This window comes from Xenopus tropicalis, chromosome 1 (genome assembly GCF_000004195.4).
Source record: "Xenopus tropicalis strain Nigerian chromosome 1, UCB_Xtro_10.0, whole genome shotgun sequence".
In the NCBI taxonomy this organism is placed as follows: Eukaryota; Metazoa; Chordata; class Amphibia; order Anura; family Pipidae; genus Xenopus; species Xenopus tropicalis.
Window position 1 is genome coordinate 13,793,172 of NC_030677.2, and position 72,089 is coordinate 13,865,260.

The 72,089-nt window shown below is 42.2% G+C and overlaps 1 protein-coding gene across 1 annotated transcript; it reads left to right on the top strand.

Moving 5' to 3' along the window:
- The first annotated feature begins 475 nt into the window (after nt 1-475).
- Nucleotides 476-60,277, top strand: c20orf194 (chromosome 20 open reading frame 194). Its single transcript, XM_002936365.5, has 37 exons — nt 476-775; nt 17,922-18,001; nt 20,895-21,014; nt 21,103-21,227; nt 22,531-22,627; nt 24,230-24,336; nt 24,905-24,982; nt 26,150-26,248; nt 27,826-27,881; nt 29,369-29,504; nt 30,947-31,028; nt 31,761-31,797; nt 33,300-33,387; nt 34,171-34,247; nt 35,261-35,305; nt 35,842-35,881; nt 36,171-36,282; nt 37,489-37,559; nt 39,045-39,095; nt 39,305-39,392; nt 40,407-40,510; nt 45,993-46,139; nt 46,275-46,366; nt 47,459-47,560; nt 47,753-47,870; nt 48,460-48,548; nt 50,419-50,583; nt 53,765-53,890; nt 55,665-55,702; nt 56,610-56,745; nt 56,895-56,981; nt 57,160-57,266; nt 57,914-57,988; nt 58,133-58,332; nt 58,682-58,747; nt 58,842-58,935; nt 59,564-60,277. The coding sequence occupies exons 1-37, from the start codon at nt 708-710 to the stop codon at nt 59,674-59,676; spliced, it is 3,516 nt and encodes a 1,171-aa protein (XP_002936411.2). The 5' UTR covers nt 476-707; the 3' UTR covers nt 59,677-60,277.
- Nucleotides 60,278-72,089: the final 11,812 nt, after the last annotated feature.

Consider the following 72,089-nt stretch of genomic DNA (forward strand, 5'->3'; position numbering starts at 1 on the left):
ATAAAAATTATTAGAATACCACAAAATATATATTTTTTTCCTATGGCAAACATGTTTCAACCATCTCCTTATGTAAGTGTGGAAGCCAGGACAATACCAGACTAAAATAAATCAGGGCACAACTCAGATATGAAGAGGCGGCATGTACCATATTTATGGGAAATAGGGGGGAACATCGGGAAGCCATATTTTCTTTTCCTTCACTTCCGTTCGGAATCGCTCAGATTACATGTATGAATTACATGTGTGAACAAAATCCGCCTCCTGTCGGTTGCATATAGATTAACAAAGGAGTGGGGAATGAGCTGCACCCCGTTGCCATGAGTTAGTATGGCCCGTTGCCTGGGCGCTTGTGTTTATAGACGCGGAGCAGCAGTTGGGAGTGTGAGAGTAGGGAGGGAGCGGGGGCGCGCAGGGGGCTGGGGAGGGAGCGGGGGCGCGCAGGGAGAGCTGTCACTGATGTGGCTGGGCGGGAGCGCGCTTTGTGTGTGTGTGAGGAGGAAAGGAGGGATGCGGGGAGAATAGAAGCCTGTCGGGAACGCGCATTTAGGGGAAAGAGAAGCGTGCACGCTGGAAGGTGGCAGTGCCTGGCTGAGTAACGGGCTGACTCGGAGGGGACTCTCCGGTACCGGCGGGGGAAGAGGAAGCCAAGACGTGTGTGAGGCGATACCGGAGCGGGAGGAGCCGGGGGGAGAGGCCGGGAGACCATGTCCTTCCTCCGTCCTCTGTCAGTAGGGAGAAGCCGCCGCTACCAGCGCTGCTCTCCGGCTGAAAGGTAACGGGGACGCGCAATCGGGAGCGCGCATCGTCTGTCAGTCTCTCTGTATTTATAAATACATAAGTACCGCATCTTACATTGCGTGTTATCGGTGTCACTCCCTATATCTGCCTCTGTCAGCCTTTGTCTCTCTGTATATAGGGCTTCATCTATATATGTGTGTATATGTGTGTGTGTGTATGTATAGTATATGTGTGTGTGTGTATGTATAGTATATGTGTGTGTGTGTGTATAGTATATGTGTGTGTGTGTATGTATAGTATATGTGTGTGTGTGTATGTATAGTATATGTGTGTGTGTGTGTATAGTATATGTGTGTGTGTGTGTATAGTATATATATATGTGTGTGTATAGTATGTGTGTGTGTGTATGTATAGTATATGTGTGTGTGTATAGTATATGTGTGTGTGTGTGTATAGTATATATATATGTGTGTGTATAGTATGTGTGTGTGTGTATAGTATATATATATGTGTGTGTATAGTATGTGTGTGTGTGTATAGTATATATATATGTGTGTGTATAGTATGTGTGTGTGTGTATAGTATATATATATGTGTGTGTATAGTATGTGTGTGTGTGTATAGTATATATATATGTGTGTGTATAGTATGTGTGTGTGTGTATAGTATATATATATGTGTGTGTATAGTATGTGTGTGTGTGTATAGTATATATATATGTGTGTGTATAGTATGTGTGTGTGTGTATAGTATATATATATGTGTGTGTGTGTGTGTATAGTATGTGTGTGTGTATAGTATATATATATGTGTGTGTGTGTGTATAGTATATATATATATGTGTGTGTGTATAGTATATGTGTGTGTGTGTATAGTATATATATATGTGTGTGTGTATAGTATATGTGTGTGTGTGTATAGCATATATGTGTGTGTGTGTATAGTATGTGTGTGTGTGTATAGGGACAGTCAGTATGGGGGGGTGTATATATGTGTATAGGGACAGTCAGTATGGGGGTGTGTATATATGTGTATAGGGACAGTCAGTATGGGGGGTGTGTATATATGTGTATAGGGACAGTCAGTATGGGGGGGTGTATATATGTGTATAGTGACAGTCAGTATGGGGGGTGTATATATGTGTATAGGGACAGTCAGTATGGGGGGTGTGTATATATGTGTATGGGGGGGTGTATATATGTGTATAGGGACAGTCAGTATGGGGGGGTGTATATATGTGTATAGGGACAGTCAGTATGGGGGGTGTATATATGTGTATAGGGACAGTCAGTATGGGGGGTGTATATATGTGTATAGGGACAGTCAGTATGGGGGGTGTATATATGTGTATAGGGACAGTCAGTATGGGGGGTGTATATATGTGTATAGGGACAGTCAGTATGGGGGGTGTATATATGTGTATAGGGACAGTCAGTATGGGGGGTGTATATATGTGTATAGGGACAGTCAGTATGGGGGGGTGTATATATGTGTATAGGGACAGTCAGTATGGGGGGGTGTATATATGTGTATAGGGACAGTCAGTATGGGGGGGTGTATATATGTGTATAGGGACAGTCAGTATGGGGGTGTGTATATATGTGTATAGGGACAGTCAGTATGGGGGGGGTGTATATATGTGTATAGGGACAGTCAGTATGGGGGGGGGTGTATATATGTGTATAGGGACAGTCAGTATGGGGGGTTGTATATATGTGTATAGGGACAGTCAGTATGGGGGGGTGTATATATGTGTATAGGGACAGTCAGTATGGGGGGTGTATATATGTGTATAGGGACAGTCAGTATGGGGGTGATGCATTATGTGAATAAGGGCAGTGTATATGTTGTGGGGGACGTGCATGTTAGTTGATGTTGGGCCATATAAAGAATGATAATATCTTTATTACATAATATGAAAATATGAAATTCACTTTTATGAACTGTGAATCTCCTGTGTTATAACTAAAACTGTTAATTTAAATTAAAAGTGTAACTACTCAGCACTATGAACATCTAATGACAATTACAGCTTTATTTAGTTCTGTATTGGAGACAGCTTTGTGTGTACATTGTACAGAGAAGTGGCTGCATTTATATTGCCTGGAATGGCTCATTTCTTCTCTATGCTGTTTGTGTGCTTCACCCTACCTTCCCCAGGGTGAGGGAGACTCTTATAGGCAAGCAGGCATGGTGGTATCCTACACTGGGACACTGGGCCAAGGAGGGCTTGACAGTTTTCTACTCGCCTAATATCCTGCCATGGTGCTGATGGGCTGGCCCAAAACCCAAAGTCAGATCAGCAGTGGGTTGGATCCGAGCAGGTTCCGGTTGAATTTGGGTCGACTGTTTATCATCTTGTGCATCACTATCCTGCACTATTAGTAACACCTTCTAAAGGTTACATAGTTACTTTGTATTTTTGTTTCTCTTGAGCTACTTGTTAATATTGGTGTACTTTTGTTAATATTGGTGTACTTTTAGTAGGTATTGTTCACCTTGGAATTATTAAAAAAGCAAATGATCTTCACTGTATATTTTCTACTAGGGAGCACCAAATCCAGGATTCCGTTCGAGATTTGGCCAAGAATTTGCCCTTTTTATGCAGAATTTAGGTCCGGCCGAATCCAAGTGCCTGGCCGAACTGAATCCAAATCCATAAAATCACTTTTGGTCATTTTTAAGTGCTCGCTTCTGTTTAACTCATCAGTAGCCTACTTTGCAAATGAAAATTAGGACTGGGTTCAGTATTCGGCTAAATCTTTCACTAGAGATGCACTGAATCCAGGATTTGGTTCGGGATTCGGCCTTTTTTGGCAGGGTTCGGTTTCGGCCGAATCCATGCTCCAGGCCAAACTGGTTCGGGTTCAGTGGTTCGGGCAAACCCAAAAAGTGGGTTTGGTGCATCCCTATCTTTTACAAAGGATTCAGGGTTAGGCTGAACCCAAAAATAGTAGATTCGGAGCATGTTTTACTTTTTAGCTTTCCTATTTTGACTGTTTTCAGTTTGCAATTGATAACAGGGTTTTGATTTTTGTGGGCTATTTTTTTTTAGGCTCTTTACTGTTCATTTTTCTTTCTGACTTTACAACCGCTGATCATTTGCTAGGGTAATTAAGCCCCAGCTGCAAAGCAAAAAAAGTCTGACTAACAGTAAAGTGAAGAAAAATCACAACAATTAAGAATAATTGCAAAATGTCCTAGAATGCTACTGTCTGAAAAGTTAATTTTAAATAAGTCCAAGTGAAACAAACAAGTGGGTCCGATTTGCATAAAGTGGGCATGTATTGCATGAATATTGGGCATGTTTGGTTGTGATAGGAGTGGGGTTAGACGAATCAGGGGCGTCATGTGGGCAGTAGTCTTATAACCCGAGGCCACTTGGTTGGAGGATTTAATTTCAAATTGCAAAGTGACTTTCCCTTTAAAAATAAAGGATTTTCTTTGCATTTGTATTTTCACAACTGCTGCTTAGCTGCATTGACCCCAGCAAGCTGCTATGGGGGGGACCTGACTACATCTGTCTTTTATTTGTATGGATTCCATATGTTTGTGATTTACCCCCAGCCGAGCAGACTAGCTCAGTATAGTATTGCTGCAATCATCAATGGTATTGTTTTACTTAAATAGATGCTGTCATATATACAGTCATTTTCTTTTTTTAAGTATAATTTTTTTGTTTTCAGTGGTGCTGTCCAGGGGAAACCATTGGATAGTGTGCAAACTGACCAACTGCATAGATAGACAAACAGCAGGGACCTGTTTATTCAGGATAGTGTCCCAAACAAGCAGATAAGTGCAGTAGTTATAGGGGGAATTGGCAAAGTCCCAGATTTGTGAATGCAGTTCATTAGGATCCCTTTGTAGCCTTTACTCGTATATATGGTTAGGCAAAGCCTATGCAAGTCTGGGCATGTATGGCCACCTTAAAGTGGAAATATAAGCCTATATAATAACCTATAAACATAAAGCCCAGTCAGTTGGGATTATAATGGGTGTCTATTGCAAACATACATGGTTTCCTTTTGAAACAGTAGTAATCCAGTATGTTTTGGGGTTTGGCCTGTAGGTCCTATTTATACAACAGTGATAGACATTAATTTTGTACATTTTGGAAACAAAATGCAAAAATTCATGTCACGTACTGTTGTCTAAACAGGACTTTTGCATCTTTTGACCAAACCCCAAATTATTGGGTTTATGGAAAATATAGGTGTATATTTGCTTTTTTATGGGTTCACAGGAATAGGCTGTAGGATCTGTGTCACTGTGACAGAATGCTCTGTTATACAGATAGCTAGAATCTCAGCCATAAAGCAGGGCAGGACTGCTGCTTACAATGGGGGGGATCAGATAGGATCTGTGCCACTGTGACAGAATGCTCTGTTATACAGATAGCTAGAATCTCAGCCATAAAGCAGGGCAGGACTGCTGCTTACAATGGGGGGGATCAGATAGGATCTGTGCCACTGTGACAGAATGCTCTGTTATACAGATAGCTAGAATCTCAGCCATAAAGCAGGGCAGGACTGCTGCTTACAATGGGGGGGGGGGATCAGATAGGATCTGTGCCACTGTGACAGAATGCTCTGTTATACAGATAGCTAGAATCTCAGCCATAAAGCAGGGCAGGACTGCTGCTTACAATGGGGGGGGATCAGATAGGATCTGTGCCACTGTGACAGAATGCTCTGTTATACAGATAGCTAGAATCTCAGCCATAAAGCAGGGCAGGACTGCTGCTTACAATGGGGGGATCAGATAGGATCTGTGCCACTGTGACAGAATGCTCTGTTATACAGATAGCTAGAATCTCAGCCATAAAGCAGGGCAGGACTGCTGCTTACAATGGGGGGGGGGGATCAGATAGGATCTGTGCCACTGTGACAGAATGTTCTGTTATACAGATAGCTAGAATCTCAGCCATAAAGCAGGGCAGGACTGCTGCTTACAATGGGGGGATTAGATAGGATGCCTTTTCCCTGACAGCAGAGAGCACAGAGAGCCTGTGTATGTAAGCTTGGGCCCTAGTATATCCTGTAGGAGAGACATTGCTCGGGGTGGGGGAAGGCGAGAGGGAAAGGAAGTCATCAATTAGCAGACTGTGAGTGTATGGGGTGATCTCATGTTCCCTGCTGTCAGGCAAATATCAGAGCTTTGCAATGCGAGGAAATCTTCTTCCTACTGGCCACTCATTGGCTGGGAAGCACCCTGTGACTCCCTGTCTTGGGCTTAAACAGTGTTTGGCACTATCAGGGGCCGAGCCTGGAAGGGGCTTTCTTAGCTGAGAGCCCGCTATTGTTCCTATTATGACATTTGCTAAATGCTTCCCCCATGTATCACGGCATAAACAAGTACACTATTGTTAGAGATTGTTAAATATTAACACATTTCATGTTTCTTTAGATGGAATATCTCAGAGCACTTTATTATTATTATTATTATTATTATTATTATTATTATGCAGAAATAGAGCTTTCCTTAGGCCATTGTCACTGGTCTCAATTTATTTTATTGCAGAATTATAATGGGGGTGCAGCTGGCTACTGGTTTTGCATGCAACCCCGAATTATAAACCAATTCATGTGCTTCCAGGGGTCCCTTTAGCAGTCACAGTCGGGATGTCGGATAAACCAGTTGTACATTTTTGGCTGTACTTACCCTTTATCTGTTCATCTTTCTCCTAATTGGCAGAACAGTCGTTTCAGATGTTAAAAAAAGGCGCTAAAGATATGCTATAATTATGGCCCCATTTATAAATATCCTACGGACTGAGGGCTATACAGACTATACAGCAGCCCCCATAGTTGCACATAATACGGGACTTAACATTATATAACATGTATCAGCTTGTCCCTATAGATTTAGTGAGCTTATAGTTCCTGGGAGTTTCCCCTTTGTTTGATTTCTGTAGGACGACAATGCTGAAAGCCTCGGTTGTATTTATCCCACAACAAAATTGCAGCTCGACTCATGGGGAAAAATCATTTCCAGCTTCAAAATGGAAAAAGGATTAGTCTCCAGATCCGTAGTTGACTGTACTATACACAGGAATAGCCTTGTGTTTGGGTACAGTAAAAGCCTTCATGGTCAGGTAAAAAACAAAATGACTATATCACACACTCCATGCTTTTTCTGAAGTTTTTTTTAATTTAATTTACAAACCCAACCTTTCTCAAGGGAATGCAGCAAACCCTGAATTAAGCCCCCTGTGTGAATTAAGCCCCCTGTAGTTTCTATGGCAACCTATCAACAATACTCAGTAAAAAGTGTCAGCGACAAATGCAGTTGCAGTTTCACAGGGTATTATCACCAAAGTGCATAAAGAGGTGTAAAATATTTTATTGAAGGGTAATACACACTGCCCAGAGAATCAAGTGAATAGGACTTGTGAATAAAGCCAAGGAAGCAAGATACATACAGACTGAGAGACCGGCCAGAGAGGAATACCTGAACACAAGTTCCGAAATGATCAGCAATAAATCAGGTTTGCCGTGTCCAAGCCAAAATCCATAAGCCACTGTATAATAGAGGTTGCAGACTTTATCCAACCCCATTCCTAGACATGTTGGGTATATAAACCTGGTTATACACACAGCAGAAAACCCTTTTTGTGCTGGAAATTATATCAGGTAATAATCCCTAGACATATATATATATTGCAGAGGTCAGACCTTCTGTTTTTCAGAAGTATAATGTAATACCGTAGCAATGGATTTTGGTTAAGAATTAAAGGACTTGTAAAGCCAATATTTACTACAGTGTATATATATATGTTGGGCACGTCTCCCCCACCCAAATGGCACCATTTGTACTGCATATATCCTCTGATACATAATCAGATACATTTAAATCTGCAAACAGCATATGTGCACAAAGACTCATATTTAGCGAACATTTAATCAGGAATACAGACTCACATAGGCAGAACCTACTTTGATAAAAAGTTCTGCTTGGATTGGGCACTGTTACGGTTAAACTGAGCTCAGGAGAGGAGGTTAGGGAAAAAAAATAGGAACATAGTTTTTTTATGGGAACCAGCAATGCAATCTCTTCATTGGCTGCTAGACTGGAGGGCGTGTTTAGTAATCTGAGCTTAGAACAACTGAGCATGCTCACAAGCCAGAAGTCAAAGCAAATTCCTGGGGGTGGGGGCCGAGTGGGTTACAGGAGAAGAAAGAAATCTAAGTTATTAAGGGGATGCTACTTAACCTTTGAACAACCAGAGTGGCAGGTATTTAAAGATTTCAAAGAGGCTGTCCACTGATTAAATTTTTGTTAAGATTTTTATTGAAGCAGTGTAAAATCATGAGGCCTGAGGGTTTCAGGCGCTTCTGGCCCTTATCTTCTGTTTTCAGAATCCTTTTACTGTACTCAAGTCAAGGCTATTTCTGTGTATATCCAGAGACTAATCCTTTTGCCTTCACCATCTGGATCAAGTAGAACAGAGAATTTCTGACTTTTTTTTGGGCTCAAGCCCTGCTTTTCCACTAACATATTAGTTGCCAACCCCACCCGACAGCTCAGAATGGCTTTCCAGTTTTGTGCAGCAGTTGCTTTATACTTCCAATGCAACGTATCTTATTTAGGCAACATTGTATGCAATGTAACACAGACACGTGTAACATTATTGCTCTGTACAGACAACTCATAATGTGTTTCATCCTGATCTCCCCGTGGGGGAACACGGGAGAATGCCAACACAGGGGAATGCCAGCGCAGGAGAACCCTGGCCCAAATGCCCATTTGTATGAGCCCTAATTGTACCGTTGCTGTGTAACTGGAAGTTGCAGTGAATTGATCAGACAACTGAAGGATAAACAGGATAAAGTGGTATCTGCAGTTGATTTTCATCTTGGTATCCGCCTATTTTTGGGTGTATAATATTTACTACCGACTGTGTGGACTGGTGCTGCTTCATACAGTGCTCCCATGTTGCTACTTATTTTTATTGGCCTATTAGTTCTGAGCAATAAGCCTGTTTACTCTGGCAGTTTTCCTGCATTTCGCATATTGTCATAAAATCTGTGGTTCTGGTTTCCTTGATGGGGAGCGTTACACAGCCAGCGAGTTGCACTGTTGCACTAAATCATAAACAGGCAGCAGCATTGCCCCAGCTGGCACCGACTTCAGCCTGTGGGAATGAGTGGCTTTGGTTAGTGTCGGCCAGATGGCATTTGTCACCCTGTGTGCCAGAGTCACGTGTGATCCCAGATGCCTCTGTTTCCCCACCTCCCAATGGCATGTCAATTATGCTTTCAAAGGTCTCCATCTCTTCCACTTTATAGCTTGAAGTTGAATGTATGGGTGAGGGATGAACTATTCCCTTCCTTCACTCCTGACCCAATCCTCCTTACAGTATAATGTTTCACATGATCTCTGAACCATAACAAAGGCTGTTTATTTTTCTTAGTGAAAGGAAATATAAGCAAATTTCCTATATTTTACTTTAAAATTAATGTTTCTAAAATTATTTTGCAAATGTAATTCCAACTTGAAGCAGCATCTCTGATTGGGCTCTGATTGGCTCTGCAAGCCAGCTGATTGGAGTTTTCTTTCATTATGCAATGGGTGGAGGATCTCTTTATTGGTTAATCATTGAGGGGTGCCATATGTTACCCCCCCTGTTATTGTAATCGCCTATCTGATACCCCAGGCCGGGGCTCCTGTTAGCCGAAAACTGCACCGACCAGGGGTATTTCTGGAGGAGCACCACAGAGCAATCCTATTTCTGCTTTCTTCTAGGGATTCACCGAATCCACTATTTTTTGTAAAGGATTCGGCCGAATACCGAACCAAATCCGAATCCTAATTTACGTATGTAAATTAGGATACTGGAGGGTTAAAGAGAAAAATTTTCAATTTCAGTGTTTATGTGGCAAAAAGTCACGTTATTTTTAGGATTCGGTTCGGTCAGGATTGTGGAGTCAGTTGGATCACCGGAGAGAGGGAACCTAACATTTGTCACCTCCCCAGTTATTAACCCTTTCATTCTCCTCTAATGGCGTTTCTTTGGAGCGAGTGTCCTAAATGTTTCAGTTCTGTGTTTGCATTATATTAATATTTAAGTACAGTGATGGATTATCGATTTCTGTGGAATCCAATCAGCCCCACACTGATGCAGCCGTAATATTATTTCTCCTGCATAAGGGAAAGCTTTATCAATATTACTGTATCTGATATGGAGCCTGGTAGCAGGGAGTTGGGATGCATGGATATGTGCATAACTAGTTCAGCAACATCCCTGATCTCTCAGTCCTTAAGGTCCCCATACACGTTAAGATTTGCTTGCTTGGCGAGATCACCAAGCGAGCGGATCTTCACCCGATATCCCCACCTACGGGTGGGCGATATCGGGGAACGTGTAGGCTAAATTCGATTGTTTGGCCCTGGGGCCAAACGAATGAATTATATAGGCGGCAATGGGACATTCGGTTCGGGTACCGATGCGGTCCCGATCCGACTGAATCTTTTAACCTGGCCGATCGATATCTACCCAATTTCAGGCAGGCAGGCAGGCCCCTTGTTTCTGCCCCTACACGTGCCGATAAGCTGTCGAATCAGTCCAAGGGACCCATATTGGCAGCTAGAATCCGTGTATGGGGACCTTTAGTGCCACCTTCCCACCGAGTGCTATGGCATAGCCACACAGCCCTGTGCATCCCAGCGCTACCCCTTAGAGATCCCATTCCCTACTCCTTATTGTGTTTGAGTTTATTCCTCCTTGAGGAGGCTTGTGTTGCTTGGCTGATTTCTCTTTAAGTATATATGTTTTGCTTAGCATAATGTTGGTATTATTTGCATGCAGTCATGCAGCTCTTACATCCCTTGCAGCAGAAACAGAGTCTTGCAAGTGCTATTGCCTTTAGCCTTCTACGTAGCGCAGTCTGCCTGTGCCAAGCCTGTGCTGATCTCATCTATAAATATTGTAGTTCCGCCCCATGATTAAAGATTGTCTGGCCTGTATTGTGTTTGGGTTAAACCTCCTTACATTAGCAAAGGTGGTGCCTTAGGCTGAGGTTACACCGACTGGCTAATAATTGTTTCCTATGGATTAAGTGACATAAGCCTGGCCTGACTACTTACATCATTGCAAGGTTATGTCAGAGTCAGATCTCCTCCCGCCAAGACTCCTATTCCCACAATGCCTTGCTTGTTTCATGATTTATTGTTATTGTGGGAAGTGGAATATTGGCTGGAGGAGAGTCTCTGCTGCATTCTTTCAGTAGTCTGGCAAACTGAGAAAGGAATCGCATACAGCAGACGGAAATTGCTTTTATTTGCAGATACCCATAAGACCACTGAACATTTTAATAAATATGTATTGGCCTAGAATAACATTTTCATTAATTATGCAAAGAAACTGGAAGGTGTGACATCCACCTATTATTATTATTATTAACATTTATTTATAAAGCACCAACATATTCCGCAGCGCTGTATACATTGGACATACAGTAACATATAAGGCAATCAATAACCAATACAAGAGTTGAAGAGGGCCCTGCCCAAAAGAGCTTACACTCTACACCTACATTTGTTTCATGTCTGCTAAATGCATCTTGTGGCTGGGCAACCTAGGGGCTAGTAACATTGCCTCAGCAGTTAGTTATTTGTAAGCCTATCAGATTGAGATTTCTGGGACCTCACTGACACCAAAGGGAATGATGTTCTACAGTGCATAACAGTATGCTAACGGAATAAATACTGAGGAAAACATTGCGTCTAAATTCCCTTTAATGTTGTATATTATAATGCAGTTCTAATCATGCACAGGGAGGTTACATATTCAGAGGTAAGAAAGTGGCCTGGACCGTATTTATTGGGCTGGTGGGGGGCTGTTTGGACCTCTGAGAACTTGCCAGGGCCTGTTTTGAATCCCAGTGTGGACCTGGTCAGAGGTGCTGTACAAATGTAGCCTGGCTTTGATTATTTTACACTTAACAATCCAAATGATTTATGATTCCCCAACCCTTTATTTTTTTCTAGAGACCTGGTAAATGCACACTTAAGCTGCATGGGGGATCATTTATATTTTCTGTAAGGCTTCTACCATACATGGCTGATTCTGGGATAAACACAGGCCGAGGAATGTGCCCCTACGCTTGCCACTGCGTCACTCCTGGGGCAGGCACACAAAGCAGATTTTGGCGCCGGAGAGTTTGAATTTTGTTTGCTGAAATCCACTCCGTGTGTCTGCACCCAGGCTGATACAGTGGCTCCGGGTGCAGTTACATGGCAGGTTAAGGCAAGTGTAGGAAACTCATATTCTCCTTCTGTCTTCCTAAAATGAAAGGAGCTGATTTGTTTTTGGCTTTCTTGCTGATCAGATATGAGTCAGATTGGCCACCCATACAGAGCCATTTATTTATAGCACTATGGGCAATCTGGTGCCTAGATGGTTGGAGCAGTGAGTTATAGTTTAGCATCAGCTAGCTTGCAGGTTTCTCTGACTTTGTTTGTTAAATTGTTGCACAGCTGTTCCTTATAAATTAATGTAAAGCACTGTATAAATAAATTATGAAAACTGCGGCATCATTCTGGGAGTTACTTTTAGGAGCTGGGAGTAGCCAGACAAGCATCAAAACCTGTGGGCTCAAATAATTCTGTACACGGCATCAAATTATTGAATTTCATATCAGTCCATCTCATCAAAAAAAGCAGGACAGGATTGCTATATGGAATAAAATATTGTCTGGTCAATTAGAATACGGCCGATACTTAAAGCAATACTGTCATGGGAAATTTTTTTTTTCAAAACCCATCAGTTAATAGAGCTTCTCCAGCAGAAACCTGCATTGTAATCTGTTTCTCCCATGGGGCTAGCCATATTCTTCATTTCCCAGAGTGCCCCAGCCATGTGACCTGTGGCCTGATAAACTTCAGTCACACTTTACTGCTGCGCTGCAAGTTGGAGTGATATCCCCTCCCTCACCCCCAGCAGCCAATCAGCAGAACAATGGGAAGGGAGCAAGATAGCAGCTCCCAGTAGGTATCAGAATAGCACTCAATAGTAAGAAATCCAAGTCTGGCTTGGGACTCCTCCAGTTACATGGGAGTAGGAGAAACAATAGGTTAGCTGAAAGCAGTTCTAATGTGTAGCGCTGGCTGAAAGCTCAGACTCAGGCACACTTTACTGCTGCGCTGCAAGTTGGAGTGATATCCCCCCCCCCCCCCAGCAGCCAATCAGCAGAACAATGGGAAGGGAGCAAGATAGCAGCTCCCAGTAGGTATCAGAATAGCACTCAATAGTAAGAAATCCAAGTCCGGCTTGGGACTCCTCCAGTTACATGGGAGTAGGAGAAACAATAGGTTAGCTGAAAGCAGTTCTAATGTGTAGCGCTGGCTGAAAGCTCAGACTCAGGCACACTTTACTGCTGCGCTGCAAGTTGGAGTGATATATAGCTGCAGCAACTTAGAAGAAGTGACTTTATATATAGAGCGGGCAGCTTCTGTTTATGGAAACTTCTCTCTTACATGGAAACATTTTGCCTTTTTTGTGTGTGTCGCCTCGGATATTAAAATCCTAATGTTAGCAATACAGGCGGCTGGGGGATTATCTGTAAATGCTGAGGAGATTGTCAGACCTTGAATCTGTAAGGGTACGACAGCTCCATGGTGAGCAATGTTCTGCCCCCCAGCTGGAAGAACTGCCCGGTTCCATATAGAGTGGGATCTCCACAAAGGATCAGCTTTAAAATAAAAAGAGCGTGGGAAAACTCCACCAGAAATTTACTTCAGGTGGAACGCAACATGCTGTGAGTGCAGCCATATGCAAAGGAATGGAATGCGTTTTTATCTGCGCTTCCCTGTGGTGGAACTCAGGAGAACATTACTACATGAGAGTGCAGATAAAAACTCTTGTCAGTATGAGGCTTAAATAATTTATTATTATTTTAAAAGTAATAGAACAGCCCCCAGAATCTGCATGCAGCTGAACTGCAGCTCTTTTTTTTATTTCCTTGTCTAGCTTGAAACTCCCACCCCCTTTTCCTTTCTGAAGCTCTCCTCTCTCCGACTATGATCACCTCAAAGAGGTGCCTACTGGGCATGCTCACTGCCTCTGCTCCAGGTCCAATCAGTCAGGCATGGGCAGTAGGCACCTCTTGGAGGTCATCATAGAGAGAGAAGGAAGGGGCAGAAAGCAAAAAGGGGCGGAGCGTCACACTAGGCAAGGAAGTCAGTAAAAGAGCTGTATTTGAACTGGCTGTAATATAGAAATTCGGAGAACCAAAGCGATTCATATGCCTTTCCACCGGCGATTCCCTTTGTGCTGCTGGAAAGGCATTTCGGAGAGGTTAGTCGCCCGAGGTAGCAGAGAGGTATTGTGGGCGACTAATCCCTTGGGACATTACCCTAAAGGTGAACTTACTCCCTTAATAACATCATTGTTGAATTTATGGGCATATCACTTTCAGCCACTGTAAGTTGGATTCTGCATGTTCCCTGTACACTTTCCAAGGAGGAGATCACACGGTGATGTGAATGTTTATTCTCTGCAGATAAAAGAAGCGGCAGTTCTGCTACTGAATGCCTGCTGTGTACTTTTCCAGGCAAAGTCACACTAGGCTGCAGACATATATCTCCTGCACATAGGAGAAACTGCAGTGCTGCATGTCAGGATGTTGGAGATGGAGGGACATTGGGCGGAATGGGACCAGGAGGCAAATTTTTCATGATTGGCTTCTAGTAAATAAATTGCAAGAAGCGAATCCATGTGTAATCCCAGAGCCCACAAACCAGCCGCTATTGCTTTTGTGAAACGCTCGATATTCAGGTTTTATTAGTGCTTTATAAGCAGCTATCACAGGTTTAACCGCAACATTTCCTTTTGCCTAAGGGTATGTGTTCCATTTATTAGTTACTCTGTTACACCCACAGAGATTACAGCCTTCGCTGATTTTAATCCTCTTTAGTAGCAAATCAAATGTCATTTCATTTGTTGGCAGCGGTCTTTTAATTAGAACCTGTATATCTCCAGGTCTGTGCGCTGAGTCAGGAGCAGTGGCAGTTGATTTCAGCACAGGTTTTTTTGGAATTAATATTACAGGTACGGGACCCGTTATCCAGAATGCTCGGGACCTGGGGTTTTAACAGTAATTAAACCCAATAGGATTGTTTTTGCTCTAATAAGGTTTAATTATACCTTAGTTGGGATCAAGTACAGGTACTGTTTTATTATTACAGAGAAAAGGGAATCATTTAACCATTAAATAAACCCAATAGGGTTGTTCTGCCCTCAATAAGGGGTAATTATATCTTAGTTGGGATCAAGTACAGGTACTGTTTTATTATTACAGAGAGAAGGGAATCATTTAACCATTAAATAAACCCAATAGGGCTGTTCTGCCCCAATAAGGGGTAATTATATCTTAGTTGGGATCAAGTACAGGGACTGTTTTATTATTACAGAGAAAAGGGAATCATTTAACCATTAAATAAACCCAATAGGGCTGTTCTGCCCCAATAAGGGGTAATTATATCTTAGTTGGGATCAAGTACAGGTACTGTTTTATTATTACAGAGAAAAGGGAATCATTTAAACATGAAATAAACCCAATAGGACTGTTCTGCCCCCAATAAGGGGTAATTATATCTTAGTTGGTATCAAGTACAGGTACTGTTTTATTATTACAGAGAAAAGGGAATCATTTAACCATTAAATAAACCCAATAGGGCTGTTCTGCCCCAATAAGGGGTAATTATATCTTAGTTGGGATCAAGTACAGTTACTGTTTTATTATTACAGAGAAAAGGGAATCATTTAACCATTAAATAAACCCAATAGGGCTGTTCTGCCCCAATAAGGGGTAATTATATCTTAGTTGGGATCAAGTACAGGTACTGTTTTATTATTACAGAGAAAAGGGAATCATTTAGCCATGAAATAAACCCAATAGGACTGTTCTGCCCCAATAAGGGGTAATTATATCTTAGTTGGGATCAAGTACAGGTACTGTTTTATTGTTACAGAGAAAAAGGAAACCATTTTATTTGATTAAAATGGAGTCTATGGGAGATGGTCTTTCCGTAATTCCGAACTTTCTGTATAATGGGTTTCTGAATAAGGGGTCCGATACTTGTACTAGGTGTCACATTTCTGGGACTAGCTAATAATCTCCTTATATGACTAAAAGGCAGTTATTATGCCCCCTAAAGCCTCATTGCAATAGGGGGAAGCGACAGGATGATCTGATTTGTTAATTGACAGAATAAGTGCATGTTAAATGCGGATTGTGAAATCGGACCCTGTCCAGGTGTTCAGCCTGTGGATCTGTTCACAGTAGGCTGTCACATCTTAAACAGTTCTTGGGTTTACATAGGACTTGGGTATGTGAAGTGTTGTGTGTAGGGAACAATGGCTTCCCCTGTGCAACAAGCCTCAGACATGTTTATTTGGAAATATACCTGTAGGTATTTCTCAGTGTGTCACGAAGCCCTTTTACTTTTAAGGGATACTGCCATGATGTTTATGGGGTACTTTTTATTTCTAAATTACATTGTTAACATAGCAAATAATTTCCTCTGCCATTTAACATTTTATTCTTGTACCAACAAATGTATTTTAAGAGTCTGAGCTTTCAGAAGGAGCCAGCGCTACACATTAGAACTGCTTTCAGCTAACCTATTGTTTCTCCTACTCCCATGTAACTGGAGGAGTCCCAAGCTGGACTTGGATTTCTTACTATTGAGTGCTATTCTGATACCTACTGGGAGCTGCTATCTTGCTCCCTTCCCATTGTTCTGCTGATCGGCTGCTGGGGGTGAGGGGGGGATATCACTCCAGCTTGCAGCGCAGCAGTAAAGTGTGCCTGAGTCTGAGCTTTCAGAAGGAGCCAGCGCTACACATTAGAACTGCTTTAAGCTAACCTATTGTTTCTCCTACTCCCATGTAACTGGAGGAGTCCCAAGCTGGACTTGGATTTCTTACTATTGAGTGCTATTCTGATACCTACTGGGAGCTGCTATCTTGCTCCCTTCCCATTGTTCTGCTGATCAGCTGCTGGGGGTGAGGGGGGGATATCACTCTAACTTGCAGCTCAGCAGTAAAGTGTGCCTGAGTCTGAGCTTTCAGAAGGAGCCAGTGCTACACATTAGAACTGCTTTCAGATAACCTATTGTTTCTCCTACTTCTGCTGATCGGCTGCTGGGGGTGGGGAGGGGGGGTATCACTCCAACTTGCAGCAAAGTATGACTAAAGTTTATCAGAGCACAGGTCACATGGCTGTGGCACCCTGGGAAATGAAGAATATGGCTAGCTCCATGTGAAATTTCAAAATTAAATATAAAAAAATCTGTTTGAGTTTTTGAAAACATTACAATGCAGGATTCTGCTGGAGAAGCTCTATTAACTGATGGGTTTTGGACAGTATTCCTTTATGGCCATTTGCATTTTCACTGCCGTGCACAGTGGTTACCATTGCAGTGCTAGGGCTCACTTCCAAACAGGGTACTATCTGCAAGGGGTTTGTAAGTTTTCGCCAGGTTTTTCTGGATACTCCAGTTTCCTGCCATAATCCAGAACTATACAGGCAAGTTAATTGGCTCATAATAGAACTGGCCCTAGTGCGTATGTGATAGGAACCATAGATTGTAATGGATGTCAGTTAGGTATAATCTCTGTAAATTGCTGCAAAATATATTTGCTGATAAACGGATTTACCTGCCAAATATTCTGTTTATATTCCTTACAAGAATCATTTCAGTGATTCAGTCTATTTCTAGCATGCAAACAAATGCTAAGTATAGCATAACGGCGGCCATACAGGGGCAGATTTCAGCTGCCTATTCGGGTCCTTCAGACCAAATCGGCAGCTTATCTGCCCATGTATGGGCACCACCGATAGGCCTCCCCAACTGATATCTGGCCTAAGATCGGCCAGGATTAATTTTCTTAGTCTGACTGCCCTTATACCTCCTGTTTTAATTCAGTCATTTGGCCCTAGGGCCAAACGATTGAATTGGCCCAGTACCCTAGGTGGGCATATCAGGAGAAGATTAGAAAAAGATCTGTACCGTGTGTGGCCTCCTTTACATGCATGGAAGGCTATACAGCTTAGCTTCCTGTCACCTGAAATGTATAAGTCTTGGATGCATGTTGTACGCATATTGCATTGAATTTGTTCATTATTATTATTATTATTATTATTATTTTTAACATTTTTTTCTCACTCCTTTAGTTGCAGTCGTCTAAGAAAAATACAAGAGATCCTCAACAAAAAGAGCAAATCGATCCCTGATGGAATTCTCTGCATTTTAGGTCAGTATCTTAAATCTGAAGAAAAAATTACAGTCCAGTATAAGCAATGCTGCTGCTTATACAATATAGAAACATATATATATATATTAGATAATTTATTCTTCCCATCAGTTTGCGTCTATCCATGTGTGGCAGCTGCCTTATACAGTGCTGTGAAGGCAGAAGGTGCTACTGACCAACAATTCTGTTACATAGGGTTGAAAAAAGACCAGAGTCCGTCAAGTTTAACCCTTCCAAGTAAACCCAGCACCCACAGCCTATACTTACCAATCTATACACTCACATACATAAACTATATATACAACCACTAATACTAACTGTAGGTATTAGTATCACAATAGCCTTGGATATTCTGATTGTTCAAGAACTCATCCAGGCCCCTCTTATAGGCATTAACAGAGTCTGCCATTACAGCATCACTAGGAAGGGCATTCCCCAACCTCACTGCCCTCACCGTGAAAAACCCCCTACGCTGCTTTAAATGGAAGCTCCGTTCCTCAAATCTAAAGGGGTGACCTCTGGTGCGTTGATCGTTTTTATGGGAAAAAAGAACATCCCCCAACTGCCTATAATCCCCTCTTATGTACTTGTACAGAGTAATCATGTCCCCTCACAAGCGCCTCTTTTCCAGAGAAAACAACCCCAACCCTGACAGTCTAACCTCATACTTTAACCCTTCCATCCCCTTTACCAGTTTAGTTGCAGTCTCTGCACTCTCTCCAGCTCATTAATATCCTTCTTAAGGACTGGAGCCCAAAACTGCCCCCATACTCAGGTGAGGCCTTACCAGGGACCTGTAAAGAGGCAAAATTATATTTTCGTCCCTTTTTGTCCCTTTCCATGGTTCATTTGCCTTTATTATTCAGAGAAACATTTTTCAATGATTACTTGTAGATATGTGTGTGTACATATATATATGTGTTACAACTTTAAACCGCTACAGTTAATGAATACTGAGCAGCCTCATTCTGTGGATACAAATATTTATGCCTCTGGCCATGCTAATTAGTGGTCTGTTCAGAGCAACAAGGGAGGTGTTGGAGGAAAAGAACACGTCCCTCTGCTAAATGAGGCGCTAGGGAGGTCTGTTTTGCTCTTACTGCCCTTGTATGGACTGAAAGAGCAAGTCAAGCAAGAATTAGTTGGAATTTTTCCGCTTGGGAATGCGTGAATGGTCAGAAAATTAGGGTTGACAGTTATTGGATAAAGGGAATGTAAACCCAAAAATAAAATGATGCCTAATGACAAAAACTATAATTCTAAGCAACACTGTAATATATATTCATTGCAGATTTTTAGTGGCTGTAATATTATTTTGTTCCTGGTGGTTCTGAATTTTCAAAAACAATGTAGCAGAAGGCAAATTGTCAAAGGACCCGTGAAGAAGCATTCAGCGCTGACTTCTGCTACATTGTTCAAAAGATTCAACCAGCAGTGCAGAAAGGGACAGACATATACTGCTTTCAAAGCATTGGCAATTGTTAATTAATGTGTAATAGACTGCAAAATGGATCTCTCATAATAGTAAATTGGTGGTGTAGTAGTAATTGTTCCCTTATCCCTGTGATTGGTGGAATGCTTTAGGAAAGTGATAAAAGTCAGGAGCCATTGGGATTTGGCTTGTCTGGTCTGTCTTCATCCCAAACTCTACTCACTTTGCTGTTGACTATTTATAATTCCCATTTAGCTCATACTGCATAGTATGCAGAGAAGGAGTTGGCAGTTAATAGGCATTTCATGTCATGAATAAAACCACTCTCTGTCTTTTTGTTTATATGGTCACAGAATCCCTCAGTGACTTCTAATATTCTTATAATTTACAGTGGGGGTACATTATCCCTTATAATACATGAGTGATACTCAGAGTTCCCTGTATAACTCAGCCTGCAGCCTTGTGCCTTTATATGGGCACAGAACCCCTCAGTGACTGCTAATATCCTTATCATTTACAGTAGGGGGTACATTATCCCTTATAATACATGAGTGATACTCAGAGTTCCCTGTATAACTCCGCCTGCAGCCTTGTGCCTTTATATGGGCACAGAACCCCTCAGTGACTGCTAATATCCTTATCATTTACAGTAGGGGGTACATTATCCCTTATAATACATGAGTGATACTCAGAGTTCCCTGTATAACTCAGCCTGCAGCCTTGTGCCTTTATATGGGCACAGAACCCCTCAGTGACTGCTAATATCCTTATCATTTACAGTAGGGGGTACATTATCCCTTATAATACATGAGTGATACTCAGAGTTCCCTGTATAACTCAGCCTGCAGCCTTGTGCCTTTATATGGGGGCACAGAACCTCTCAGTGACTGCTAATATCCTTATCATTTACAGTAGGAGGTACATTACCCCTTATAATACATGAGTGATACTCAGAGTTCCCTGTATAACTCAGCCTGCAGCCTTGTGCCTTTATATGGGCACAGAACCCCTCAGTGACTGCTAATATCCTTATCATTTACAGTAGGGGGTACATTATCCCTTATAATACATGAGTGATACTCAGAGTTCCCTGTATAACTCAGCCTGCAGCCTTGTGCCTTTATATGGGCACAGAACCCCTCAGTGACTGCTAATATCCTTATCATTTACAGTAGGGGGTACATTATCCCTTATAATACATGAGTGATACTCAGAGTTCCCTGTGTAATGCAGCCTGCAACCTTGTGCCTTTATATAGTCATGAAACTTCTTATTTGTTTGGATTGTGAATATTGTACGGAATGTTGGTACAGACTGAGGTATCAGTACAGAAGCAGTCCACAGTAATTCTATATTTTTATTTACATGATTGCATTTATTCTTTGTGTTCTCATCTGCAAATTGAGATGTATGTGGCAAGGTCTAACAGTAACCTGTTTGTTATTGCTATTCAATTTCCAGGAATTGACAGTCGGTACAATGAAGGGTGCAAGGAGCTTGCAAATTACCTGCTCTTCGACTTGTATAGCCAAAGAAACACAGACTTTGAAAGAACAGCATTTCCTGAAGAAGTCCTGGATGGTGAGATAATGTGTGAGACAGGGCTGCTCTACTCATTCACATGCATTGCAAGCACTTCCCGGAATAAATCTCCTGTTCTTTTATGCAGATGTGATAATACTTATAAAGCTTGATAGCGTCCACCTCTACTGTAATCCTGTGAACTACACATACCTGCTGCCACTTGTGGGATGTTGGAGAAATTTACATTTCCATTGCATGTCAGATGGAGAGGTGAGTGTCTCTTTCTAAACACTGACGGCACTGTCAGCTTTGGATGTATCTAGATTAGACTATAGAATATATGTGCAGTACAGAACTAAAGGTGTCTCTTTGGCATCACCATGCTTGATATATGTGCACTACTGAACATAGGTATGTGTGCTTTGTACACAGAAACAATTTCCATTCTTATAAACAGGATCTAAAAGCAATGTGTGTCTAGTATCTAAAGAATTAACCATGGTTTTTTGTCTATAAATGGAACTTCGATTTTATCCAGCACTGATAACTGAGCTTAACTGTGGCCATGCACGTTAAGATCTGTTTGTTTGGTGAGGTCTCCAAATTCGCGGATTTTCTCTGGATATGCCCCCCTAATGTGGGCGATATCAGGCTAATTCACTAGGGCTAATATTTGGGCTAATTCACTAGGGCTAATATTTGGGCTAATTCCTAGGGCCATATAATCAAATTACGAGGATGGGTATAGGAACCATTGGACAGAGGACAGCATCAATAAGCTGATGTGGTCTCCTATCCACAGGAAAAATCATACCTAATCTTCGGCCAGATATCGATAGGGGTGGGCTGTTGGGGGCTCCAAACATGGGCAGATAAGCTGCTAATTTGGTTTTAAGGACTCTCATCAGCAGCTTAAACCTGCCTGTGTATGGCCACCATACATTTCCTCTTGTAATGTTGAGGAGATCTGAAGAAGAACTGAAGAACTGGATTGTAAGGTATCATGCTGAAGAGTTGCCTCCTATCCCTTCTGGCTACACCAGTATTCAGAAAGTGTGCAGATTTCTTGGTTCTTGGTAATGACAATGTCCAAACCAAATTTTTCTCACTGTAAGGTTGGCTTTAGTGTTAAGGTGGCCATACACACTAAGATCTGCTCGCTTGGTGAGGTTGCCAAGCGAGCAGATCTTCTCCCGATATACCCACCTATGGGTGGGCGATATCGGGCTAATTTAGGCTAATTCGCTCGTTTGGCCCCAGAACGACAGGTATAAGTGCAATTGATCCGACTAAATTTTTAAGCCCGCCTGACCAATATCTGGCCAATTTCAGGCCAAATATCGGTCGGGCAGGCCCATACACGGGCTGATAAGCTGCCGAGTCAGTCTAAGGGACCGATATCGGCAGCTAGAATTGGCCCGTGTATGGCCACCTTTACTCACTGTGTCTACATGCTTGGCAATATGATATGAAAGAACAGGGCATGGGTGCCTTATACTTTCTGAACTAGACTTATATTATAACTCACGTCCCCGTCCTGTATTTATTTTGTTTTTTGTTTATTTGTGTTCAGTATGAAGACGAGGAGGCTGCAGAAGAATACAAGATAGCCAGCTTTGTCAACATGGTCCGCGACTGTGGCCAAATAGGGATTCCTTATAGCTGCAGAGGTAAAGAGGCTAGCTTTCTCCTTTTCTTATGCAGGAACTGCAGTATAGAAATACTTCTTCCTTGTGCTGAAAAGGTTTTTAAAGAGACCCAGCTCTAACCTCCCCCCACCCTGAGAAAGAGTCTGCTCTTTATAAAGCAATCGGCCATAATGAGAAAGCAGCAAGCATTAATGGCCCATTCACTCTGTTGCTAAGATGTCTAGAATTATTCCTCGCACTCTTCTTGTTTCTATCTAGCGGATACTCTGTTTTGTGCTTTGCAAGTTTACAACTTTGGCTAATTTATTGAGAAAAGAGGCCAGTACTGGTGCATACCTTTACTGAACAGAAAGGAGATGGATTTTAGAGGGACGTGAATAAAATAATGTGGGTAAATAATGAATATGCCCTAGTTGTACATGAATAAAATGTTCAAAATAGTGTTTTCGGCACATACAACACATACATACACTTCCTAGTGCGTATGTATATGGTTTCGACCTTTATTTTTTTTACAACACAGGGAGGGGTTTAGTATTCTTTCCGTTGTTCCCTTGGACACAGCTTCCCCAAACACTGCCTTGTTATTCACCTTTAAGACAAACAATTCCCAGTAATGTATTTGTGACCTCAGATAAAGTGAGATAATGACAAACTGTAGGTGATAATATAAAACTGGAAAAGAGCCAGCAGGGATAACTGTAGCTGCACCCTGACAGGCTGATAATGTAACAGTCTATTGTTGCACATTGCAGAACTCATTAATTTCATAAGTGTTATTAAAGCGAAGACACACTGTGCTAACTAGTTGCAGCTACTTGTCACTTTAACTAAATGCCAGAACAATGCCATAGACAATACTGAGAATGGTCTCTGCTAAAACACACATAGAGACAATTATGAGTAAATGATCAGTCTATTCTTGAAGCCGTGCCAAATAGCTGCTACTAGTCTGGAGTGTATAGACTTAAATATAGTTACTGTACCTAGGTTATCTAACTTCTTAGCACTTGTTGGAGCCCAGATGCCTAATTCTGCCCTCCAGCTGTTGTAAAAGTACGTCTGATGTAAATTGATGGGATTTGTCATTCCAGAGGAATGTGGCTGGACTTATTGGTGCTAAAAGGTTATCTTTTAATGGTAGCCATATGCAGACCAGACCCACATGGTATCTGACCATTTGGCCTGTGGGCCAAGTGGTTGGATTCCATACAACAGGCTGTACATATGCATGCCCATATTTCTATTGTTCCTTTTAATGGTGCCAACCTCTGCAACAATCAAAGCAGCAGGAAGTAAGAAGTCACTTTTTTGGCCTGACTGATATCAGTGTAGATGTTTCTCAATCGCCCAATATCGCAGGATTATCAGTCTGAAGGGCGGCGTGACTGACCACACATGCCCAAATCTGAGCATGTAAGGCCATCTTGATGCTAATGACTCAGGCCCCATATCAGCCTATTATCAGACTTATATTTAATTTGGCCACAAACTTATTGCACTAACAGGGCCCCTTTGTGGGAGAACAAATCACGGGCAGTTCCAGGTCAACGGAAAAAAAGCTTTAAAGTGTATGAAGCAGCAAAGTTCAACCCCTTTGTCCTATTTATGTTTTTTCACCAGGTCACCTGCAAACCTTTGACATGTTTATAGTTGAGAAGTGGCCCATTGTGCAAGCTTTTGCCCTGGAGGGTATTGGAGGTGGCGGATTCTTTACAATGAAACACGAGGTAAGGATATGGCAGTGCCCTGTGTTTGTCTGTTGTGTAGTTTGTTTCTCTATCTGTAGTCCCAATAACAAGATAGAAGCCCAAATACCCTTGACCCCTCTCTTACAGCAACCCTGCCATTTTGTTTGAGTCGTGTTTGTGAAGGTCCCGGAGCTTTCTCACACTGTCTACCCTGTTTTTCTCTTTCTCTGATACTTTTCCTCTTCTCTCTCTCTTTCTTTCCTTGTGTACTTCTTGTCTCATTGAATTAGTAGAAGGGTGGGGGCAACATGGACATTGGTGCTTATAAGCCAGTGTTTGAAGGCTACTGAAGATGGCTGGCCCTAGCCTGCTGATCTGCTGGGGCTTAATGTGCCTGGGTAAGAACCGGTGTGCGAGCTCATTGTGTGGTGTGTTGTGGCATGATGTTCACCTTAAAGGGAACCTTGCATGCAACACAAGGCCATATACCAGCGAAGAAAAGGAGAGAAGTTGTGAACGACTATTTAGTTAAAGAATGTTTGCAGTTTTGGCTTTTAACTCATTGCATGCCTATGAAGTAACTGCTAGGTGCTTTCTTATTTTGCAGTTAATGGATGTCAGTGAGTTGCTTTGGAAGGTTTACAGCGACATGGACCCTGTTCTCTTGGAGTCCTTGATAATGGAGGTAATATAATCCCACACATTTATATTTTTATTTCTGGTCACATTGTAGTCAAATCTTTCCCATAGGGTTAGCGCTACGTCTTGAGACAAAACTAAAGTTAGAGTTGGTTCCCTTCTTTAGCTTTGCTATGCAGTGATCTTGTATATGTGTGCTCTCTAATGGAGATCCCAGTGACTCAAGGAAGCCGCATACAATATTTTCTGCATTACAGCAGAAGCAGAAGTCAGAAACAGCATTGATAATAGATCTAAAAGCAAGCGCTCGACAGGGGAATACATATTTCAAATTGTTTAAGCAGAAGTATAGTGCAAGTGTCCTTGAATAGTGCCTGTCTGCAAGATGAGGTGACTGGAAGTTGCTCTGTAGTGGAATGAAATGGAAGATAAACTACAACTCTGTGGTGACCCAGGGCTCTTCAAACTCTTCTGTTAGCAGCACCAAAAAAAACTAAGGGATTTCTCAATATGTTATTACCCTTCGCTGATCCAAACTGTGTGGTTAAAGCTCATATATTATTCTAGATCAGTCACACTAAGCAAATCATCCAATTTTCACCCTGGCGGAGGAAAATGGATCCGCTTTCGGGCCCTCCTTCCCATAGCTCCATTCACAGGCATGGCATGGGCCTGTGTGAAGCTACATGGAACAGATATTAACGAAAAAATGCATACTTTTGTGTTTTTGAGCCAATATCTGCTCCTTGTAGCTCCACCCAATCAGATCTTTGCTTTTGTTTTCTAACTTATAGGTGACCGTTCAAATCTAATTGCTGATTGGTTACTATGGGCAACATTACCGAGGATGTTTGTCTCCAGTGTTAATAAACAGCAGGAACACTTTTTGGTGTTATTGGTCCTTTAGGAGTGTCGCATGGAATTAATTACCTGTACGTGCATTAAATAGTACTGAAGAGAAGACAGCAATCATGCTGTTAAGGCATTATCTGATATTTTATATCCTATTCCCTGTTATCTTAACATTAGCTATCTTTAGTTTGTCTACAATGTTTAACTCAAGGTTCTTTCCAAACGGCTCACAATAGTTCATTTTATCTTTAGGGGTAATTCAATAATGAAGAGGAAATTTTCTGTTTATTATTAATGTAATGTAACAGAATTCAAATTATCTGTAGATTGTTAAATGTATTTTTTTTTACCATTCCTTTAGGATTTGACCACATTTGAACATCAGTGGACAAACTTGTTTTCACATTTTGAAACTGAAATCCCTTTCGTTCTGGAGCTGTCCGAGTGTCAGGCAGGAGAGGTATGTTAAATAAAGAGATGCGAATCACTAAGATAATGATCCCTCAGCGGTTTGATCAGTTTTAGGCTGATGTCCCAATGGGACTTAAGTCGCCTGTGGTTAAACTCTGCTACCCCGGCGACTGATCTCCTCAAAATGCCTTTCCACTGGCAATAAAGTGAACTGCCGGTGGAAAGGCATACACATAACTAAGTTGACAGAATTTTCTTTCCTTCAAGAAACTTCTGGCAACTTAGCAATGTGTATGCCTTCCCACAGGTGATTCACATTATTACCAAAGGGAATGTATTTTAACCTTAGGAGTAGTCCACCGGTCGTGATTATAATCAAAAATAATTTGTTATTTTGGATTTTAATTCCATAATGATCAGTTCAGTGGTTCAGTAGTTAAGTTTCATCCATGTCCAACCATTCTCCAAGTGGTGTAAGTACAAGTTCTTCTTTGGTTCATTAACATGCTAGGCCCCATGCTATTGGGATAGACCATTGCTTCTCTCCGGCAGAGAACAATGCTGGCCAGTACACCCCTTTCCTGCTGTTACCTCTGTTAATGGTACTTAATTCTAAGTGGTGACAGGCTGACTTTTGACGGGCAGTCCATCTGTCATTGCTCTGGTTTATTCACACTTGAGCTTCTGATTCAATTACATTACAAGTGGTGACTGGTAGGCAGGGCTGTTTTGACCTTTTATTTTTTCCACCGGATGACAGCAGCAGTCAAAACCCCCAAGTGCCATAGGCTTTGCACTGGGCCATGCTTTGAGAGGTATCCGGGGTATTAGATGTATATGTTTCTTACATTCATATAATGATGTTAGGTGGGAAATCAGTTCTGGTAATTTCACTTTACAGTCAAAAGAAATATCCTATCAAGAGTAGGAGTATGTTGAGATATAAACTATTAAGGACACAAATATTGTTAAAGATGAATTAAACCCTAAAAATGCCATATATTATATACACCAGCCTAAAGGTTCAGCATCTCTATAGCAGCAATGTTCCAGGACTTCAAACTTGTCACAGGAGCTCCCCATCTTGGAAAGTGTCTGTGACACTGCACATGCTCAGTGTGCTCTGGGCAGCTGTTGAGAAGTAGAGCTTAGGGGTAGTTGCAAATTTATCAAGCAGAAAATGAGGTTTTTCGGTCATATGAGCTGATGCTACAGGGCTGTACAAGTTAAGCTTTAGTTCTCCTTTAAAAGGTAACATTAGCAAATTGCAAGTTCCACTCCTCAAGTAATTTAATATGTAACACTGTTTATGAATCTCCACCCTATTTGCCTTGTTCCTGGGGGTGTTTATTACTAATTGCACTTAGTGCAGAGGAATTCATGTAATTGAATAGGAAACTGCCACCAAATCTGGCTGAGATTCAAAAGAGGCCCTGAGTTTTCAAATACACAGTTAGAGGACAACAAGGTGGTTAATAACATGTGAATGAAGGTATAGGGGGGTGAAACACAACTACTTGCTTTAGAGCTCTGCACGAACTGCCAGAGGTATAACATGTCTGGGTAAAAAATTTCTTTTTTTCAGCCTGACGCACAAATCTAATGTTTGCTGTTTCCTCTCCGTAGCCATTCAGAAGTTATTTCAGTCATGGAATGCTTTCTAGCCATATTGCAGAACCCAGGTATGTATGGTAGCCAATTACTTGTCCTGTTAATAATGAGATAACAATGATAATGCCTGTGCCCCCCCCCCCGCCTGCCCCTCATAAATGTAGTGCAGGCAATGCTGTATTTATTGGGTAAGCATAGGTTTTGAGCATGGGGGCACCCACGGTAGGGCAGGGTGCAAAGTATGAAAAGCATGTCAGTTGTAAATGCCTCTTCTTGTCTCTAAACAGCATTCATTACATATTGATATTATGGGGTGCTATCTGACATATTTATTTTTTCAACACACCGATTTCCCATAGATGTCTACAGAAGAAAATTATTAAGGTGTTGACTAAGGCAATCAATAATGCAGCTCCCATTTATACAATATGTGGAAATGTAACAATCTCGACCCCATTTGGCCACTTGCTTGTGTTCTAGGCCAGCTATCCCGCTACAGCCGAGTCCAAGAAATCTAGTTTGCTGCTTTTATGGGCTCATTTATGACCAGCTTTAGTCTATATACTTTCCAGTCTGGTTAAGAAAGAACAGAAGAAAGATCGTTTATAGTCTGCTCACTATGATAGCCGGTAAATTGCACCAATACAGTTGCCTATAGCAAATCAGTCCCACAGTTGGTGCTGCATACATTACCGGAGATCAGGGGGTGGGAGATGAATGTACAAAATATACACGGATCTATTATGTACTTAAAAAAACAAAACAACTCTTAACAGCACTAAAAATAAAGTTTACGGCCCATGCAGTTTATCTAGGCGTGTTATAAATAACCAGGATTCCTGTGGCTTCTGGTAGCTAAACAGCTGCGTTAAAAAAGCACATGTGGGGCCTCAGCACAGCTTGTCAACATGAATTTCCCCCTTCCCAACAGTTTAGAACCCTGAACTTATTTATACGCTGCCAGCCATTTGGGTTTTGTTTTCCAAGTTTTGGCTTATTTTGTAACAATCTACATCTAGGAGTACAGTTGCCATTTCTCCGACAATCCCACTCCCCTAGTCATCCCTTCTCTTTTGAGCAGGGGCCACTCACTATTGGGGGTTTTCATTTCATCAATTCTGACTATATTGGAATTAGGTCACGCGCAGATCTGAGCTTTGTCAGGCCTGGCAACCCATCTTAATATGCGACCAGTAGTTCCTCTTGTATGTTATCTTTGTGTAATTGTTATTATATTTGATGCTTTTATTGCTTTGTTGCTCTCCCCTTTCTCTTCTCTACCCCAAAAATCGATAAAGGAAGAATTATAAAAAAAAAGAAAAGAATGTTTTAGTCTATGCAGTTTAGCAGTTCCCGTTTGCAGCCATATTTGTTCTTAATCCCGTGACCAATGGTTGGTCTGCAGTAAATTTTCTATTAGAAACTATCAGGAACAAACAAGTACAGTGTGTTGTACTGTGGTTTTAAACAATCTTCAGAAATGTCTATTATTCAAAAATTGATTGAATAATAGTATTGTTTATATTAATGTGTAATTAATATTTTGCTGTCCATTTAGTCCCTGTAGACAGCCTTTTGTTCTCTTCGGCACTCACTCCACTAGAGAAAATCTGAAGCCGGGCAACTTTATCTTTCCATCCGAAGGCCACCTGGTTAGAAACACGGGCCCCGGGGGGAGCACAGCCAAGCACATGGTATGTATTTGTTGTACTTCAGTTTTCACACTTGCTCCTTGGTCTTTGACTTATGTGTGTTGACTCTTTCCATGAAACATAAGTTGCATTGTCAGACCAGGGAAAAGAAATCTGTTGACTTGTAGATGCTCTGTTTGCACAGAGCAAGGGGTAGGTCACCTTTAAATCAACGTTTAATATGACGTAGGCAGTGATATTCTGAGACAATTGGCAGTTGGTCTTCATTTTTTATAGTTGTTCAGTTATTTAGCTTTTTGTTCAGCAGCTCTCCATTTTGTATTTTAGCAGCTATATTGTTGCTAGGGCCCTATTTACCCTAGCAACCAGGCAGTGAGTTAAACGAGGGTGTTTAGCCTGCATAGAAAGGTAAGTAATAAAAAGTAACAATAAAATTGTAGCCTCACAGAGCAATAGTTTTTGGCTGCCGGGGTCAGTGACCCCCTTTTGAAAGCTGGAAAGAGGCAGAAGAGAGGCAAATAATTAAAAAACTAAAATAAATAACAGAAACCAATTGCAAAGTTGCTATTGTTAGGGCATTCTGTAACATACTAAAAGTTAACTGAAAGGGGAGGTTCACCTTTAATTTAACTTTTAGTATATTATAGAATGGCCAGTTCTAAGCAACTTTTCAATTGGTCTTCATTTTTTCTTTTTCATAGTTTTTGAGTTATTCTTTCCAGCTTTCAAATGGGGGTCACTGACCCCATCTAAAAGTCAAATGCTCTGTAAGGCTACAAATGTTTTGTTATTGCGAGTTTTTAATTCTCCTATTCATATTCCAGTATGTTATTCAAACCAATGCATGGTTGCTAGGGTAACGGTGACCCTAGCAACCGGATTGCAAAAACTGTAAACTGGAGATCTGCTGAAAAAAAGCTTTAATAACTCAAAAACCACAAACAATAAAAAATTTAAACCAACGGCAAATTGTCTCAGAATATCACTCTCTACATCAGGAGTGGGCAAACTACGGTCCGCAGGCCATGTCTGGCCCCTTAGTCTGTTTTAATCTGGCCCGACGCCAAGTCTCGCGTGATGAGACTTGCGGAGTCAGCGGGTCGGAATTAAACAGACCAAGGGGGCGTAACGCTGGCCCGGCCCGATGGTAAGTAAATGTGGCCCCTGAGCCAAAAAGTTTGCCCATCCCTGCTCTACATCCTACCAAAAATTAATTTAAAGGTGAACAACCCCTTTAAATCAGCAACACAGCCATAGTATCTTTGTCAGTTTCACTGCATGAATTTATTGCTGTTTGAAAGTTTACCTTGACCAAGTGGCGATCTGGATGCTGGTATGAAACACCTGCCCTAGGCCCAGATCTGTGTTTACCCAATCAGGAGGTTGGGCACAAATAAATATAAAGCACTTATTAGCATTACAGGAGGTGCCTGTTGTTTACTTAGTGATCCATATCACTGATTTGACTTGCTTCTGCCGTACAGGTGGCTCAGTGTGTTTCCCCGAAAGGACCTTTGGCTTGTTCCAGGACTTACTTTTTTGGAAGCACTCATATCCCTTACTTAGGTGAGTACATATTTGGAATGAAGTGCCCATGTAACTAGTCAGTATAATCTTACATGTGCAAATAAACCTACACACAACAACATCGTTGTGCACTTTAAACAGTTTTAACCTGGCTCATTTACCATAGTCTCTATGTTTGGGCCCCTAAGGGGGCAGTTGGGACCCCATCATTCTGCAGTATGTCTGTCTGGGCTGTTTGAACTTTTTAAAAACATATAAATAAGGGATGCACCGAATCGGTTTGGTATTCGACCAGGATTGTCCTTTTCCGGCAGGGTTCGGCCGAATCCATAGTCCTGGCATATGCTACTAAGATTCGGTTCGGAATTTGGCCAAATCTCTTACAATGGATTCGGAGGTTAGGTCGAACCCGAAAAACTGGGTTCGGTGCATCCCAAATATAAATTGACCGCTGCCATTTGACCATGTACGTCCATACTGTACAGTATGCAGCCAGCAGATCTGTCATTCAGTAAGTTAGGCGAATGCAATTTGTGCTTCTCGATCACCCAAACATGTAGTTTGCCTGGATGCTATGACTTGGCACCCGTCTCTTGGAATTATTTTGCTTTATTTATATGGTGCCAGCATGACTGAATTCTGCTTTGGCAGTTCCTTTCTCCTTTGACCTCTCCTTTATACATATATATACAGACAATGGCTGACTTTTTGCTGTTATCGCTACATTATCTGAAATGTTCCTGAAATGTTGTTGTTATTTCCTCTTCCCAGGAAAAGATAACGACGTACAAAAGAAAAACGAGCACATGTAAGGATCTTTTCATTCCACCCCGGTGTCTATAGAAGTAGGAATACTGAAGTGTAAATGTAGCCCTGAGAAGGCCCATTGTGCCTTCCTAATAATGCAACAAGCAATTAATCAGAATGGTGAATCACAATGCTGTCCAACTGGCGGGCCGCGCACCCCCGTCTGTGTGGCCCCCCACACAGACAGAGTATGGAACACGCAGGCAGGGTAGGGCAGACAGAGTATGGCACAAACAGACAGGGTAGGGAAGGCAGAGTATGGCACACGCAGGCAGCATAGGGCAGGCAGAGTATGGCACACACAGGTAGGGTAGGGAAGGCAGAGTATGGCACACACAGGTAAGGTAGGGAAGGCGGAGTATGGCAGGTTTTTGCTGCGCTACCATCGTTAATATGGCTATGGCCATGTGATAACATGGGTGTGGTTTCAAGTGGGTGTGGTTTAAAAAAGGTGAGTGGTCAAAACTGGCTTCCATTATCGGCCCTCCAGCATGTAGGCCGGAAAAATTCTGGCCCTCGGTACCACAGAAGTTGGACAGCACTGGTGAATCAGAAAATACTATGTCTTGGCTCCTTACTTATTGACTCTGCAAATACTCCTCTGTTCGACTGAGCCATAAGTATTTCCTTTTGGTTAATAATAATAATGTACTTTAGTATTCCCTAATGTGTACTGGACTAAAGCAGTGTGTGTGTGTATCCCTATACCCAGAATTTGTCTGAGTTTGCTTTACCAGATTTGCTCTCTGACGTTTCAGAGTACAGATTTGTGTTAAGTGTTCCCAATCTGTGGGGCTGCCTCCCCAAGGTACCCCCAGGGTATTGAGGTTACAGTCTGAAGACTAAATTTAAGAGGTTTTAGTGCAGGTTAAAACAAGTTCCTTATTATTGTAATGTGTTGCTGTTTTGCAGTTTGCATTCATTGTAGTTTGCCTCTCAGGGAACAATAAAAACTATTTTTAACTACAAAAGATATTACTTTCCAAGTCCCGTGTGTAGTTAAGCTCTCATGTGTAAGCTTATGCTTTGGTGGAGCTCTAAATATGTCTTGTAGTCTGTCCATTTATATCATCTTTTTACATTATTGTCAAGGAAAATATGATTCTGACAATAGAAGCAACTTAGAACAGGAAACTGCATGCAGAACAAAGCACTTTCACAAATTCCTTTTTGACAGATTTGGGGAGGGTGATGCCATATCCTTCTTCTTCATAATAATAACAACAACAACACAATTAGGGGGTAAGGGGTAGCAGTTAAAGAAAGTTAGTATAAGAATAAAGTATATTTACAATAAGCCACTTAAATAAGGTCAGTGGGGGTTATAAAGTATGTTATTTTTTTCCAAAAAATTTAATAGCAGTTTCTGTAACTTCAATAGCACTTTGTCTCCATTGTATACTCGGCTAGTATTCCAGTCTCAGCAACTGTAACTTAGTCACCTTGTTGCTATTCCATTTGGTAGTTTCAAGGGCTTTTAATCTTGTTTTTGCTTTTCCCTAGTACCCTGCTATCGCAAATATACGCTGCTGTGGTGGAAGCTGTGCTTGCTGGTATTGCTAGCTATGCCAAATCTTTAAGCCCATCAAAGGTACGAGCAGTGACATCTTTATTTGTGTGGAAAAATAAGTGTGTGTATGTATTAAAGTGTGTATGTATTATATATATATATATATATATATAAAAACAAGAGGAGCACACCCTACAAATGACCAACTGCCCTAGGTGCTGGCTAAAATTGTAATAAAAGAACAGAATGCCGCACACACAGGGACAAAGGCAAAAAAGTTTATTAATCGGTTTTAAGCACTAAATGTGCTCTTCTTCAGGAACAAGCCGGATTTCCCCTGAAGAAGAGCACATTTAGTGCTCGAAACGTTGGTTTAATAAACTTTTTTGCCTTTTTGTGCCCTGTGTGTGCGGCATTCTGTATATATATAAGTTGCCATATTAACAATAAATATTTTGGAGCTATAATGCAGCAGAACCCCTGATCTTGGGCAGCACAAGAAAAGAGCTTGTTCAGTTCTGGATGGCAGTAACCTTGGCCATCATGCTGAGTATGTGCAGGCTGTGAGATTGGCCATTATGGGGATCCATTATGAGCAAGTTCTGCTATTATAACTCGCCTAGCACATAGTCAGCTGTATAAAATACAAACGCAAATCATTCATTCGCAAGTTTAGGACAATATCCCCCCTTGTGTCTGTATACACTTATACACAAAGCTTCAGATATATTTAACAGCTCCTGATTTCTCTATTTTTTGTGGGGGCACATGAGAGAGAAGTATTTAATAATATTTACATAAACTGTTGTTTAAAGAGAGTATGTATATTAGTGTACTAATCTCAATCTGTTCCCCTGTATTCAGGCAAAGGAGGTAGCAGAGCAGACTCTCTGGGCGAAATTGGACTTGGTGAACCTTCTGCACATAAAATCTTCATTAAGGTTTGTTTGAAAGCTTTATAAGTATTGCAGACTGTCCCCCTTCTGCATTTGCACTGATTTTTAAACTACTTTGAATTACTGATTGTATCAGTATCACCATTTATCCATTCATTTTTATTCTACTTTCTTTCATTCAAAATAGAGTTAGTTGCACCATGTTTACATACGTGTATATTCTGAGCCATTCTGTAAATGCCCCATGTTTATACATACACCTGCAGAATATGCTGTATAGGTTGGCAGTATGGTGGCTCAGTCGTTAGCATTGCTGCCTTGATTCCAACCTGGGCACTATTTGCAGGAAGGTGTATGTTTGCATTTTATTTGTACCCTCTCTGTGGGTTTCTCTGGGTGCTCTGCTTTGTTCCCACATTCCAAAACCCATAGGCAGGTTAATTGGCTCTGGATAAAAATGACCTTTGTGTCCTGTACGTGCGCCGTGTGAATGCAATAGGGAACTGAAAATGTCACTACAGGGGTAAAAATTGTTTTTATTGCTCTAAAGCAGTATTATTTTATTATATCACATACCAACAAAGGAAACCCTGTTTAATCATAGTGGCCATGAAAGGGTTTTATTTCATTTGTATCACACAAGATAAGAACAAACACAGGCAATTGAAAAGGCAAGGTGGAGATTAGTCACCCCACAATTAATCTCTAGTGGTGGTAACTGATTTCCTCTGAATGCTTTTCTACCAGTGCTAATTTAAATTGCCAGGAAAACATATGTATTGCAGGGCAACGTCAGAAAGCTGAAGCATCATACATGTTTTCTTACCAGTGAGTTACCTTATTGCCGGTAGAAAAGGATTCAGAGGAAATCAGTCACCACCACTAGAGATTAATTGTGGGGCGACTAATCTCCTTCTGTGTCTCCGGCCTTACTAATCTTTGTTAGCCAAGCCTAAATACACAGCTTTGCTTGTAACAGTGCAGTAGGTGCTTTCAGTTACGATTCAGTGTAATAATAATAATAATAACTTGCTTTTTTTGTTTGCTTATTTTTCAAGGTCTAAAGTAACATTTCAAATCGAAGCTGTGAATAGTCTTGGAAGGTATGTTTTATCTTTGCTTTGTAAATAAGAGAATACATATGTTTTGAAAACATAGGCCTAAGAAAATGTTTATGAACTGCTAAGTCTATTTTGGTACTGTAAAAATTGACATACATATGCCGATAAAAGCTGCTGGCTTGACCCCTCCAGTCCAACTGGACTGATCTGATTGGGCCAGTTTGGGCTAGCATGTGGGTGTCCAAAACATAAAAAATGTCTACTTATTTGGCAACCTTGCCCAATAAATAGATTTTTGGGTCATTTAAGACTACTGTATAATCTTAAACAGTATGATAATGTATTGAATATTATAAATATACCTTGAAAACATATGTAAATTACCAAATAATCCAATCATTTGCCCCTGATCTGACAGTTGTTGACTTCTGAAAAAAACAGCTTATTGGTATTTGTTGCTGCCTCTTATCAGGGATGCTGTGCTGTATGTATGGTGCAAGTTAATAGACTGCAAGGTGAGAATACTTTTGTCCTGATTTTTAGGAGAGTGTTGCTAAAATCTTTGTTTTCCTTTCTAGGATTGTGCCATTGGACGATGGGTTACATTTGGTTAATACAGTAAGTAGGATTTTTCTATTTCAAGCTGAAAACATTGCCTGTGATAACAGGGTACCAAACCGCATCTGCTTGAGGCCCCCAAGAAGTAGATAGTTAGGGATGTTTATTTGATCTGTGTGGCCAATTTGGCACAATGCCAATGTCAGGGTAGCTGGGCACTCAGACAAGAGTCTCATTGGCAGAATCAGTAGCGGGGGTGAGAAATCACTGTGCATTCCATAATTCTTAGATGTGTCCAACTTCCCTTATAGTTTGCATTATTAACACATTCATTGGATTTATATTACAGGCCAGCATGGCAGTTTATGACATTCCAGACGTACAAAATGGAAGAGGATGTTTAGGATCCGTCGTGTTTTCCGAATCATTCTTGAAATCCCAAATCAATGTGAAAGAGAAAGGTACGCACCTTTTATGGCAACATATTGCCAGCATATGCTGCAGTGCTGTAAAGTGTTTTGTGTCTCTATAGGCAGAACATATCTGATTTGTAGAGTATGTGAGGCTGTACCACAGCAAGGCTGGGCGTGGCCTGGGTCGGAACATTAATAATTTGCCTCTAGAGGGATCTCTATGACAAAATTCCCAACATATATGGGGTTTATATCACTACACGTATGTAGCTTCAGATCCTACCATAAAACAGTATAAAATGAAAGGAAAAGGACTGGTCACAGGTCTAGTATTGGATTTAACCCCCAAAGATAGTGCCATTATACAAGAGCCCATGCTGACACTCTTGGAATTTATAGGGGTTATGATGGTCTATTCATGTGTAACACGTGCTAGCCGATTAATAAAAGGCAAATTAAATACCATGCCTGATAGAGGATCCTGGGAGTTTTAAATAACAACTGCTTTTTATTTTCTAAATCTATTGATTCGGTGCAGAGAAAATTATATATCCATGTATGGGATCTGTTATTCTGAATGCTTTGGATCTGGGGTTTTCCTAATAAAGGGGCTTTCCCTAATTTGGATCTTCATACCCAAAGTCTAGTTGCAACTTAGGATCAAATACTGTCACTGTTTTATTAAAGAGGGAATACAAAAAAAATAACTCTATGAGTTATTGCCTTCCCATAATTCTCAACTGAGCAAATAAATGCCACTTGTTTGTAAAATGACAGTGATAACTAGGTTTTGCCTATCAGCTGTGGGTGTGAGTTTTTCTTGAGGGCAAGGCCTGGATGCTGACAATTCCAGCAGGTTTATTCTAGCCTTTGAACTCACGAACAGAAAACAGAACACAAAGTATATTTGTAACCTAATTACTTCCCTTGTGTGTTTTTATTTCTTGTTGTAACCTGAATTGGGCTTCAGTTTCTATTTAGCCCTGCATAGGGTTTGTTTTTCCTGCGGGAATCGTAGCAAACATAATTAAAGAGGTGGAAGAAGAACCTGTTTATCATGTATACTCAGGGGTAGGCTGCCGCTCGAGTATAAAGTCGTCCTACGGTTGATGCTTCTGGAAAATGTTTACCTGAACTTGATTTAAGAATAAAATATGAACACTCGGATCTCTGTGTTTTAAACTTATTTGTGAAAAATGTCTATATGTGAAATAAAATTCACTTGTTTTCTAACTTGTTTTCTTTTGTCTTCAGATGGAACTGTGTCTACAGATAACAGCTTCACCATTCTCACTGCTGCCATTCCACGCTTCCTATCATGGCTGGTTAGTGTTTTATAAACATGCTACATTCCCACGATTCACCGCGCTTACCAGTGTGTCCTTATTGGCTGGTATAAATGAATAACAAGTTGTATTTTTAATAATTTTACCTTCTAAGGCCTATGACACACCCAGCACTTAGACAAAGTGTCAGGAGGGAGTAAGATCCGCCTGTCACCACTCAGATGTGGTTTTTGGGCCAAAAATGCCAATACAAGCATTTTCTGGCCCAAATCTGCTGCATATACATAATACTGACTCTCATTCACTCCTCACTTCACTCATTCTGGAGTCAGAATAAAGGTGGCCAAACACGGGCTGATTGTAGCTGCCAATATCAGTCCCTTAGACCGATTCGGCAGCTTATTGGCCTGTGTATAGGCACTAATGACGGACCTGCCCTGAAATCAGCCAGACCTCGATAGGGCAGGTTTGAAAATTAGTCGGATCGGGGGCGGCATCAGCTTGTTGATGCAGTCCCCAAACCGACGGACGCCTATACCCGTCATTCTAATTCGATCGTTTGTCCCCAGGGCCAAACGACCAAATTAGCCCAATATCGCCCACCCGTAGGTGGGGATATCGGGAGAAGAGCCGCACGCTTGGCGACCACGCCAAGCGAGCGGATCTTAGCGTGTATGGCCACCTTAAGAGTTTATGCTTTTGCATATGTAGGTAGATACTCTGAGAGGGATTGTAGTAGAGCTCGGCTGGAGAACCCTCTGTCCTTATTGCATTCATACTATGGGCAATTTTAGCAGCCAAGTAACCTGCCTGTGTGTTTTGGGATTGTGGGAAATCAGAGTATCAGTAGAAAACCCACACAGAGACAAGGAACACAAAAGCTTATTCTTACCCTGTATAAATCACTGATTTAGAACCAGACGAATCCCACATTTCAATTGAAGATGTCACTTTTGCTAAATATACCATCATTATTATATCATTAGTGAATAGCGATTTCTATGTTCAGCATGTATGTATGCTTGTGAAAAATAAAGCTTATCTGCTATATTGGCAAAGTGAGCTCATATTTTTAGTACATTAAGATTTAGAATGCCCAAAATAAAACTAAATAGTGAAATCCTCAGGAAAGATTGGTTATATTGTCTCCCTTCAGCTGTTGCTGCTATGCAGCTTCTTGTGGCTGCCTGAGGGTGATGAGAGTAGTCCAGAGCTGTCTTCAGACTTAGCTTTCCAGCCCTAGGGCAAGCGCTGTCATGCATATTCAGATAACAGCGATAAAAATAATGTGCCAAAAGCCTTTTATTGTAAAAAAAAAATAAGATGAACTTTATTGCTTTATTGTTAGACTGACACCTAGTGGCTCCCAGATATATTGCACCTCTGCAGGACACAAAAAAATCGATTTTGGTGGTGCTTGGCTTTGAAAGTCATAGATTTTCATATATAATTAAATCACACTCATGTGGTTTACTGCATGTAATTGCTGTTATTTGTGACCTGTCTCATCTGTTTGGGTTGCAGGTAGAAGACAATGAAGTAAAACTGTCAGAGAAAGCATTCAGCACAGTAAAGGTGAAAGCAGCTGCCTTACATGTACCTATGTACTTAATGCCCCCCCCTTGCTTTGATTCGTCATACAGAAATAGGGCTGCTGGTTATGGGATATTATACATCTGGCCTCTGCATTGAAGAAAACAGGGGCAACGTTTGTTTTGGAACTTAATTCTCCTACTTTTTTGGTCCAAGTAGATCTCTTTTGACAGCTTAATTTTGTTTTGCAGGAAGAAAAATCTTTCCTTGGCAGTTTTATTTCGAGCGGTGATGGCACTTATATGTGCCCTGGAAGCTTGCAAATTGGTCCTGAAGAAGGTGAGGTTCTACTTGTCCTTGATGATAAACAATAAATTATGTAATAATTTAATAATAAGTAATAATAAACTGATGTGAGGGGGCTGAGCTAAAGCAGTTTGTGGGACTAGGGAAGTAGGGAATTTTACAAGGGGATGAGTAGGGATTCTTTAATAAGAGGGCTTGACTAAATTACTCTGATGGAAGCTTGTGGGGGAGGGGCTGGGAATCTGTGACTCATGTAGTGGGTGGAATACAACATTCTAATGGCGGCTTACAGGGGGAGGGACAGGGAGTCTGTAAATTAAGCAGTGGGTGGGACTAGAATACTCTGATGGCAGCATACAGGGGGAGGGGAAGGGCGTATGCAACTTAAGTAGTGGGTGAGACTAGAACAATCTAATGGAGCTTACAGGGGGAGGAGCAGAGACTCTGTAACTCAAGCAGTGGGTGGGACTAGAACACTGATGGAAGCTTACAGGGGGTGGATCAGAAACTGTGTAACTCAAGCAGTGGGTGGGACTAGAACACTGATGGAAACCTACAGGGGGAGGGGCAGGGCGTATGCAACTTAAGTAGTGGGTGAGTCTAGAACACTCTAATGGAAGCTTACAGGGGGAGGAGCAGAGACTCTGTAACTCAAGCAGTGGGTGGGACTAGAACACTCGGATGGAAGCTTACAGGGGGAGGAGCAGAGACTGTAACTCAAGCAGTGGGTGGGACTAGAACACTCTGATGGCAGCTTACAGGGGGAGGGACAGGAAGTCTGCAACACTCACTGTGGGGTGGACTGATCAGTAACACTGCTTACAGAAAGGGGGACATGGAACCTTTTACCTCCAGCAGTGAGTGTCCGTAAAGCAGACCATATGAGAGCCACCTTCAACTGCCCTCTTGGCCACTCCAGACCAAGTCACCAGCATATTAACCTATTTATGGGGATCACCTAGTCACTCTAATTTTTTTTTATAAATGTGTGATGCTTAGACATGTAGCTTGGAAGTAATAAGATCCATATTATGTATTTTCTTACAGGTAAACTGTGTTTCTTTTCTGACGGCATTCTCTTTCTCCATCCCTACCATGGGAGCGTCACCATTTCAAGGAATCATGTGAATTCTATTAAACTGTACGATGGAGTAAGTAACTGTGTCCCATTTTATATCGCCCTGCAAATTATTGCTCATTTTTCCCTTTATCTTTGGTCGTTGATGGATGCCAAGAGTTGTACTTCAACAAAATCTGATAGGGTCATGGTTAAGCCTACTCTTGTATAGGGACAACTGTTCTGTTCTTATCAGATGCTTAGTAGATTATAGTATTTATGCTTTACATTGCAGAAAGATCACCTTTAAATTACGACATAGACATTTGCAATAGGTTTTAATTTTTTTTATTGTTTGTGGTTTAGTTTTTTAACTTTTTGTTCAGCAGCTCTCCAGTTTGGAATTTTTAGCAGCTATCTGGTTGCTAGGGTCTTGTTTACCTCAGCAACCAGGCAGTGGGTTGAATGAGAGAGAGGGCTTAAATAGAAAGCTAAGCAATAAAAAGTAACAGGAACATTAACTATAGCTCACAGAGCAATAGTTTTTTTGGCTGCCAGGATCAGTGACCCCCTTTTTAAAGCTGAAAGAGGGCTAATAATTTTAAACAATTATAAAAATAAACAGCGAAGACCAATTGCAAAGTTGCTAGGAAAGGGACATTCTTATAACATACCACATAAAGTTAAACTCCCCCTTTAAGTGTTGCACAAACCGTGGGTGGTTACTTTTGTAAGTAATATTCTGCCATTTGGTTGTGCAGGTAAAACACATGGTTAATTATACTTTAGGAAATATTGTATAATAAATAAATCCCAAAATAGAATGTGTCATGTGATCAGCCAAGTGTCTGTCTGTCCTTCAACTCAACTTCCTGTTTGTCTTTACTGTACCGTGATAGGGCCCCAAACAATAGCAGTGCGTGCACTATGCCCGGCCCCCCAGATAACTCACAAAGCTGTAGCATGATTATTTCTATTTGTTTCCCTTTGCCTCATAGTGACCTTCCTCTCATTGTTAAGGGTAGGACAGTATACTCACGGCATATATTTTATTCTGGGGTTTTCCAGCCAGCGGAGAACCCCCCAAATCCTGCACAGCAGCCTCTTATTAGTTTAAATGTATGAACCAATAAATATATTTAATTGTAATATTGGTGTGTAGGCAGCCATCTTAGTGCATTTTGCCTGATTCATAACCAGCACAGCTCAATAGAACTGTTTTCAGATAAGCTATTGTTTCTCCTACTCAATAGTCCTCAGTATAACTGGAGGAGTCATGGCAGGACTTGGATGTTTTACTATTGAGTGCTATTCTCCTATCTACCACTAGGTGGGGCAAGGGAGCATTTTAATCAATACAGGTGTCAGGGGACTGCTATCTATGCCAGTGTTTTTCAACCTTTTTTGGGCAAAGGCACACTTGTTTCATGAAAAAAATCACGAGGCACACCACCATTAGAAAATGTTAAAAAATTTAACTCTGTGTCCAGCAGCAGTGCCCCCCTAGTACACTGGTGCCAAGAGCAGTGCCCCCCTAGTACATTGGTGTCCAGCAGCACTGCCCCCCTAGTACACTGGTGCCAAGAGCAGTGCCCCCCTAGTACATTGGTGTCCAGCAGCAGTGCCCCCCTAGTACATTGGTGCCAAGAGCAGTGCCCCCCTAGTACATTGGTGCCAAGAGCAGTGCCCCCCTAGTACATTGGTGCCAAGAGCAGTGTCCCCCTAGTACATTGGTGACAAGAGCAGTGCCCCCCTAGTATACTGGTGCCAAGAGCAGTGCCCCCCTAGTACATTGGTGCCCAGCAGCAGTGCCCCCCTAGTACATTGGTGCCAAGAGCAGTGCCCCCCTAGTACACTGGTGCCCAGCAGCAGTGCCCCCTAGTACATTGGTGCCAAGAGCAGTGCCCCCCTAGTACATTGGTGCCCAGCAGCAGTGCCCCCCTAGTACATTGGTGCCAAGAGCAGTGCCCCCCTAGTACATTGGTGCCCAGCAGCAGTGCCCCCTAGTACATTGGTGCCAAGAGCCAGCCCCCCATGTACATTGGTGCCCAGCAGCAGTGCCCCCATAAGTCAGTGTGCCCCGTGGCCCCCCCTAATACATTGGTGCCCAGCAGCATTTTTTTTTTTTTTTTAAAGGTAGATTTTATTTGTTTTACAAAATCAGAACAAAACAACAAAAGTAGAACATGAATGTTGCTATACAGTTTGTTACAATAAAATAAGTGTCATCATTATTTCAGTGCATATTATATTAGTCTATCATTGGTGGCAGGCGTACCTATGTGGGGTTGTTTGGTACCAGTTTATGTTAAGGTTACTGGCCTTGAGGGTCTGGTTTACACCAATCACTCCACACTTTTTCGAATTTGTCCATCGGTCCCCTTGTTTCATATGTGAGTTTAATAAGCGGAAGAGCGCTATCTACTAACTGTCTCCAGAAGTTCAGTGACGGTAAGTTATTCCCCATCCAGTGCATAATAACTGTTTTTTTTGCATAAAACATAAGAGTGCGGAATCTAATTCTGGCTGCATTGGTGGGAAGGATATCATCAATGACCCCCAGTAGGCAGACTACAGGGTCATTTATTTGGGGGGTACCCAGCTCTTGAGCCATAGTGCCCATTACATCCTTCCAAAATCTGTTTATAGGGGGACATGCCCAGATCATATGAATAAAGTTTGCACCGGGGGTGTCACATCGGGGGCAGAGATCGTTCTGCCTCTTGCCTATTTTCAGTAGCTTCAGGGGGGTTATATAAATTTGGTGGAGAGATTTATATTGTATAAGTCTATCCTTAATTGAGATTAGGTAGTCATAGGCTGTATCTATAGCTTCTTCCCATTGGTCTTCCTGTAGGTTTGGGATGGCTTGGTGCCAGAGTTGGCGGGCCCGATTAAAGGGTGGTGGGAGGCTCTCCATTACCCTTTTATATAGGTTGGATAATAATTTTTTAGGTGTGGGAGAGTATAACGTTTCCTCAAGGGGAGTGGTCTCCTGTGTTAGGGAAAGGGAATGGAGCCCAGCAGCATTTTTACTCTTCGGCGGCTTCAGCAGCATCTTCCCCTCACGCGCACTGCCTCTGCACTTCTGCCTACACGCGACCGCACACAGGCCCTTTTATAACGTTGCGCCCCGTGCGTACTGATGTCACCCGTACACACGGGGCGCAACCAATGACAGGGCCCGGATTTTTTTTTTTTAAAGTAAAAATTGCGGCCCTGCCTACGGTTGAAAAACGCTGATCTATGCTACCTTCCCCACCTGCTGCAGGAAAAATGGGGGGGTGGTGGTATCACTCCAACTTGCAGCGCAGCAGTAAAGAGAGACTGAAGTTTGTCAGGGCACAAGTAACATGGCTGAGGGAACCTGGGAAATGAACAATATGGCTAGCCCCAGATTTTAAAGTTAAAAAAAATCTGTTTGCTGAATTAAAAATTCTAATTGAGCAATGACATTATTATTGCCATGGCTGAATGCAGCTCCTGTGATTCAAGAATTCACTTGAAGGGCCAAACTATTGATTTGTACTTTGGCCCCCCATATGTGTGACAGATATTCCTATGGGTACAGGTATTCGATCTGTTATCCAGAAAAATCTGGATTAAGGGAAGGTTGTTTCCCATAGACTCCATTTTAAATAAATAATACACATTTTAAGGTTAAATGATTCCCCTTTTTCTGTAATAATAAAACAGTACCTGTACTTGATCCCAACTAAGATATAATTACCCCTTATTGGGGGCAGAACAGCCCTATTGGGTTTATTTAATGGTTAAATGATTCCCTTTTCTCTGTAATAATAAAACAGTACCTGTACTTGATCCCAACTAAGATATAATTACCCCTTATTGGGGGCAGAACAGCCCTATTGGGTTTATTTAATGGTTAAATGATTCCCTTTTCTCTGTAATAATAAAACAGTACCTGTACTTGATCCCAACTAAGATATAATTACCCCTTATTGGGGGCAGAACAGCCCTATTGGGTTTATTTAATGGTTAAATGATTCCCTTTTCTCTGTAATAATAAAACAGTACCTGTACTTGATCCCAACTAAGATATAATTACCCCTTATTGGGGCAGAACAGCCCTATTGGGTTTATTTCATGGTTAAATGATTCCTTTTTCTCTGTAATAATAAAACAGTACCTGTACTTGATCCCAACTAAGATATAATTACCCCTTATTGGGGGCAGAACAGCCCTATTGGGTTTATTTCATGGTTAAATGATTCCCTTTTCTCTGTAATAATAAAACAGTACCTGTACTTGATCCCAACTAAGATATAATTACCCCTTATTGGGGCAGAACAGCCCTATTGGGTTTATTTAATGGTTACATTTTTCTCTGTAATAATAAAACAGTACCTGTACTTGATCCCATCTAAGATATAATTACCCCTTATTGGGGGCAGAACAGTCCTATTGGGTTTATTTCATGGTTACATTTTTCTCTGTAATAATAAAACAGTACCTGTACTTGATCCCATCTAAGATATAATTACCCCTTATTGGGGCAGAACAGCCCTATTGGGTTTATTTCATGGTTACATTTTTCTCTGTAATAATAAAACAGTACCTGTACTTGATCTCAACTAAGATATAATTACCCCTTATTGGGGCAGAACAGCCCTATTGGGTTTATTTCATGGTTAAATGATTCCCTTTTCTCTGTAATAATAAAACAGTACCTGTACTTGATCCCAACTAAGATATAATTACCCCTTATTGGGGCAGAACAGCCCTATTGGGTTTATTTAATGGTTACATTTTTCTCTGTAATAATAAAACAGTACCTGTACTTGATCCCATCTAAGATATAATTACCCCTTATTGGGGGCAGAACAGCTCTATTGGGTTTATTTCATGGTTACATTTTTCTCTGTAATAATAAAACAGTACCTGTACTTGATCCCATCTAAGATATAATTACCCCTTATTGGGGCAGAACAGCCCTATTGGGTTTATTTCATGGTTACATTTTTCTCTGTAATTATAAAACAGTACCTGTACTTGATCTCAACTAAGATATAATTACCCCTTATTGGGGCAGAACAGCCCTATTGGGTTTATTTAATGGTTAAATGATTCCCTTTTCTCTGTAATAATAAAACAGTACCTGTACTTGATCTCAACTAAGATATAATTACCCCTTAACGGGGCAGAACAGTCCTACAGTTGTTTGAACTGTTTCCCTCAGGGCTCTGGCACACGGGGAGATTAGTTGCCTCCCACCGGCGTTTTACATTTTCGCCGGTGGGATGGTAGTTCGGGGAGATTAGTCGCCCGTTTTATGAATACTACTAGCTGCTTCTTTTGACTTATTGATGTATTGTGGATACCAGAAGTGCCTGCCTGCTACTTTTTCCAGTGTATTCCTGTATGGCTCCCTAAGCTGAAGGTCTGGGGCATGAGCACCTGTACCCACCTCATTTGGGGGTAAGGTTCTACATATACATGACTACTGCTATTTCTGTGATAAAAAAGTGCATTTTGTTTTGGATATTATCTTCGCTTGTACAGATATCTCTGGTAATTGATTTAACTTGCCCTTACATGTTTCTATTTCTTTGCAGAACTCTAGCACAGTCGCTGCTGCACTCATTGTTGAATATAAAAGCTCCCTGACGCCACACCTACCGATTCATTTCAATGTTGCTTCTGGCTTCCTCACGTTTGCACTTATGCCCAAGTCAAAGAGCTATCGGACTTTCTACTCGCAGGTAGTTTTGCCTTCAGTTTTGAGTCGTCATTTATTTAATCTAATGAAGCATTAGGATTTTGTATGAAGACTCATTATATTCTGACTCGTAGAAAGTCTCCTTTCTTCCAGTTATAAACCATTTGCTTTTCTCCAGGTCCTCCCTGTGTGGCAGAAGTGTACAGATAATTCTGAATTCCACGTACAAGTAATTCAGGAAGATCAACTGTCCTCAGAACAGAAACAAATGTAAGTCCGACTGCTGAGAATTGAGTTTTTTATATACAGTAGAACCCAGATTTTTTTATAAATAGTTTAGAAAACAGGGGATGTCCCATTGCCCCACGTGCCAGTGCACTATGGGAAAAAAAAATCAATGTAGCAGTGATTTGTGCAGTCAGAACCTTGTCTTAATGTAATCATGCATTTATTTACCTTATAACACTTGTGGTTGGGCATACTTCTTCTGCTACTGTATTGGACTGGTCAGGCAGTGAGGAAATCATAAATACAAATGCCTGCAGTCAAATAACATTTTAAAGGAATACTGTCATGGGAAAACATTTTTTTTTCAAAACCCATCAGTTAAAAGACCTTCTCCTGCAGTTCTAATGTGTAGTGCTGGCTGAAAGCTCAGACTCAGGCACAATGCACTCAGGGCCGGATTTGTTGGCCGGGCTCCCCGAGGCCGCCCCCTCTCTGTCGTGCCCCCCTGCGCATGCGCGAACGGCGAACGCCCCCTGCGCATGCGCGAACGGCGAACCTCCCCCCGCGCATGCGCGAACGGCGAACCTCCCCCCGCGCATGCGCGAACTCGCGATTGCGCATGCGCGGCCCTTTTCAATCGCATACGGAGCAGTGGGGAAGAGGTCCCCATTGCTCCGTATGCGCAATAAACTTTAATATTTTGGTGTGGCGGGGAGGCATGCCGCCCCCCAATTTTTGCCGCCCTAGGCCCGGGCCTTTGTGGCCTTTCCACAAATCTGGGCCTGAATGCACTGAGATGGCGCCTACACACCAGTATTACAGCTACAAATACATTTGTTGGTTGAAGAATAAAATGTTAAATGGCAGAGGGAATTATTTGCTGTGTAACTGTGTCATTTAGAAATAGAAAGTGCCCCATAAAAATTATGACAGTATTCCTTTAAAAGGAAAACAAAGGCCTTAAGTACCATAGAGCTGGTTATATAATCATTGGACTTTTTTCTAGTGCTAATGGCTAAAGTAAAATTTTTGTGTGATACTGACTAGACCAAGTCCCTTGAAGGGAAACCTTTGATCTGTGTAACCATTATGGCAGCACTAAACCATAATCATTACTTGTTGTTGATTGGCTAGTTACCTGAACATGCAGAATTTGTATGAAGCACTGTCCTATCCAACAGCAGAGAGATGGACTCGCCTCAAGATGGCGTCGGCAAGCCTTCCTGGGATAGAAAGGTGATTTTACTCAACAAGCTTTTTTTCAATCCCATTCCTGCAGTATGTGAAAATATTAGTATATTCCTCATAATGCTTTAAAAGCAACTGTTATCTAGGGTGCTATAACCTTTATATATATATTGATGTAGCATATATGTGTAATATATCTGTATATGCTCATAAAAAAGTAACAGTCTTTTGTTTCATCAGTTTCTTCCAGCACCTTGGAGTGAGCAGTGTGGGAAGGGTGCCAATCCCAAGGGTGCACCTTCCAGTTGTACTCCAGCATTCTGAGCCTGCTACTCCTAATAACCCAGAGAATGAAAAGGTAAGTGCTTGGATGTTCTTTTCTGTTTAGTGAACACACATCTACACACACATGTACAGAGAAATACCGTATGTCAGCCCCTGCATGATTCTTTAGGAATAATCTACTGACCTGTACAGTGGGATGCCTTGTATTATAACAATGAAAGCAAAGGTATTCCTCTGTACAAAGTATGAATCAGCAGGTACAGAGAGAAACCATAAAACTGTGCCAGCACAAATATTCCCCTGTACTAAGCACAATTCAGCAGGAACAGCCCCCTAAGTTTGCTCATAGCCTGTACAGAGAGATACCATAAAACTATGGCAGCATAGGGATTCCCCTGGCAGGAACAGCTTAGCTTCTCAACTGCTGCCCAGATCACACTGAGCATGTGCAGTGCCACTGACGCTTCCAACAGAATCCAAGATTGTGACCCCCAGTGACAAATGAGAAGGCCTTGGTTATTACTGTTACAGAGGTGCTGAACCTTTAAGAAGGTTAAATAAGTTTATTTATGTATATACTACTGTATAATATCACATTTCTAGCCATATTTATTTTTAGGGGTTAGTTCTCCATTAAAACTAACAAACTGTTTTTATTTCAGATGACAATAACAATCGTGAGTGGACTGCCGGGGAGTTACTGCAATGAACTCTGCGTCTCTCTGGTTTCCTTACAAACAGAATACGGAAGGTTGGCTCATTTTCCTTTTCATTTTGTGCCTTAGCTGAGAAAACATTTGAGTGAAAATATTTTGCTCAATAAAATATCACCCTCAGGTCACATGATGGTCAGTATGACAGTATTCCTACAAACCATGATGAGAGTTCAGTGACCTCCTATTACACTGGTTCATTACTGCAGTTTCTGCTCATTGGCAATACCAGAATACTAACTGCTCCTACTAGGCAATGGGAATAGAAGCTGAAGGTGCCCATACACCTTCAGATCCGCTCGGTTGGTGATGTCGCCAAGCGAGTGGATCTTCTCCCGATATCCCCCACCAACGGGTGGGCGATATCGGGAGAATCCAGGCTAATTCGATCGTTTGGCCCCAGGGCCAAAAGATTGAATTATAACGACGGGTATAGGCAAAGTCAGTCCTGGGACCGCATCAATGAGTCGATGCGGTCCCCAATCCAACTAGATTTTTAAACCTGCCCGACTGAGATCTGGACGATTTCAGGACGATTTCAGTTGGGCAGGCCCATACACGGGCCGATTATCTGCCAAAATGGTCTAAGGGACCCATATTGGCAGCTATAATATAAAGTATGGGCACCTTAAGGCTGATGGGACATCAGGTGTTTTTTATAAGTTGCCTGTTTAACTCAAAAACAATCACTAGGGCATTATTATGCACTGTTTATATAGTGAATAAAGTGCCCCCTATTGTAAAATATATGGATATTATAAGTCACCAAGGAGTTCCTTATAATATATAGTGAATAAAGTACCCCCTATTGTAACATGTAGGGATATTATAAGCCCCCGAGGAGTTCCTTATAATATATAGTGAATAAAGTACCCCCTATTGTAACATATAGGGATATTATAAGCCCCCGAGGAGTTCCTTATAATATATAGTGAATAAAGTGCCCCCTATTGTAAAATATATGGATATTATAAGCCCCCGAGGAGTTCCTTATAATATATAGTGAATAAAGTACCCCCTATTGTAACATAGGGATATTATAAGCCCCCGAGGAGTTCCTTATAATATATAGTGAATAAAGTACTCCCTATTGTAACATATAGGGATATTATAAGCCCCCGAGGAGTTCCTTATAATATATAGTGAATAAAGTGCCCCCTATTGTAACATATAGGGATACTATAAGTCCCCAAGGAGTTCCTTATAATATACAGTGAATAAAGTACCCCCTATTGTAACATATAGGGATATTATAAGCCCCCAAGGAGTTCCTTATAATATATAGTGAATAAAGTACCCCCTATTGTAACATATAGGGATATTATAAGCCCCCGAGGAGTTCCTTATAATATATAGGGAATAAAGTGCCCCCTATTGTAACATATAGGGATACTATAAGCCCCCAAGGAGTTCCTTATAATATATAGGGAATAAAGTGCCCCCTATTGTAACATATAGGGATACTATAAGCCCCCAAGGAGTTCCTTATAATATATAGTGAATAAAGTACCCCCTATTGTAACATATAGGGATACTATAAGCCCCCAAGGAGTTCCTTATAATATATAGTGAATAAAGTATCCCCTATTGTAACATATATGGATATTTACCAAGGAGTTCTATGACCATATAAAAGCACAAGGCTGAATATCCTTATACTTTACAACAGGGGGCACTTTGTTTATTATCATATACAAGTTTTAGCGAGTCATGTGACAGAAATTACATCATTTTTTACATCACTAAGCTGCGATTATAAGGATATAATTTACAGTTTGGTCTACAGGGAAATGACCAGGGAACTGTATAGTATATGGATATAATTTATAGGCTATTCGTGGCTCTTGTGTATTATAAGTTTTTAGTCACTTTTATCAGTCCTGAAACACTATTCCTTTGCCACGGCAGCTTCAGATGGAACGTCTACCGCCAGCCTTCCGACAGCATGGAGGATTTTGCCAGCGTGCACTTTCAGCGGCACCTCTCCAACGTCCTGGAAGTGAAGCGGAAACACGGCGTCCATAAGGCTGCTTTCTTCCGCCGGAATATCCGGATGCTTGTCGTGTTAGATGGGTAAGAACCATTCTTCCTTTCTGTTTTATTTGCTACGAAAATGTTGAAAATGCCTATAAGCTGATTAGATGCCACTGTTTTTGGCCAGCACTAGTAAATGATCCCTAGATGTTATTTTGTGATGCGTTACATGAGACAAGATAGATAAAGGGGGGGAGCTTGTTCAGGTCTGGCCTGACATTCAAAATAGACCCTATCATATTAAATACATGGAGGCCCAAACAGGCCCAAAAATGTATGTATGGCATGGGAGGCGCTCCAGCTCTGTAAGTGCGATTAGGTGATTAGTTGCCACTACTTTTTAAAAAGTCACAGCGACTAATTAACGTACCGCAAATTGTCACATTTTTAGTTGCGGCGACTTTTATATACCCTATGGTGGCTTAGTCGCCGCAATGATTTGGCGTGATCATAGTTGCGGTGACTATTGCTACAGGTATGGGACCTGTTATCCAGAATGCTCGGGACCTGGGGTTTTCCGGATAAGGGATCTTTCCGTAATTTGGATCTCCATAACTTAAGTCTGCTAAATATTGAATAAACCCAATAGGCTTGTTCTGCCCCCAATAAGGGGTAATTATATCTTAGTTGGGATCAAGTACAGGCACTGTTTTTTTATTACAGAGAAAAGGGAATCATTTAACCATGAAATAAACCCAATAGGCCTGTTCTGCCCCCAATAAGGGGTAATTATATCTTAGTTGGGATCAAGTACAGGTACTGTTTTATTATTACAGAGAAAAGGGAATCATTTAACCATGAAATAAACCCAATAGGGCTGTTCTGCCCCAATAAGGGGTAATTATATCTTAGTTGGGATCAAGTACAGGTACTGTTTTATTATTACAGAGAAAAGGGAATCATTTAACCATTAAATAAACCCAATAGGGCTGTTCTGCCCCAATAAGGGGTAATTATATCTTAGTTGGGATCAAGTACAGGTACTGTTTTATTATTACAGAGAAAAGGGAATCATTTAACCATTAAATAAACCCAATAGGGCTGTTCTGCCCCAATAAGGGGTAATTATATCTTAGTTGGGATCAAGTACAGGTACTGTTTTATTATTACAGAGAAAAGGGAATCATTTAACCATTAAATAAACCCAATAGGGCTGTTCTGCCCCAATAAGGGGTAATTATATCTTAGTTGGGATCAAGTACAGGTACTGTTTTATTATTACAGAGAAAAGGGAATCATTTAACCATTAAATAAACCCAATAGGGCTGTTCTGCCCCAATAAGGGGTAATTATATCTTAGTTGGGATCAAGTACAGGTACAGTTTTATTATTACAGAGAAAAGGGAATCATTTAACCATTAAATAAACCCAATAGGGCTGTTCTGCCCCAATAAGGGGTAATTATATCTTAGTTGGGATCAAGTACAGGTACTGTTTTATTATTACAGAGAAAAGGGAATCATTTAACCATTAAATAAACCCAATAGGGCTGTTCTGCCCCAATAAGGGGTAATTATATCTTAGTTGGGATCAAGTACAGGTACTGTTTTATTATTACAGAGAAAAGGGAATCATTTAACCATTAAATAAACCCAATAGGGCTGTTCTGCCCCAATAAGGGGTAATTATATCTTAGTTGGGATCAAGTACAGGTACTGTTTTATTATTACAGAGAAAAGGGAATCATTTAACCATTAAATAAACCCAATAGGGCTGTTCTGCCCCAATAAGGGGTAATTATATCTTAGTTGGGATCAAGTACAGGTACTGTTTTATTATTACAGAGAAAAGGGAATCATTTAACCCAGCGTTTTTCAACCACTGTTCCGCGGCACACTAGTGTGCCGCGAGATGTTGCCTGGTGTGCCGTAGGCAGGGCACCAATGTACTAGGGGGGCACTGCTCTTGGCACCAATGTACTAGGGGGGCACTGCTGCTGGGCACCAATGTACTAGGGGGGCACTGCTCTTGGCACCAATGTACTAGGGGGGCACTGCTGCTGGGCACCAATGTACTAGGGGGGCACTGCTGCTGGGCACAGAGTTAAATTTTTTAACATTTTCTAATGGTGGTGTGCCTCGTGATTTTTTTCATGAAACAAGTGTGCCTTTGCCCAAAAAAGGTTGAAAAACACTGATTTAACCATTAAATAAACCCAATAGGGCTGTTCTGCCCCAATAAGGGGTAATTATATCTTAGTTGGGATCAAGTACAGGTACAGTTTTATTATTACAGAGAAAAGGGAATCATTTAACCATGAAATAAACCCAATAGGGCTGCTCTGCCCCAATAAGGGGTAATTATATCTTAGTTGGGATCAAGTACAGGTACTGTTTTATTATTACAGAGAAAAGGGAATCATTTAACCATTAAATAAACCCAATAGGGCTGTTCTGCCCCAATAAGGGGTAATTATATCTTAGTTGGGATCAAGTACAGGTACTGTTTTATTATTACAGAGAAAAGGGAATCATTTAACCATTAAATAAACCCAATAGGGCTGTTCTGCCCCAATAAGGGGTAATTATATCTTAGTTGGGATCAAGTACAGGTACTGTTTTATTATTACAGAGAAAAGGGAATCATTTAACCATTAAATAAACCCAATAGGGCTGTTCTGCCCCAATAAGGGGTAATTATATCTTAGTTGGGATCAAGTACAGGTACTGTTTTATTATTACAGAGAAAAGGGAATCATTTAACCATGAAATAAACCCAATAGGGCTGTTCTGCCCCCAATAAGGGGTAATTATATCTTAGTTGGGATCAAGTACAGGTACTGTTTTATTATTACAGAGAAAAAGGAAATCATTTTTAAAAATTAGAATTATTTGCTTATAATGGAATCTATGGGAGATGGCCTTTCCGTAATTTGGAACTTTCTGGATAACAGGTTTCCGGATAAGGGATCCCATACCTGTATTCAAGTATTTACTGTTACCCATTGGTATGGTGCTTAGCCCTATAACAGGCCTCCATTTGTGGATATACAGTGTTTGGCCCATTTGCCCAGCTCAGTGCTCCTTTCTGTATGTGCTCTATGCCTGAAAATTCTTATATAAACCTTTTCTTTATGTTCCCTCTTGGCATCTGCTTTTGCCTTGGAGGCAGATAATAATAGCTTGTTCTGCCTGTTCTTGGAACCATTGAGCTTTGTGTATCCGCTGACAGCTGTCCTTACGTATGTGATTGTCACCTCATCCCTGTTCTGTCCTCCCAGATACTCAGATGTGCTTGATGTAGTGCAGGCCCTGCAGACTCACTCTGACCCCGAAGTCAGGTCCTCGTATATCATTGGGGCAGTCGCCGCCTGTGTGAATCCCCTGAGCTGCTTCATGGAACACAGGTAATGATATATCAGCAGGTATATTAATAGAATAAGAATTCTGTATGGAATAAACAGGTATATCTAGCGCTAGCCTAACGTTCAGCCCTCCCCACAATAAGTTGGTTCCATGCTAGCATTAAAGAAGAACTGAACCCTTAAAATGAAAATGCCATATTTTATATACTGAACTTATTGCACCAGCCTAAAGATTTAGCATCCCTATACCGGTAACGATCCAGGTCTTCAAAGGTCTTCCCATCTGACTCCTGACATGCTCAGTGTGCCTTGAGAAGCTGTTAGGGGTCTCATATTATCAAACAAGAAATGAGGTTTGGCTGTCATATAAGCTGATGCTAGAGCTGCCATGTACGAATAATGAGAATTATTTATTAATCAGCCTTATATTGTCACACATATTGTATTGCAGAAAATTGGCTTGGTGCTTGTTCAGGTCTGAGTAACCACTAGATTTTACGGCTCTGAATATATTAAATCGAATAAGAACGGTCACTGTGGTTAGTTGGTTTCTACTGCTGGCCAGTAGGTGGAGCTCTGGTCCCATCCATGTCTAATTAAAGGGATACTGCCATGATTTTTATGTGGTACTTTCTATTTCTAAACTGATACACAGCAAATAATTCCCTCTGCCATTTAACATTTTATTCTTGTACCAACAAATGTATTGGTATTTAGCCAGCGCTACACATTAGAACTGCTTTCAGCTAACCTATTGTTTCTCCTACTCCCATGTAACTGGAGGAGTCCCAAGCCGGACTTGGATTTCTTACTATTGGGTGCTATTCTGATACCTACTGGGAGCTGCTATCTTGCTTCCTTCCCATTGTTCTGCTGATCGCCTGCTGGGGGTGAGGGGGGGGGGGTGGAGGGGGGATATCACTACAACTTGCAGCGCAGCAGTAAAGTATGCCTGAGTCTGAGCTTTCAGAAGGAGCCAGCGCTACACATTAGAACTGCTTTCAGCTAACCTATTGTTTCTCCTACTCCCATGTAACTGGAGGAGTCCCAAGCCGGACTTGGATTTCTTACTATTGAGTGCTATTCTGATACCTACTGGGAGCTGCTATCTTGCTCCCTTCCCATTGGCTGCTGGGGGTGAGGGGGGAGGTATCACTCCAACTTGCAGCGCAGCAGTAAAGTGTGCCTGAGTCTGAGCTTTCAGCCAGCGCTACACATTAGAACTGCTTTCAGCTAACCTATTGTTTCTCCTACTCCCATGTAACTGGAGGAGTCCCAAGCCGGACTTGGATTTCTTACTATTGAGTGCTATTCTGATACCTACTGGGAGCTGCTATCTTGCTCCCTTCCCATTGTTCTGCTGATCGGCTGCTGGGAGGGGGGGGGATATCACACCATCTTGCAGCGCAGCAGTAAAGTGTGAGTGAAGTTTATCAGAGCACCAATGAATGGGCAAAGTGCCAGGGTAGCGGCTGTTTTTCCCTAAGAGAGGTTGTAGTTATCACCTACAGTGCAGCACCTCAGGCCTGAGCAAGACACAGTGCAGCGGCACTACTGGCCCTTATCTCAGCTGCTTTGAAGTCAGGCCGCTTCCATTCTAGTGCTTCAGTCAGGGGTTTTATTTGTAAGTGCAGCCTTGCTGCCGCCTAGTCACACTGGGGCACACTGTTAGGAAATAGTACCTGCCCAGAACATGAAGGTGTTTATGGAGCAGCCATTTTTAGCTTGGGGTATGTTGAAGTTATGCCCCCGAGTGTCAGTGTTACAGGACTGTATAATCTTGCATTTAAACATTATTTTTTTTCCCTATTTTTAGGTTTACATTTCCAAAGTTTCTGGAGCAGTGCTCACAAGGTATGCTTATAGCCTTTAACTTCCGTGTAGTGTTTGTGTCTTCATAAACTGGGTCTTCCATTTTGTTCCATTTTCTTTTCACTACCTATTATGAGGCCATTTATTTCCTTTCTCTGGATAGTTTATAATCAAAGCAGAACCTATGGGGACATAATTACTAGTAGTTCACTGATTGTCACAACTGGGCAATCCATTTAAGGTGGCCATACACGGGCAGATTTCAGCTGCCAATAAGGTCCTTCAAACTGATTTGACATCTTACCTGGGGACGCCTGAAGGGCCTATCTGACCGATATCTGGTCTAAAATTGGGCAGATATCAATTGGACAATTGACAGTTTGATTTTCCCTCGAATCAGGAACCAGATCCAATTCCTGCTGTTATAATTCGATCGTTTGGTGATCAAATCACTTCAATATCACCCACCTTAGGTAAACGTGTCCATACATTGGCCGATTGTAGCTGCTGGTATTGGTCCCTTAGACCAATTCGGCAGCTTATCAGCCCGTGTAGGGGCACAAATGACGGGCCTGCCCAACCGGCATCTGGCCTGAAATCGTGCAGATATCAATCGGGCAGGTTAAATAATTTAGTTGGATCGGGGACCGCATTGGCAGTCCCTGAACCGACTGCGCCCAGGGCCAAATGACCAAATTAGCCTAAATTCACCCGATATCGCCCACCCGTAGGTGGGGATATTGGGAGAAGATCCGCTTGCCTGGCGACCTCGTGTTGTATGGCCACCTTAACAGCAAACAAGTCTTCACCCCAAATCTCCTCCTACTTGGGTTTCCAGGAATAAGTAGGGGAGCTAATAAGCATTTAGTCCGACTCTATCTGGCCGACAGGCTTGTCCCCTAGAAGAGTGGGGAATCTCAACATCACGTTTCTTTATTGTGTTCCGTAGGTATTGTGAGCAGCGTGGTCATTACCAGCCTTACTACTGAGCAGAGGCACCCTAACTTTGTGCTACTCCAGAAACTGATCAGAGCAGCCAACCCTGGGGCTGCATTTATTCTAGCAGAGAAGGGAATGGTTACCAGGTAAGAACATGCCATTGCTTTATAGCCTATATCTGTGCATAGCTACTCTGTCCGCTTGGGCCGCAGACTAAACCATCCTTATTGGCACTCCCATTGCTGCCTATAGACATTTATACACACACATCCTTTCTATCTTTGTATTTTCATAGGAATGAGGATATTGAGCTGATCATGTCGGACAGTAGCTTCTCCAACCCACAGATGCTGAGAGCTCGCTACCTGATGTACCCTGGATGGTAAGGAATGGATAATGTACCCCCTGCCTACTGATTCACTACAATATGGCAGCTTTGCTTTGCTGCCCAAAGAACCCTAAAAAGAACAGACTGCTTGTAACTATCAATGTGCAGAAGTGCAGTTGTATGAGCCCAAGATAAGGCTATGCAGCGCTGAGTATTGCTCTTTTATTCATAGGTTCGAAGGGCAGTTTTCATCTGGCGCTGCTTTCCCAAAGATGGATCAGATCTGTGTGAGGTTCAGCCGTCCCTTAGAAAAAGCACGCTTTATGACACGATGCAAAGGTAAGGGAGCGGCCAAGTGATGTTCCTTGTTTCCTTGATGATTTTAAAGCACTGAAACTGAAATTGCAAATAAGCGGGGATGATATTTGGATTTAGGTTTATCCCAAGGTATTTTACACCTAGATAATTGCTGTTTTTCAAGCAAGACTTGTATTCCACTTATATTCTCTGTATAGGACCTTTACTTTCTCACTGCATAACTGGGATGTGCAATATTGTGTAGTACAACAGCCCTGTCTAGTGGCCTCATAGTCACCCTGTTGAGGTCTACACACAATACCTAAAGCACTTAGTCCATTAATGTTCCATGCATACACAATAAGCTATACACTCATAGCACTGCGTAATTAAATATACATGGCAATTTCCACCCTCGTGTATTGATATAAAGAGAAATAATTGTTATAATGAGCCATACAAAAAAACCTTTATGTATAAATACAGATAATCAGGGGAATGTTCCATGCACACAGCAAGCTATACTCTCAAACGTCTCAAAGAGAAAATCAATAGAATATGCATAGTTAGTAATTTGCTAACACCAGATTTCATTAGAAGGTAATATATATATATATTGTATAAAGTGCCTGCGTTCTATACTGACTTGTACATACTAAAATCTGTATGTGTCTTTTTCTGTTTAACAGCAATCAAGAGCTCCATAAAGACCTTCCCATTCAGTGGGAACCTGTACCATATTGTGGGAAGAGTGTTATTTTCAGGTACATACAAAAGCAATGAGAATTTCCCAAAATAAAGATTTTGCCTAAAAACACTTAATGCTGAGTCTGGAGCCCTGATTGTATGCTCTGTGGGCAGCAAGGTACAGACTCTGTACAGCTAATGTTGCCGATCTCCTGTTCTAGATGCTGAGCAGAGGATGGAAGTGTGCCATGACACGTTAGTCAACTCATTGCGTCTCGCCCCGGTGGAGGACGGTCCCAGCCCACCTCCTGATCCGAAGCGCGATCAGCGAGAGACCAATCAGCCGTGCATGCTGGTGTTTACTGGTTGCTCCCTTAAAGAAGAAGACATAAAGGATTGGCTGAGACAGTGCGCCAAGCAGGTGAGCCGTGCCAAATTAAAATATTATCATGTCCTGTGGTTAGAGTGGGTATTTCATTACCCTGGGGCATCAACTGCTCCTTGTATAAGTGTAGGGGAGTATTAGAATGGCAGTTTCACAGTAATAGGTTAGAGAGATGATTGGTGCTACACATTGGTACAGAAGTGGAAAGTGTAGGTCACCAGGAATGTGTAGAGAAAATTAGGCGAAAACTCAAATGATTTCCAAGGTACTTACCCAGAGATATTACCCATGCCACATGCCGTAATAGGGAGGCAGCAGGAACTCAGAGTAATGTGTGGTAAATAGTTTGGGTTCTCCTATAACCCCTAATAATATCATTCTTTAGAAACCACAGAAGAAGCTTTTGAGAACAAGAGGAACACTGACTCTTCAGGAAATGCGCGGTATCCATGTAAGTTACCCTTTATACAGTCCCACAGCAGCTCTATAGCCATCAGCTTTCTTCTTCAAACCATACTGACAATTCCTGTACATTGTTACCCCAGGCTCGGCATCATCTGGATCCCCTCCCTCAAGGCTATTTCTACAACGGAACTCAGTTTGTAAACTTCCTTGGGGAGAAAATGGACTATCATCCATGTATCCTTTGGTGTGATATACAGATATCCCAGTCACTCTAGTGACATAACAATGATCAAAGGTATCCGGGTACTGTGGCAGACAGGCAGCATAGGGCAGGAAGAGTATGGCACACACAGGCAGCATAGGGCAGGCAGAGTATGGCTCACACAGGCAGCATAGGGCAGGCAGAGTATGGCACACACAGGCAGCATAGGGCAGGCAGAGTATGGCACACATAGGCAGCATAGGGCAGGCAGATTATGGCACACACAGGCAGCTAAGGGCAGGCAGAGTATGGCACACACAGGCAGCATAGGGCAGGCAGAGTATGGCACACACAGGCAGCATAGGGCAGGCAGAGTATGGGACACACAGGCAGCATAGGGCAGGCAGAGTATGGCACACACAGGCAGGGGAGCACTTAATCACAGTACTGATACCATTTAAAGCTTACACAAAGGGATCAGCTGGATACATAGGGGGCCACACAAGAGGGGCAGCGGATACAAGTTGGACATCACTGTTCTATAAGATACTTAAAGTTAATTTGTAGTTAAACCACCTCTTAAATTTGCGAGACAGTAAAGCAAGCATCACTTGGATGTGTCCAATGTACCCATAAATCTCCTTAACCCGTGCCGATCAGTAATGGATCAGTTCATATACGACTATCTACACGAGGCAAACCAAGAGATAGAAAAGTACAACAAAGAGCTGGAAGCACAGGAATACTTCGACATTTTCGGGCAGAAGTTGTGAAACGAGCTGCGGAGCCTTTGATCTTCCCTCCATTGCTACATCGACTCCTGAGCAAAATCACTATGTGCCGCGAGTCGGTGCTTCCTTCTGTTGTCTTCATCATCTACTTTATTTACCTTATGCAATCGCTAACTCAGCAGTGTGTGCGACTGGTAGCCTACAGTAATGCCTGCTAGCCACCGTGTCTGCTTCACCTGTAATTTGGCCGTCGTAGCGGCAAGCTGTGTGATTGGCCCCAACTTCGGAACCAGTTTATATTTGTGTGGCTTGTACTAGTTACAGGAGCCCCATCACGAGGCGGCCATTTTGGCATTGTATTTGCCATCCATTCCTCAGCTTGGCATTCACTGGAGACATTCTGCTCATTGAAGGTTTGCAGTGGGTTTGTTACAGGGAATGGATGTTGGATTCAAGGCTGTCAAGTTTTATTAGCTTAACAGTTTTGAGTGAATATTATTGGGGCAGTTCTTGTTAAACACTGTCATTTTATCATCAGTGTAAGTAGAATATTGTGAACTGTAGCTTTAAAGGGGTAGTTCACATTTAAGTTTTAGTATGTTATAGAATGGCTAATTATAAACAACTTTTCAGTTAGTCTTCATTTTTTTGTTATAGTTTTTGAATTATTTGATTTGTCTTCTTCAAACTCCCTGGTTGCTAAGGTAATTTGGACCCTAGCAACCAGATAGCTGCTGAAACTCCAAACTGGAGAGCTGCTGAACTGAAAATTAAATAACTGAAAAGCTATTGCAAATTGTCTCAGAATATTACTCTCTACATCGTACTGAAAGTTAACTCAAAGGTGAACATCCCCTTTAACTTTTATTACAATGTAGAGAGTGATATTCTGAGACAATTTGCAGTTGGTCTTCATTTTTTATTATTTGTAGCTTTTTAGTTATTTCATTTTTAGTTCAGGAGCTCTCCAATTTGGAGTTTCAGCAGTTATGTGGTTGCTAGGGTCCAAGTTACCTTAGCAACTAGGGAGTGGTTTGGATGAGAGACTGGTATATGAATAGGAAAGGGCCTGTATAGTAAAGAAAGTTCCAAAAAGTAAGAATAAAACCGAAGCCTCACAGAGCAATAGGTTTTTGGTTGCCGGGGTTAGTGACCCCCATTTTCTATCTGTAAAGAGATAGAAGGCGGCGAATAATTCAAAAACTATAAAAAATAAATAATGAGGACCAATTGAAAAGTTAATTATAATTGGCCATTCTAAGAGCAACTATACACCTATAGCAGCTGTGTGACAGACTGATGGAATCTCTCTGTACAGAGAGCCATATCTAACTAAGGGAGGCTGTTCCTGCAAAACTGTGGTTTGTACAGCATACTGACCCAGTTCTATGGCGGCTCTCGGTACAGTCGCTGCGTCGGCCATAGGCAGGCCTGTGAGGGTGTAGCGGCTGTCTAGCGACATGATGACAAAGATCTTAAACACAATAATCGCACTTATCCAGCGATATGAGTTGTGTGTCACAATGAAACCACATTCCAAGCTCTAAAATTCGAAATATTCACACATTTTGCTTTAGCTCATAGCTCTAAATGGGCAGCAATAACATGTAAACGGGTAACATTTAATGTGGGGTTTAGGATTGTTGCACAATAATAACGGTTCTCCGAGCACAACCCATACGTGTCATGTATAGGAAACACACGGACCAATCAAAAATTCTCATTAACCCATCTACTAAAAGAGATCAGAGCAGATTGGCATCCGTGGCAAAGGTCCAGTCTAGAACCCTGGGACCAAAGGGCATATATATCAAGCTGTGAAATAGTCACTCTCTCCTTTTTATCCACAGAAATTGTGTAGATATTCCCAGCTTTATATATCTACACAATAACTCTGTGCTGGGCTCTTGTCAGAGGAACCCAATGATGAAAACAGAAAGAGTTCCGCAGCTTGATACAAGATGCCATATGGGTGTTTTTAAGCCAATAAATAATTGTCAGCTCTTAGACATAAAGGGACGATATTCTCCTAGCAATGTTGTTGTTAGTAAATGCAACACGCAAGCTTTTGTTGGGTTAATATTTGTTGGGATTACTTTAGTCCATTGCCTTTTAGCGACGCTCAATCCAAAAAGCGCTCAGATTCCCAAATGCTGAGCCGGAGCCTGGATACGGAGCATCCCAAGCAGGAAGGCAGTGGGTTATATGGGACCAGCAGTGACTCTACATTGTTACTGGTTGTCCATGTGAGCCAGGTTCTGTGCTAGTTTGTAAAGGGCACCATTAGAGTCCCTTTTGGCACGGGAACCATTAGAGCCCTATCCGGCACGGGAACCATTAAAGTCCCCTCTGGCACGGGCTCCTCAATGATCCCATGATAGTGTGTCTTCTAGCTGTCTGTCTATGCATGAAAGCAGTTTATATACATATATATATATATATAGTGCCTCTCAATATATCTAGGGATTAGCAGGGCTTGCACAAAATGTGGCAACACTGAAAGTTGATCTTCCCAATCCTCCCAGGCTTGTAAGGGAAACAGCCGTGGGAAAAAATGCATTGGGAAATTGCCACACAGTTTAATACGTTTTGGGTCAGATTGGTTTAAGCCCTATTTAGTCGAAATGTTCTAAAAAGCCAGGGTGTAACATTAGTGCAGGGACATGTAATTGATCCGGAACATTTGGTGCATTTGCCTGTGGAATGAAACAGGTGGTTGGCACTGCTGGTCCCTAAGTTATACGGAGTGTTAATGAATAAGCCATATTTAGTCTGGTGATTTAATGTAGGCTCATAGAATAGGTAGTAGCCAGCATGCCGGCTAGCTCACTGGGTGGCAGAACCACTTTTGGAGTATTTTAGTCTGCACAACGTATTCATGGAATACAGCCTTGCAGATTTCCGAGAAAGTTGCCTTTCTTCCGATTATCGTTATACGAAGTATTTAAATCTGCAACATTCACGAACAATTTGCCGATGTTTTCCCCATCTTTCCGGAAGGCGCCGTTTCCCTGTTTGCGCGCTTCCATGTTTATAACGGAAAGTATCCGGCAAGGAAACCGGCACGTTCTAGAACGAGCAGAATTGGGTATTTCTAGCGCACCTTGACTTGTACTGTAATTACTCGTTTCTGAAATAATCGGAAAACCTTTCACCAGACTGGTACTCGTTTCTACAAAAACAAATTGTATAGAGAAAAAAAAAAGAATGAACTTACCTCATGTTATTTTGTAGCTGTGATTTTACGACAGAAATTTATAGAAACTGTGACGGTGCTATTTTTGAGATAGCGGTGCCTTTGCCAGTGGTGCCATTGACGGGGGCAGTAGGGCCCGGAAGCGGCGACCATTGATTGTAACGGCTTAGCTCCCTGATTTGACGGGGGGAGATTCGGTGCTGGTGAAAGGATTCAAGGTTTACTCAACTTTATATTAGGTAAGGATTTGAGCACATTATATTTATGTATAGGGAAAACTCTTTGGGGACTGAATTTCAGTTGGTCGTAGGGAGCACACTTGTTGGTAGCCAAAATGGCCGACTTAATCTCTACAGACATAACTAAATGATATTGTTTTCATTTCTTTAAATTGTCGGAAAAGTAGTGCCATTAGACTGAGTCTTTGGGGCACAATTATTAAGGGTCGTGGTCAGGGATTCGTAATTAGTGCCACTAATCAAGTATTTGCGTCTATGAACAACTCGATGTATTTCACAATCCCGGAATTCAAGATTTATGATATATCAGACTCGTTGATCTCCATCTTAGACCTACCGAGATACCGCTGAAATCCACCAGAAATCGGATCACCAAGGTTTTACTCTGGAGTTCTCCTCAGTTGGATAGACACGGCATGGATTTCAAGAACATTAGCTATCTATCGAACTCGACTGAGATTAAACGTGGTCAGATTTGAGGAAATTCGGGATTGGTGTGTTGATCTCCACATGGGAAATGATTTGAGATTACGCAAGATAATGTAATAGGATCGAGCAGTAGGTTTATCTCTCCACCTCTACCGATAGACCACTGCAATCAACGGGGATTAGATAATCTTGAACAAGTTTTTATCCAAGATGTCTCCTCAAATGGGTGGAGACTGCACAGAACACTTGTGTGGAAGATAATCACCGCAAGCGAATTCTGCAGTCGAACTCGATCACTTTTTTTTCTCACACGTGGTCAGATTTGAGGAAATTCGGGATTAGTGTATTGATCACCACAAGGATGAAATGATTTGAGATTACGCAAGATATAATGTGATAGGATCTAGCAGTAGGTTCGTCTCTCCACCTCTACCGACCACTGCAATCGAGGGGGATTGGATAATATTGAACAAGTTTTTATTCAAGATGTCTCCTCAAATGGGTGGAGACTGCACGGAACACTTGTGTGTTCTGCAGTCGAACTCGAGGAAATTCCGGGTTAGTATATCGATCATCACAAAGTAGATGTTTTCAGATTATTCAAGGTGATTACACCATTTTGCTTTATCATGGTAGGTTGAACTTGGGTCAACTGGTAGTCTCATCTCTTCACCTCCACAGATGTTCCACCGAAATCAGCAGGAATTGGATAATCCAGATTTTTCTTGAACACTTGAGATGTCACCGCCTGGAGACATCTTGTATGTCTTGTATGGGAGATAATGACTCCGAGAGATTACTGCAACCCAACTCCATAGCAAATGTATTTGGATTGAGGAAATTCAGGGTTGGAATATCGATTGTCTCAAAGGAGATGGTTTGAGATTATACAAGGCGACTCCACCATTTTGCTTTATCATGGTTGAACTTGGGTCAACTGGTAGTCTCATCTCTTCACCTCCACTGAAATCAGCAGGAATTGGATAATCCTGGTTTTTCTTGAACACTCGTGATGTCACCGTCCGGAGACTGCATGGAACACTTGTATGGGCGATAATGATTCCAAGAGATTTCTGCAATCCAACTCCATAGCAATTGTATTTGGATTGAGGAAATTCAGGGTTAGAATATTGATCGTCACAAAGGAGACGGTTTGAGATTTTACAAGGCGACTCCGCCATTTTTGATTCACTTTTGGTGGATTTTTCTCTAAAATATACCCCGACTCCTCAAATGGGTGGAGACTACATGAATCCAGGTCCTCAAGAAATTTACTGCAAACCTTCTTCAGTCGAACTTGATTGTAATCGTTACATTTTTTTCAATCAACGCAAGGGACGTGATTAGGATTAGGCAAGGTAATTACACACGACCACGTGATTTTTTAATTTTTTTAGAATATGTTCCCCTTTATCTCCGCCCCTTTTCAGGGGGAGTGTCGGGGAGTGACCTGAGCACAGACTGACAGAGTCCTCAAGGAGTTTCGAGGCTTCGCTGACCTTCTCATTGGCAGCTTTGTGTCTTTAATCACCGAGTGAGTGTGAGCGGCTTGCTGAAGTTATAGGGAAGGGAAAACAATGTGACTAAATTCAACCAACGGAGCGTCGGCACGGGGCAAATTTCCCGCAAAAGAAAACAAAAATCTCTTCTAAAGCTGCTGATTTTGAATTTTTAAAGAATCCAAATGACGGGAAATTTGTTCCCAAGATGTAGACGTTCCCTCAATTTCCTAGTTTTTCTGTTTTTATTTTGCACACATCCATAGTTTGGGTATTCTCGTATAAAGGGAAACGTTTCAGCAAAACGTAGGAAATTCAGGAGAAAAACTGTGACGTAGAATTGTCTATTTTTATTTTTTTTTTGGTTGTTAGATTTTTCCAAGGCGAACCTCAGCCTATTGGTGGGAAATGAGCCCATGTGACTCACTGTTTAGGAAATGCTAATAGGCCTGACTAAACGAGCGTGCCAAAATTTCACTTATTTTGCTGGAATCCAGTAATTTTTTGTTTTTATTTTGTTTTTTTCTATAGAAAACATTTTTTTTCCACAAACACTACTGTAACTTCAGTAAAACTGAACGGCGTGATTGAAGCTTTTTTGCTAACTATTGTATTTATTACTACGTAGAGTAGGGCCGTCGTATGAAATGACCTCTCCCATTTATTTTTGTATTCATTTGAATGTTTTTACCTGCAGTTGTGTAAACCTGATTTTTACACTTTTAACTCCAGTGTAATGGGAAATAACAATAAACTATTTTATGTCTCTTTCTAATCCCAGTCTCTGGCTTTTCTTTTAGATAGAAAGCGTGCACGGGGGTGTAACTGTGTGACACTGAGTATAGTAAGGTGGGAGGGGGCCAGGGGAAGGGATTCCCCCCCCCCCATAGGTGACTGCTAATATCCTTATCATTTACAGTAGGGGGTACATTATCCCTTATAATACATGAGTGATACTCAGAGTTCCCTGTATAACTCAGCCTGCAGCCTTGTGCCTTTATATGGGCACAGAACCCCTCAGTGACTGCTAATATCCTTATCATTTACAGTAGGGGGTACATTATCCCTTATAATACATGAGTGATACTCAGAGTTCCCTGTATAACTCAGCCTGCAGCCTTGTGCCTTTATATGGGCACAGAACCCCTCAGTGACTGCTAATATCCTTATCATTTACAGTAGGGGGTACATTATCCCTTATAATACATGAGTGATACTCAGAGTTCCCTGTATAACTCAGCCTGCAGCCTTGTGCCTTTATATGGGCACAGAACCCCTCAGTGACTGCTAATATCCTTATCATTTACAGTAGGGGGTACATTATCCCTTATAATACATGAGTGATACTCAGAGTTCCCTGTATAACTCAGCCTGCAGCCTTGTGCCTTTATATGGGGGGCACAGAACCCCTCAGTGACTGCTAATATCCTTATCATTTACAGTAGGGGGTACATTATCCTTATAATACATGAGTGATACTCAGAGTTCCCTGTATAACTCAGCCTGCAGCCTTGTGCCTTTATATGGGCACAGAACCCCTCAGTGACTGCTAATATCCTTATCATTTACAGTAGGGCGGTACATTATCCCTTATAATACATGAGTGGATCTCAGAGTTCCCTGTATAACTCAGCCTGCAGCCTGTGCCTTTATATGGGCACAGAAACGCCTCAGTGACTGCTATATCCTTAATCATTTACAGTAGGGGGTACATTATCCCTTATAATACATGAGTGATACTCAGAGTTCCCTGTATAACTTCAGCCTGCAGCCTTGTGCCTTTATATGGGGGCACAGAACCCCTCAGTGACTGCTAATATCCTTATCATTTACAGTAGGGGGTACATTATCCCTTATAATACATGAGTGATACTCAGAGTTCCCTGTATAACTCAGCCTGCAGCCTTGTGCCTTTATATGGCGCACAGAACGCCTCAGTGACTGCTAATATCCTTATCATTTACAGTAGGGGGTACATTATCCCTTATAATACATGAGTGATACTCAGAGTTCCCTGTATAACTCAGCCTGCAGCCTTGTGCCTTTATATTCAGTGACTGCTAATATCCTTATCATTTACAGTAGGGGGTACATTATCCTTATAATACATGAGTGATACTCAGAGTTCCCTGTATAACTCAGCCTGCAGCCTTGTGCCTTTATATGGGCACAGAACCCCTCAGTGACTGCTAATATCCTTATCATTTACAGTAGGGGGTACATTATCCCTTATAATACATGAGTGATACTCAGAGTTCCCTGTATAACTCAGCCTGCAGCCTTGTGCCTTTATATGGGCACAGAACCCCTCAGTGACTGCTAATATCCTTATCATTTACAGTAGGGGGTACATTATCCCTTATAATACATGAGTGATACTCAGAGTTCCCTGTATAACTCAGCCTGCAGCCTTGTGCCTTTATATGGGCACAGAACCCCTCAGTGACTGCTAATATCCTTATCATTTACAGTAGGGGGTACAGTATCCCTTATAATACATGAGTGATACTCAGAGTTCCCTGTATAACTCAGCCTGCAGCCTTGTGCCTTATATGGGCACAGAACCCCTCAGTGACTGCTAATATCCTTATCATTTACAGTAGGGGGTACATTATCCCTTATAATACATGAGTGATACTCAGAGTTCCCTGTATAACTCAGCCTGCAGCCTTGTGCCTTTATATGGGCACAGAACCCCTCAGTGACTGCTAATATCCTTATCATTTACAGTAGGGGGTACTCTCCCTTATTGCCGACAGTACTTTATTTCATCTGAAACACAAGTGCTGATTTATCTGAAAATCCTGCTCGAGTGGAACTGTGCGGCTTCTATATTCAGATTTAATCAGCTCGGCATTTATCCGCCGGTTCTGTGCCATCTGACCTTTGGCTCAATGTGCCGCCTCATTTAGTTAAGCTCTAAAGATGGATTTTATATATTTAATGAATCCTGAGCAAATGTTCCATTCTGATACCGAGTCTCTTGTGCCTTTCTGTAGATCAGTGCAACTAAAATGGGTGGAAAAACCTTGAAAAGCAGCCGTCAGATTCGCTGGATTTCAAACCCGATTGTTAGAATTCTGTCTCCATTGCAATAAATAATGGAAAATGTGTTTCCAGCGGCACAAATGGCCCTTTGGTTTATATTGGGCTCCGGGTTCTGCGGCTCTTTAATGATATCATAGAGAAACATGGCGGCACATTGGCTGGGCCTGAGGCAGAGAGGAGGGGCTGGATACAAAGGGGACAATAGAGGCGGCCTTACACAGGCAGATTTCAGCTGCCAATATGGGTCTTTTAGATCAGTTCTCCAGCTTATCTGCCCATGTATGGCCACCCCGGATGGACCTACCAGACCAATATCTGGCCGAAAATTGGCAAATCTTGATTGGGCAGGTTTGATTTCCCATCAGATTGGGACCACATCGGCTCGTTCAGTCCAATGGTGCCCACCATTTTAGCCACCTTAGATGAGATTATTGGGAGATCTGCCAAACGAGTGGATTGCAAAGTATATGGCCACCTTAACGAATCATCCCCTCATTATGCGCATGTTTGTACCCCAACATGGCTACCCACACGGAGAGCTCCCTTCCTGTGCTTCCTAGCGCCGGCAGAAGGTTGTTGTTTTTTTAAACTATTGTTTCCCCCCAAACCTAAGTGCAAGCTCTATCGGCCTATCGTGGAGACAATTTGAGGGTGATAGGTGCCCTTTAACGCCCAATTGTCTCTACTTTGTACTCCCACTTTACTCCCCTTTGGCCTTTCTCCTCTCGCCTATCATTTCCCTGCCTTCCTCCATGTTCCCCATTCTTCTCCCCTTCTTACCAAGCTTTCTATCATCATAAGTTCAATCCTGTTTTATTCGCTGCCCTTTTGTACAGAGCTGGCCCCCCTGAACTCAAGATTAGGCTGCACTGTGATTGGGCTGTGGTGGCGAATGGTAGAAGCAAACCAGTATTCTTGAGGGCCACAGTGTAAGCCCAAATTTGGCTCAATCCAAAGCCAAAATTGTCATTGTGAGGGCCACACTGTTTTTCCATTATTGGTAGGAGGTCCAACAGTTGCCCAAAAATGGTCCAACTTACTACCTCGGTGGAGCGCCGACTTCTTCCTTTTACCTGAGCTGCTAAAACTAGACGGGAGAACAGCGGTGGCTAAAATGCCATATTGGATAGTGGTTTTGTGCAGAGGTAAAACCTGACACGGACAAAGGTAAGAAGGGCAATAAAACTATCTCTGTTTTTGCCCAGTGTTGAAATAGATCATCTAATATTCAGATCCCCAGTCCCTGCAGCTTCTGCTGTTTCCATACCAACTTATAGAGCACTTTGTCTATAGGGGTTCAGTATAAACAACCCCCCCCCCCACATACCAAATACAACATCTGCTTAATGCAATATGAAAGGCAGCAAATAATAAAGAAGCCCCTATTAGCAGAACTCGTCATCTTGGCATCTACTGTATGTTGTCTCCACTAATTCATTTATACGCCAACCAGAACCTCCAGTAAATCCTGGGTTGGACTGTCATTTCCGGTTCTGTAAATAAAATGAAAGGCAGAGGTAACTTGGATCAATATAAAGATAATGCGCTGGCGCTGTTCCATAACTGAGGCCCCACCACTCAGCCAAGCGTCATGCCAAGTCTGCAGCTAATAAATTGATGGTAGAATTGTGCGGATTCGGCTTTTCTGGCCTGGCACTGGCACTGGCGGCTCCGCTGAGATATTAGCTTTCCTGCTCCTCTGAGGTTCATACATTTAATTTAATAAGTGTTGAGTTCTGAAAATCCAAATAATAGTTCTTCCCCAGGTTCTACAGCCCAGGGGGCCCTCATGGAAACCGTAGCCAGTGAGTAAATCTGCCGTACGTATGAGTTGTGCTGACGCCGATACTTTAAGGGTTATCAGCCTCTGTGCCCGGCCTCTAATCTCAGCTCTGACAGGGCCCGAAGGTGTCTGAATCCAAACCAGAGCCGATAAGGGAGAGATGTGGGAAAGGGACAGGCTGCTCATTCCCTGGGGTCTGGCACAGCCAATACACTGACTCTCTGCAATCACTCATGTTCCTAAATACGGTATTTTATAGTGGGGGATAATAGCCTCTGAGAAGGGACTGGGGCTGTGGGATAGCAGGTATAGTAGGGAGAGATGGTGCCTATAGTAGCAGTGGGGGGATAATAGCCTCTGGGAAGGGACTGGGGCTGTGGGATAGCAGGTATAGTAGGGAGAGATGGTGCCTATAGTAGCAGTGGGGGGATAATAGCCTCTGGGAAGGGACTGGGGCTGTGGGATAGCAGGTATAGTAGGGAGAGATGGTGCCTATAGAGCAGTGGGGGATAATAGCCTCTGGGAAGGGACTGTGGCTGTGGGATAGCAGGTATAGTAGGGAGAGATGGTGCCTATAGTAGCAGTGGGGGGATAATAGCCTCTGGGAAGGGACTGGGGCTGTGGGATAGCAGGTATAGTAGGGAGAGATGGTGCCTATAGTAGCAGTGGGGGGATAATAGCCTCTGGGAAGGGACTGGGGCTGTGGGATAGCAGGTATAGTAGGGAGAGATGGTGCCTATAGTAGCAGTGGGGGGATAATAGCCTCTGGGAAGGGACTGGGGCTGTGGGATAGCAGGTATAGTAGGGAGAGATGGTGCTATAGTAGCAGTGGGGGGATAATAGCCTCTGGGAAGGGACTGGGGCTGTGGGATAGCAGGTATAGTAGGGAGAGATGGTGCCTATAGTAGCAGTGGGGGGATAATAGCCACTGGGAAGGGACTGGGGCTGTGGGATAGCAGGTATAGTAGGGAGGAGATGGTGCCTATAGTAGCAGTGGGGGGATATAGCCTCTGGGAAGGGACTGGGGCTGTGGGATAGCAGGTATAGTAGGGAGAGATGGTGCCTATAGTAGCAGTGGGGGGATAATAGCCTCTGGGAAGGGACTGGGGCTGTGGGATAGCAGGTATAGTAGGGAGAGATGGTGCCTATAGTAGCAGTGGGGGGATAATAGCCTCTGGGAAGGGACTGGGGGGCTGTGGGATAGCAGGTATAAGTAGGGAGAGATGGTTGCCTATAGTAGCAGTGGGGATAATAGCCTCTGGGAAGGACTGGGGCTGTGGGATAGCAGGTATAGTAGGGAGAGATGGTGCCTATAGTAGCAGTGGGGGATAATAGCCTCTGGGAAGGACTGGGGCTGTGGTATAGCAGGTATAGTAGGGAGAGATGGTGCCTATAGTAGCAGTGGGGGATAATAGCCTCTGGGAAGGGACTGGGGCTGTGGTATAGCAGGTATAGTAGGGAGAGATGGTGCCTATAGTAGCAGTGGGAATAGCCTCTGGAAGGGACTGGGGCTGTGGGATAGCAGGTATAGTAGGGAGAATGATAGTAGCCCTCTGGGATGGGGCTGCAGTATAGTAGGGAGAGATATAGTAGCAGTGGGGGGATAATAGCCTCTGGGAAGGGACTGGGCTGTGGATAGCAGGTATAAGGAGAGATGGTGCCTATAGTAGCAGTCCTCTGGGAAGGGACTGGGGCTGTGGATAGCAGGTATAGTAGGGAGAGATGGTGCCTATAGTAGCAGTGGGGGGATAATAGCCTCTGGGAAGGGACTGGGGCTGTAGGATAGCAGGTATAGTAGGGAGAGATGGTGCCTATAGTAGCAGTGGGGGATAATAGCCTCTGGGAAGGGACTGGGGCTGTGGGATAGCAGGTATAGTAGGGAGAGATGGTGCCTATAGTAGCAGTGGGGGATAATAGCCTCTGGGAAGGGACTGGGGCTGTGGGATAGCAGGTATAGTAGGGAGAGATGGTGCCTATAGTAGCAGTGGGGGGGATAATAGCCTCTGGGAAGGGACTGGAGCTGTGGGATAGCAGGTATCGTAGGGAGAGATGGTGCCTATAGTAGCAGTGGGGGATAATAGCCTCTGGGAAGGGACTGGGGCTGTGGATAGCAGGTATAGTAGGGAGAGATGGTGCCTATAGTAGCAGTGGGATAATAGCCTCTGGGAAGGGACTGGGGCTGTGGGATAGCAGGTATAGTAGGGAGAGATGGTGCCTATAGTAGCAGTGGGATAATAGCCTCTGGGAAGGGACTGGGGCTG

What these genes read in the sequence shown, in the direction of transcription:
- c20orf194 (XM_002936365.5), top strand. Translation starts at nt 708, where the DNA reads ATGTCCTTCCTCCGTCCTCTGTCAGTAGGGAGAAGCCGCCGCTACCAG. An exon ending in CCGAGTGTCAGGCAGGAGAG is followed by an intron (nt 26,249 to 27,825) that starts GTATGTTAAATA and finishes TCCTCTCCGTAG; the next exon opens with CCATTCAGAAGTTATTTCAG. An exon ending in GCAAATTGGTCCTGAAGAAG is followed by an intron (nt 39,393 to 40,406) that starts GTGAGGTTCTAC and finishes ATTTTCTTACAG; the next exon opens with GTAAACTGTGTTTCTTTTCT.